Raw genomic sequence first — 72,089 nt, 5'->3', positions numbered from 1 at the left:
CATAGTGCTTAGAAGCAGAAGTACAAATATCTGCTCTTAGAATTAAAGCTTGTATTCTTTTACCAAAGCTTATGTGCTGCTACATTTTAAAGTATAGAATCACATATCAGATCAACGTGGCAGCATAGGATGCTGGGAGATAGGAAGATACCATGTCCAGCATGGTACCTTCCGTCTTGTGGGCTGGAAGTCTGGAACCCTTGGCTATGCTAAGAGCTGGGGTCCCAACATCTCATTTCTTGTAACCAAACTGAAGATCTTTCCTTTTTTTGTTTGGCAGCTTAGTAGTCCAGGGGCTCACTTGAGGAAGTGGGTCAACACTTAGATTCTTCCACTTGCCTGGTGGGATGGGATTCAGATCTCCCATTTCCAAGGTGTTTCTGCTCATTTTCTTATTGTGCTTTTGCTTCCATTTGGCATCAAATAGATCTTTATCACCGTAGGAGCAGCATTTTCAGCTTTCATGTCAGCTGTAGGAGAGGCAGTCTCTATCTTCTCTGAATGATTTATGCATGCGGTCAGAAGCATCCTCAGATGGGAAGAACTGAGAATGCCTTTATGTAGATGACCCAGCAGTCTGGTTGATAAAGTTGGAAGGTCAGAGGCTGCTGCTGCAGGGGAGAATACTGATGGAAAGGGGCCACTGAGCTGGCCGCATATGGCTTTCTTGCAGTTTTACTTCTGTTGACAGGAAAGCACTCCTGCAATCCCAAACAGATACAAAATAGGTACTTAATTAGAACACTAATTAGAATAGCAACGTCTTCAGCACAGCATGGTTTTAGGATTAAGTGCATTTTGATTACCAGGTTAGCTCTCAAAGGATGAACAAAGACCACATTATTGTGGGGATAGGTATGGAGCAGTGCTACTAATATTTAAATAAAAAATGTGTGCTTAAACAGTTTAGTGCTGCCAAGATTCAGATGGTTCTGGGATGCTCATATGCAGAAATGTAGAAAGCAGGTTCTGGGATACCCATATACAGAAATGTAGAAAGCAGGCAGATTTTTTGTGTCTATCTGTAGTGTTAAATGGAGGTTTTAAGGATGTTAATTTGGGACTTCAGGAGTCAGCTGGAAAACTTAGTTCCTGTTGTGAAGGTGGTAATTGGAGGCAAAGAGCTTTTTCACACATATTGAGTGCTCAGTTACTTGGATTGTGTAAGTGTGTATTTCACATAATGCAAAGTGCCTCACAATTGTACCTTTGCAGTTGTGGGCATCAAATTGTAAAGATTAGCTGTCTGACAGCCTGCTTGGCCCTTAGGTGTTTTTCTAAGCCTACAGGGAAAATTTGGCCAGCACGGTGGGAGAGTAGCTACACCCAAGTAAACAGCCTGATTCACTTTCTTTCCTTTGCCTAAATGAAATGTGCATAGAGGGAACAGCAAGCCCCAATGTGCAGAACATAGTATTCACAAACAGCAGTTTACTGTAGAAATACACTGTGTTGTTGAGGAAGGCATTTTTTTTTTCATCCAAGATATAATGATCTTTCTCAGAGCATAATGCTCGTTCACCCTTTCCAGGCTGGCAATGCTGTAACCCCTATTTTCCAAAGCTGTTCCAAGGAAGAACTCTCTCTGATGGCTGTGACTTGTCCCAAACCCCTTGGATTACCCAGGGAATGAAACACTGCAGGGTCTCCCAGGGAACACAGGGCAGCGTCCTGCAAACTTCCCCGGGGCTGAGGGTGCTCCTGCAGAACAATGGGCTGAGCAGTATTTCACTGTCAGCGTGGTGACAAATGGTGGCCCACTGAGCCCCTGAGCCGTATGTAACTTGGCTGGCAGTCAGTGGCAAAGGTCATGAGTTGTCGTCTTACATTTAAAGCTCAGTGAGATGGTTTTGTGCCGTATTAGTCTCTGTGTATTAAATTTCAGCAAAGAGGGGGCAGGGGAGGAGGAAAGAGATTTTTATCTGGAGTTAGGTGATGTTAAATATTCTCAATAATTAGATAAGATTGTGTGTGTCAAACTCTGTAAAGAATAGGTTGTTAGTAACTTTGACTCCCTCTGCCTCCTTGCCCCACCAGTACATCCATGTATACACATACACACACACACACACACACACACACTCACACACACACAAACACTTTTTAAGTGGTTTCAGGGCATTTTAAAGAAGCCAGGCCCTTATTCTTTCCCACCCCCTTATTCTTTCTCAATGAGGCAATGAATCCATGTTCTGTGCATTTTTTGAAGTCCCAAAAAGTAGCCAAAATAGGTGAAAATTCATTTCCCATTGCTGATCATTTTATGCTCAGCACGGAGCTTTCAAAGTCTGACTAAACCTCTATTGCCAGGGCAGTGTCCCAGAGTTTACACCATAATGTCTGCTTCAGCTCCTTTTTCATTTTGAGAAGGGTATCCAAACCTTACCAGCAAGAGGTGTATAAGGATACAATGTTAACCTGACTAATTTAAAAGGAACTTCGACCAAATTGAGCTGCGCAAAACCCCGACATGATTACACAGATTTGTCCCCCTGAGCAGCAGGGGGACTTGTCACCTCCTTCTGACAAGTGAAGTGAAGCCAAGAGTGGCCAGCCTTGCTCCTTCTGTCCAAAACCAAGCTTGCCTTCACCTCAAGCCTGCTCCTAATGGGAAGAAGTAATTTTCCTGAGTAAAGTGATATTTGGGGCATTTCTGTTACTCATATTCTCTCAAGTCCCTAGCTGCTGTCACATCAGTGTTATTGAATTAGGATCTATGGTAGTTTATCAGGCAGAATGTCTGAAGGCTCTGGTAAGCAAAGGTGTTACAGAGGTAGAAACACCAGGGAAATCACAAGAAAATCATTAAGATGAATAATGATTTAAAGACAGTGCCACCACTCCAGAGGTCTGCCCATCAGGAGGATCACCACTTAGGTTTTTTAGTTCATTACAATCCAGTAAACCTGGTGTCAGTGTAAAGTGTACATAGGGATAGAATTGTAGTCACTTTTTACAGACAGATGTCTGCTACATACGAATAAATTTGTCTTCTGCACCCCACTTCCTGCAGAGGGAAACATGGGGTGCAGCCAGAGGAGATGTCATGTGGAGTGATAGATAACCTGAGCATCCTTCGTCCACTGTGTGGGTGGTAGGACCAATTAGGGAGTCTGTGTGCTCCTTTCCTGCAGAGAGGTGGCTGATGGCTCCCATGTGCAATGGGTTACAGTCTCTCAAGAAGCTTCATTGCATTGTTCCTCACATGTCTGCTTAGCAATAGTTTTCCTTGCTCTGGGACCTGATTACTCTGCAAAAAGGTGAAGTGTGGAACTTTGTGTCAGCTGTGTGCTGCAGTTGACTGTGACTGGAACCCCTGGACACAGGTGATTGAGTACTCCCCACAGTTGGTGCTCTCTCATGACCTGTGGGTTCAGGGCACACACAGGGAAGCTTCCCTACAGGTGGTCATTTCACATGGGAGCTTAGACCACCATACTCTACCAAAAACTGATCAAAAAGGTAATGAGTGGAAGCAACCATTGCTATTCCTGTGCACATTTGTTTTTCCAGTGCAAATACTTTATGAGTACAAACTCAGGAATGTTAGGCATGGCATTGTTATTGATTCCCTCAAGCTCATACTTGTTTCTGAGCCACCAAATTATTAGATGAAGAGCGATGTATGCAGAACAAATCCAGCACCTGATTGATAGGAAGGGGCGTGCAAGGCCCCAGCTCAGGGCAGGACTCTGCAGGCATGCGGAATACACTGTGAGACAGCACTCACGTCTAAGCAGTCCTTGTAGGAGATGTAGAACAAGAATAACATCAAACCCTGCTCTTTCTGACGGGAATTTTGCACTTTGTATTGATGTACCCCTGAGGAATTAAATAGCATTTGAAAATATCCATACAAACACACTTAGAGCTGCTTAGGGAGCAGAGGTAGAGGACGCAGAGATGTGTGGGCACTCTCTCTTCCCCTGGCTGCTGTGCAAGGAGATGATGCAAGTGAACAAAGCCAGTGATCGCAGCTGTACCCAAGGATACTTTAAAACAAAAAGAAAGATAATACTTTTGAAACCAGGGCCATAATTACTATTTATTTCGACAGCAATTTGCCTTATTATGGTACACAGCATTTGTTACCTAGGCAACAGATTTCTGTAGAGGCCTGGATCAAATGAAAGTAAATCAGGCAAGATCTAACACCAACATCAATAATATATTTTGAAAACAAAAGACTAGAGAGTCAGCAATTTCACCTAAGAGTTTTATTTTTTATTATTACAATCAGTAGATACAAGCAACAGTTTCCATCTAAGTAATACCTTTCTCTACTGTGCCTGACCTTTTTCATATACATTTACAAATAAAGAGAATTTTACAGAGTTCTGCTCCTGTAATTGTAAGCATGGATGAGTGACATGCAATACACTTCTGCAGCCATGTGTAGAAGAAGCACTGTTGACATATCTAACCTGATATTTTAATGTCAAGTCCTTACTCAAGCCCAGCCTCCAAGTTGTTTATGAGCTGGAATGTGCTTCACTGTGGGCTCAGAAAGGTGTACACCTGGAGAGGAAATTCTACGTCTGGTCACTGTCATGGCACCTGCTCTCTCTTGTTTGGGCTCCAGCTGGATATTATTTATGGGTTTCCCTAAGATCAGGTGCTTTGAGTGAAACTGTTAGTCAGGGATATGTATGGAAAGCTCTATTCATGGATGGAGAGCATGACAGAATGTTTAATGTCCTTGAGCTTCTCCGCAAGCCTATCTTAATCTCACAGCATAAGCAGAGGCCAAATACCATTTTATGAATTCATACACAGTGTGCAGTTTGATGATTTTCCTATCCATTGGCAAATAACTAAATTAAAGGACTGAAAATTTGCAAAACAGATTTAGGGAACAGTGTGCAGATACACTTTCAAATGTAGCTTTTGGGAGATACATGGTTGTATTTTGGGACTAGCTTTTATTTGAAGAAACACTGAAGAAACAACGTAAATCAGTGCAGATTAAAATCTTTAGGAAAGGAGTCTGATATTTTAGAGTCCAAGGCAGAATGAATATAAAAAGACAGGGCTAAGCACTATAAACTATAAATACATTAATCTCTTTCTAAATTTTGCTTAAAAAATCCTAGTCAGGAAGCACTAGACAGCTTGAACCATTGATCATTCTAATGGTTTTTTTGCATCTTTTCTTATTTGATCTTTTCCTTTTTCTTTTTTGTAAGCATAGAACAAAAACCAAAAAGCTGAAGAAAAACGTCTTGAGAGTTAATATGAGCCTAGAAAAAGTAATATGAAGTTTGTAGCAAAGAACAATTTAGGAAGGCTCATTTTTAGACTTTTTATACAGCTCTTCCACTACAATCTTAATGGGGCATGTCCCCTGCAGATTTCTGACCTATTATGTACGTTTGACTAGCTATTGTGGGCTTTCCTTTTCAGACTGGGCTCTTCTACTCCTGGCAAGTCACTGTCTTTATTGTCTAACCTTTCTTTAATCTACCTCAATCAGCTTTCTTCCATCCCAGGGCTGCTAAAGCACTAGGACAGCTATAGCAATTATGGATGAACTCTGCAGGTGCTTTGTGGCTGCCTGTCCATCGTGGTTGTCTGTCCTTTGCCCCTCTCTGGAAAGGCAGCACTGGGGTAGGATGCCAGCCCGCAGGGCTGGAGCTCTCTGCTGAGAGTCACACACCTTCTGGTGATGCTCTTCACAGCCTACCATTGCTTTCATCCTGCCTCTCACATAGTCTCTGAGAGCGCCAAAAAATCACTGAGAGAAAAGAAAGGTCCTGACTGTTAGAGCCATTGGGCAGAAAATATTTTGCTGGGAAAACTTAAGATGCTGCAATCTGACCCTAAGGTAGTGCCCTCTTTCTGAGAGCCTTTACAAGTTCACAGCTGCCAATAAATCCCGTAGAGGTAAACACGGCCAGTTGCCTGACATTGAGAGAACAAGAGCTATTTAGTAATCTGAAAGAACCTGGATTTGCCATGCCACACTTGGGTTCTCAAACATGCACTTGGGGGATTTGCATCAGTTTGTGCTGAAAACATTGGAGGCTTCTCTTGGTAATGCGCATCCTGTCTGTATATTTGATACTTCTAATAACACCAGCAATCAAATACAGAAAAGACCATTCCATTTTAATACAGCTGGAGAAAGAGGTACGCATGTTGAGTAATTCACTTGTTGGCAAAAGAAAGGAGTTTTACTCAATTTTGGCAAAAGTAGGTATTTATTAGTGCTAAGTTTTCCCAAATCCTTCCGGATTACTTCCTTCACAGAGTCTTAGGGAGGTACAGGACTTTGGAGGTAACAGGTTTTGGATAATGTGTTTTCACTGGCATCTGTGACCGTTAATAATTTGCAAAGGTCTCCTGGTTCTTTTTTTTCCGAGAATATCCTGGCTGTGTCTCAATTTTATAGCATGCAAATTCCCCACTTTGGTTTTAATAAGCCATTGAACTGTGTATGCCACTGGACTGTTGTTTTTGGAGCTGCTCAGAAATTACTTTTCTTAATGAAAATTATGCTTTATGATGAAAAATGAAGCTCATGTTTTCAACTGAAAATGGTTTTGTTTTGATACCTCAAGCGTCTCATGGGAGCAGTAGTCTGCATGCTTCATGTTCCAAAGCCTTCAGCTGTGGGGGCTTCTTAAACAAACTGCTCCTCCCTTGACCTGCCCTGTGAGTTCCTGGCTGTAGGACTTGTCATAGGATATCTAATCCAGCTAGAAAACCTGGGCAACAGAGGGGAATGGAGACAGCTACAGCTTTAATGAATTACCACAGGGACAATCCTGAAATGTTTTGGGTTTTTAAAGAAAAAAAGCCAATAAAATGACAACAACAATAACAAAAAAACCCCCCCAAACTTCTGGTAATCTGTTGCGAGGGTTTGGCCTTGGCTGGATGCCAGGTTTTCACTAAAGCCTCTTTATCACTCCCCTCCTCAGCTGGACAGGGGAGAGAAAATACAATGAAAAGCTCAGGGGTTGAGGCAAGGACAGGGAGATATCACTCACCAATTACTGTCACAGGCAAAACAGACTTGACTTTGGGAAATTAATTGAATTTTTCACCAAGCAAGTCAGAGCAGGGTAATGAGAAATAAATCCAAATCTTATAAAAAACCTTCCCCCCACCCCTCTCTTCCTGGACTCAAATTCACTCCTGCTTTTCTCTCCCTCCCCACCCCAGCGGTGCAGGGGGACAGGGAAAGGAGGTGTGGTCAGTTCTTCACACATCTCTGTTGCTCCTTCCTCCTGAGGAAGAGGACTCCTCATGCACTTCCCCTGCTCCTATTTGTGTCCTCCCATGGGAAACAACGCTCCACGAACTTTGCCAGTGTGAGCCTTTCCCACAGGCTGTAGTTCTTTATGAACTGCTCCAGAGTGAGTCTCTTCCACGGGGTGCAGTCCTTCAGGAACAGGCTGCTCCAGTGTGGGTCCCCCACAGGGTCATTAGTCCTGCCAGGAGCCTGCTCCAGCCTGGTCTCCTCCCTGCACATGGCCATAGGTCCTGCCAGGAGCCTGCTCCTACGTGGGCTTCCTGCAGGACCACAGCTTCCTACAGGCATCCACCTGCCCTGGTGTGAGATCCTCCATGGGCTGCAGGCGGATCTCTGCCCCCAGGCCTAGAGCACCTCCTCCCCTCCCTCTTCACTGCCATGAATGTCTGCAGAGCTGTTGCTCTCACTCCTCTCTCTCTGGCTGCTCAATTTCATTTTCCCCCTTCTTAAATGCATGATCCTGGAGGTGCTGCCACCGTCCCTGATGAACTTAGCCTTGACCAGTGGAGGGTCCATCTTAGAGCTAGCTGGTGTTGGCTGCATCAGATGTAGGGCAAGCTTTTGGCAGCTTCTCAAAGAAGCCATTCCTGTACTCCCCTCACTACCAAAACCTGGTCATGCAAACCTCATACACCTGCTTTTTGAAAAAGATGAAACTCTCACCAAGAATTTAATTTAGCTGAAAACTTATCAGAAAACAGTGTGATGAAAAGAATTTGCATGTAATTAACTGTTTTTTCCCTTTTTAAAGAATAATGCTGATTCTGCCGGAGAGCAGATCTGTGTTGCACCAGAGGAAGGTTTATAAGACATATGTCTGATGACATTGCAAATGGCTGCACTTGAGATACACTGTCAGAAAGCACTGGACACAAGGGAAACTAGGAAACATAACAGACCTTCTGTGCTTAAGAGATTAAACTCTCCTGCTGCATAAAAAACCTGTAGCACCTAACAAAACTGAGCATTCTACATTACCTACAACTGGTTTCAAATTATTGCAGGCTGATTTTCAAGGTGTCTGCACCAGAAGATCTTGCAAGAGAGGTTTTTAAAATTTCTTGGTTTGTTAAGGTTTGGCATGACTGCCTCTTGAATATCATCTGCTCTCCTGACTGTGTTCTTAATTTTACTATATGGTCTTAGATTTTTTGTAAAGCAAATATATTGTCTTTTTAAGTCAGAACCTGGATTTTTGTTTTGCCTGTCCTATGGTAGCAGCAGGTCATTATGTTATTAGACACTCTCCCTGTTTCAGCCATCTCTTCAGTTCCCTTGTGTTACTGTTTGCACAACTGGGCCTTTCTCATGCTTTCGTGCTCTTTGTCATGGGTCTCTGAGTTGCCTGAGTACATCTCTGGAGATTTTCTTTCTCTTTTTATTGCAATGGAGTGCCTCAGACAGGTTTTGCAGTGCTAAATAAAGTTGGGGAGAAGTTTCCTTCTATCCAAACCATAGATATAAATCCACGAGTTTATGGTATACTCAGTGTCAAGTTTGCTTTCTTTGTGAGAATTGATGATTTCTCACCTACGATAGAATTATTTGCTGGTCCTTATGCCTTTGTCTCAAATGCTTTTGGCATTTATGATCTGTATTAAACTTGTGTTTTTCATGTCAGTGAACTGCTTGGTGAGATGTTCTCATTTTCTAGCTTCCCTGTGTTCAGTTTTATGTCCATTCTCCTGACACCTTTTTAACCACACAGCAACTAAACAATTGTTCTTTGGGAGCTGGGAGTCAAGCAAAAAATTTTCCCTCTTTCAGGCCAATTAAAGACTTGTGTTTTTTCAAAAGTAGCAAGCACTGGAGAACAGTGGATTCACAGAAAATTGGTGTTATTTAGGCACATTAGTTGATTATTTTCCTAAAACCAAACTATTTTGTCATCTGAGATACCTTATGTCTTTTGTCTCTCTCTCCTGCTCCTGTGAGACTGATGGAGCAGACACAATTCATTGAGTGACTCCTTTGATGCCAATAGGATGAAAGTCACAGCCAAACAGGGCTATGAGCTTTTGAGATTACTTTCTGAGATTATTTTCTGATTGCTTTAAAAAAAACTACTGTAGCAAATCTACAGCTACCAAGGTAATTTTAATACAACAAGAGTCTTTCTCATAATGGTATTCTGTAATTATATTGTGCCTAGGAGAAAAAATGTCTTCAGGATATTTCTGGAGGCTGCTTTTATACAATATTAATTTTGGTTGATAATCAGATAGGCAAACATGTTTACCTATCATGCAACCAGTTTGCTTGCTCTGTTAAACATGGCTATATCATGTAAGATCTACCTTTCATTCAAAGAGCTTGAACTGACTGAGAGGAAATAACCAAACTGGCAGTTTTACTCCAAAATATCAGCAAATGAACTGCAGCATTAGTTCCCATGTTGGCTAACTCTTTGGGATGTGGCCAAATCTCAGAGATGCTATTTTTTAGGCACCTAGAGGTGTTTCATCTGCATGGGCAAACAAGTTTGCCTCCCCCTGACTCCTGTCAGCTGTGTGGATTCTGCCTGTAACCTGTCTGACCGTGCTGTGGCAGCTGGGTGTCCCTGGAAGTGCCTAGAATGCTTCTGCAGAACCACGTGGAGTAAAGAGCAGTAAATCCATACTGTGACTAGAAAATGAGCAGGTATCTATCGACTAAAGGACCACAGAACCTTCTGCATAAAAAGCCTTGGTTGCTGTGCAGTCACAGTTTGGAGAGCAAATGAACCCTTCAGATGGTTTTCATTTATTAGCTTGTTCTGTCCAACATAGATATGAATGTTGATTTTTGCTTCCCATAAAAGAGGACTGTAGTGATTGCAAATCTCTAGGTATTTCACATGTTTATTTAATCTTTTCCAATCAACTACCTAAAGCTCCATGAACATTAAAATTAATCAATTTAGGTTTAATTGAACTGTGTTTCAAAATCACAACATATATCTTTATTCCTAAAGTAAATTTTAAAATAACCGGAAAACATAACTGCTGAGACTATAATTGAACACTATTTATCTCTTTAATCACTTGTTGGTTATGTTCCAGGCTTAGCATCTACAATTGAATATTCAACAAAATATCAGCATGATTTTCTTTCTAGACTACTGCTTCAGTACTCAAGGCATACATTAATTCTTACTTTCAACTGTTAGTAATCTAGCCAATACTCAGTGTTTAGTATGCTGGATCTGTGACAGAAACTTTCCCCCACACAGGCAAGTGTCTTTGACTTCAGTACAGTATTAAATAACTAATGTTGTGACAATCTTTCAGAAATATCATCACTCCTGCATGTCAAATGACTCGTCAGCACGTTTACAAACCAGCTGACAGCAACATGGCTTGTTAGGTCAGCTTAAATAGTGGCTTCAAAGTATAACTTCATTTATAGATCAGAAGAGACTTTGAATTTCTGTCAGGGTGATTTTACAAACAAGCTGTGAGGCACAGGGATGCTCTCACAAAAATGAGGAGGAGCAGTGGACCCATGCGATTCCCCCACTGCAGCCCCTTCATGCCCTTCCCATGAGTGACAGTACTCTACTGAGCTCCTCCTCAGAGAGGGCTTCTTCCAGTCAGGGAAATACATAGGCATCCACACACTCTTCCTCTTCCTATTTATTAAAAAAATAATAATCTCAAAGCCTTTCTTATCTGCGTTGTTGTACAACAGCAAAATGGTATAACTCCCCTGTGGCTCTGATGTATAGTCAGATTCCAGATGCAATAGATTGGGCAGTAGATTACCACTAACCCACTCCTATTTAAGCTCAGCTGACAGACTATTCTTTTCCATTAATATGTTGATTTTTTTTAATACGAACAACAGAAGATGGAATATGGGAAGAAATAAGGATGTGGAACTGCATTTTCTTTCTATCTCCAGCTAATTCACCTTTTAAAACCTATGTACAATCAGCAGTGGCTCTGAATATGGATTTACAGCATTGTGATTCCTGCCTCACATTTTGTCTGTTTGAATGTATTTATATTTAATCAGGGTATTGTGTATTTTTCCAGATACTGCCTTGCCTGCAGCTATGGCAGCAGCCTTTTAGAAGAGTCTTTTAAATTGTAATTAAATAAAATAAATAGAAACAGAAAAAGTGCAGAAATATTTAATGGAGGATAAGAGCATTCAGGATGCAAGAGGTGCTATTTTTCTCTAATAATTTGCATAAACCACCTGCCTTAGTTTATCCAACTGTTAAATTGTTATAAGAGCACATTTTTCCCCCACCCCAAGGGTTGTGGACAGAACTCATTAATGTTTCATAAACACTTTCAAATACTTATCTAAGATCATCCTATTCATAGTGGGTCACACTAATGAGATCTAGTAATGAAAGGTAAAAAACAAGTATTATTATAATATTATTTATTCAATTACAAACACAAATATTGTGATAGGGTACAACCATCGTGGCATCTTTACAATAAGAAATTTATCATAATTTTTAATTTAAGCATTATTTCAAATTAAAACCGCATTAATTCTATACCAATAAGGTTTTTTCCAATAACAAGCCAATCAAAACTCTGACATTCTGTAATTAAATTCTTTATAACACAGCTTTGCCTCTGATTTTTATCCATCTCTGTGCACAGAGCCACCAGTAGCTTCCCACAATGACTTGATGATTTCTGAGTGAGCAGCCATTTTCCTCTCTCCTCAGCCACAATTAAGAAGTTTATCACTTATTTCCAGTGGCTCCTGAAGCGGTCCAGGTGCATCCGCATGCGACAGGCGCTGGCCAGGAGTGTTTTCCATCAGGCCCTGTGGCTCTGCAGGTGAGACTGAGCTGTGTGCCTCTGGGGAAACTAGAAGGGCAGCAGCAGCCCTTGAGGTGTGCTCAGCTGCACCTCCCTCACCAGGCAAAGCTGCTAGAGTTACTAATGCACAGGCACACACAGCACCTGGAGTTTGTCCCCTTCAGAAGTGTGGAGATTATAAAGATTTGCTACATTACTTAAGTTTTCCAAAGACCTATCTGCATATTCAAAGGTGAGGTCTCTTCCAGACAGATTAAAATATTTTTTCATAGGATACTCTCAACTCTTCTTGAAAATGATCCCTGAAGGTAGTGCTTGGTGCCTTGTGGAGGAATGCTCAGTCCTCCAAATCTGGGCATGAGGTGCAGGCTGAATATGCTCAGATAGGCTGCTTTGGTCAAAGCTGGTGGAGTTGTGGCAACCAGTACACAAAAAATATTATGTACTGTTTTCCAGGGTTTTTTTGTTTGTTTGTTTGTTTGTTTGTTTGCAGTCCTAGGATTGCCTAATAGATCAATTTGTTTGTCGTTACACAAGATTCCCCAAAGAAGTGCCTTATGGACACAGGGATCTGTGCAAAGATTTCCTTTCTATTCTACACATATTTAAAGCCAGCTCTAAAGCAGGCCAGACAAGGTAAGTCCTGCTCTGTAGGAATTAATATATCCTGAGTTGACTGATCCTAGTGAAACATTTGAGAATGCATGTTATATGAGACAGAAAAGCTGAAATGATAACAGTGAATTGTTTCAACACAGTAGAGACTAATTTGCAACAAGAGTTTTAATTTACAATTCCAGTGACATTAATAAGTTGCTGCTGAATATTTTGGTTTATCTGAAACTCTGTTTCCAGCTGGAAAAATACAATAGCAATTGGAATACTGAATCCTCCTGCCGATTTTTGAGGCTATTTGATTTTGAACCACCCCTCTTAAAAATACCTTTTTCAAGGAGGCTTTTTTGGGTGTAGGTAATACACACAGCAGTGCAGAAGGACAATTCAGTGTGGGTGCATAGCATTGTCCTCTACTGAGTCCTTCTGCCCCTGGCAGGGTGCCTAGGAAAGACAGCCTGTAAGCACCCGAATCAGAGGCTGTAAGGCTCCTCTTTCCATGTAAATAAAGCACTTCACCGTGGATTTTTCTCAACTTCACATAATCAGTTCTTGCAACAGGAAGGAGATGATAAGCAAAGAAGCAGAGGATATTGTGTAGCAGAAAGAGCGTTGTGATTACCCAGTAATGTTTTCTTCATTAATTGCTTGAAAAAAAAATAAATCTCGTGTTTACAAAAGTAAACAGGTTTTACTTGGCTACTATGTAGCCACAGGATATAAATACTTGAAAGACAAAAAATAAGTTTTAATTGTAGATGCTTGATGTGCACTGGAAGCAAGCAAATAAAGTCCAGAAAGAAAACTTTATTTGCCAGGAGCCTATATGTGAAGCACTGTTGAAACTGTTTTTTATGCAACTTGAATTACAAATCTGTTACCTGTTAACCTGAAATAGCTTTTGAGGGTTCTGAAAGTTCTGAAGGCTGAGAATTTTTACTAAGATGACCAGAAGAAAGTAACCTCTGGTTAAAGAAGAAAGAATGTAAGGGACATCTACAGACTTACAGACTGGAATATAAAAAATCAAATAACCCACTTCTTCCTAGCCAGTTATGGTGATGCCTGTGATAAAGAACTTAAAAAGTGGGCCATCCTTTCCAAACTTCTCATTCTCTTGTCTCTAAAGTACATATGTTTTTTTCCATCTACATGGATGACTTTCTGAATGTTTATCTTTTAATGAGGCCCGGAAGCAAAATGCTCCTTTGCAAGTCTCATGGAAAGAAGCATTTCTTGCAAGTTTATCATTTTGCCCAAAGTGTTTTGAAGGTCTGCCAGTTGCATAAAAAACAAAACAACATTGGACGGTGTTTAACAGAAGTTAAAAATATGACGTGCCTGTCCCAGAAACCATGATCACATTGTTGATCTTCGTAACACAGCCATGGCACAATTGCAATGAAACGTATTTCCTTTGGCTACAGGAGGTCCACGGTTCCCACTGACAGCAGGAAATGGAAGTACCATGGATGGTAGTACACAGACATTGATCCAGATGCAAGGACATATCCACCAGAGCAATTGAACCCTGCTCTAATGAAGAGATGTGATGAGACAGTGAAGGGCCTTGACCTTGTTCATGGCACCCCCAGAGCCTGAGCTCCCCAGTGAGCTGGAAACTGCTGACCTGGCAAAGCACTGACAACCACAAGTGACAGCCACTCCTGTCACATCTCATCTTTGCAGCTCAAGGACTAAAAGTAAAAAGCTCACTGGAGAGAAGATCTAGAGAGAATGTCTTCTGAGTGTTTGACAGAGCCTGGCCAATTCATTGCTATTTTACCAATACGCTATAGAGGACACTAATAACACTTTTATGTCATTGAAACAATTTGGAATTCAGTTCTTCAAAAAATTGGAGACATACAGGCAAGATTTTGGTTTTATTCAACACATTGTACTCTCATTTACCAGAATAGCACCAATGGATTTAGCTGTGTGGGGGAATATGGGACTCTGCAGCTTCCAGCATTGCTCTCTGTTATTGCGCACTGCTGGTTGCACTGTTGAGCAGCCATCTGAACTGCAGGCTCTGAACCAGCAGGCACACCTGGATGTGCTAGAGGAAGTTTGCCCCAGGTCTATGCCCAGTCCTTCCCTCTTCAACATCCACATATTGTGCTAAGTTCTTCTGAGATGTTTATATCTTATTACCCTAAGCCCTCATTTTTGCTTAGTTGGAAAGCATCATTACACACGTGATGATTTGGAAGCTTCACTGTAACGTTTCCAAATCCCACTCCTAATTAACAAAGGAACAAACCCAGCACAGAACTACTTACCATGCCACTTTCTTCTGCCAGTGAGTCCAAAATGAGTCTTATCTGAAGCTTACAGACGTAGATTTGGACTTAGGACTGGCTTTAAAATTAATCTGAAAAAAAATATATAAGAAGACATTAAAACTGATATCTAGTCTCATGTGAGAATACTGATGCTAATTCACACACACGTAGAAATGTGTGGGCTGAGTGTACAATGTTTGCACTGAACACATCCCTGGTTGTATAACTGAATTAAATGAATAAAACAGAAAGTGTTTTCTCTCTGTGGCACCCATTTTGAAAATGCTTTTAGAATCACCAGATTCTTAAAACACCTGTAGAGTCTTCAGGGCCCCAGTTTGCTGGTGTTTCAAGCAGACCTCTTACAGACAACATCATTGAAATTCCTCTAAGCATGAACCCATCCTGAAGACTACAATTTGCATTGAACTGTTTCAGTTCTGATATTGCAGAACATCTTATACCTTGGGAAGGTGAGGACATTATGAACAAAAGGGCTGGTCACAAGCTGCAGGCTTCATCGTGAATCAGTGCTGACGACAACTATTTGTCAAATGTGTTTTACACCTAATAACAAACAACATAACATCCCAAACTGTCTGTTCATAGCTCACTGATCTGAATTTATTTAGCTAAATATTTCCTGTGATTTCTTTCAACATGGCCTTTAGTGCAATTCTTATCAAAGAAATCAGGCTCTTATTTCTCCCGAGCAGATTGAGTTCTCTGTGTTAACTAGCAGATCCCTCCATTGCCTTGTATTAATACCTCCAAAATCCTGTCAATGTGGTTACCTAAACCTAGTAAACGTGTACTAAATAGCAATGCTAACAATTTGACCATCTAGTTGCAAGCAGTAAGTTACAAAAGAAGTCATCTCTGCCTTTCATTTATTTTCCCCTTAATGGTCTCATTAGTTTTTGTAGCTGGGCACAGCAGTTAATGGCCTCAACAATAAATCCTGCAAAGTGAGATTTTAAAACTTCAAGGTAGATCTGTGCTACTGGTTTGTCTTGTTATTTCCAATGTTGACCTCGGCTACCTTTATATAGGTAATTTCCCCTTAACTTTTAACTGTTTCAGAGTCTAACAAGTGATATCTAATTCTGAAATATTAAATCATGACCACACATATGCCAAATGAGTGCTCCAGGCTCTACAAAATGATGTAGCAAGACCTGCCAGGATTACAGTAGCTTAAAATCAGAAGTATTTGAAAACAGTGACAGTGAAAACATAGTTCCTTTTTATTTGTGTCTTGAACTTCTGAACTTTATTATTCAGGTCCTTCCAGCAGCCCTGTGAGGGCCAGAAAGCCCCTTTTAAAAAATAACAACACAAAGCCAACAGTTTTTATTTAATCATATGACTTCAGCACCTGGGAGCTTAAGGAAGAGCAACAAGGAAAACAAAAGTCACAATCAGAGCTCAAGGCTGGTAGCAACGTGCCTGACACAAAGACCCTTCTCGCGACTTTGGGATCAGTGCACCACGATAATAACCAGATTAGTGATAAAGATCATTGCATTCTGTATTTCCTTTCTCTTGACAGCTTTCATATCTGATTCACTAGGGTGCTTATTGAGTCCAGGGGTGTTCAGCCAGTGTACAACTGGAATAAAACAGCCATGAATCATGTCCTCGAAGTGCTCTTTACCGTAGCCACTAACACTTTATAATGTTGTCTAGAAATCCAAAAGAATTATTTAGTCAAACCACGGCTTCTATTTCATTTTTATTAAACCTGGCTCTCTGCCTAAACTCTTGGCATTTTGAACAGTGAATAAATTGCTTTATCCATAACATTTGTAACCTTCATTGATCCGCTCAGGTAAAAGCACCGAGTAAAAGTCTTTTATTATTGATGTGGAAAATATTACTTCTCCATTGCTTTTTGTCCACAAACGTCTGTCACTTTTCTCTGACAGATCTCCTTAAGTCTTCTTTGTTCTGGGCCTAGAAATCCCATCCGTGGTTATTTTGTGGGATGTGGGATGCAGTTGTTTTTCCATATAAATCATAGCATACTTTGGTTTGAAAGGGACTGTCCAAGGTCATCTGGTCTAACCCTGAGCAGGGACATCTCCAGGTTCAACCTGTCCTTGAATGTTTCCCAGGATGGGACACCTATCACCTCTCTGGGCAACCTGTGCCAGTATTAATTGAACTTCAAATGGCTAAATCAACACCGGTTCACAGCACTTTCTCCACACCTCAGCTTTGAGTACAATAATTTTGTGCAAACACAGCTTACTCTGGTCACTCATCTTCTCAGAACAAAGTGGTCTTACAGCTTTGGGAACCCCTTGCCAGGGACCTCGTTGAATTCACTGCAGCAGCACTACCCAGGGGTGAGCATCTTTCTTGAGAGCACAGCAGGTCTGCAGCCTGCCCCTCCCAGTCTGTGCATATTTTCCAGAGAAAAGTAAATTGTCAGCATAGCTGACAATGTTGAGCACAGCTTTGTTTTCTGATTTTATCACCCCTGGTTTTATTGCCCCCTGCCCCCTCCTCTCCTGGTGCCACAGGAGCTGAGCTCCTCCCAGCCGTGGGAAGCATAACACCTGTACCCACCCCAGAAGCTGTGGGCATAATATCATGGCTAATGAATTATTTTTTTTTTCCTGCATGATGTTTCTAGTCCCTGTATGTGACAGTTCCAGCAGTGTAAGCAATAATTTTCCTACCTGTCACAAGTCCCATGATGCAGTCGCAGCCTGGGGAAAGTTGCTCTGTGTCTCTGCCCTGCCAGGGCTGCTATTCCAGCACCCTTTTTGCTTTTATGGCTTCTGAGGCAGAAGCAGCCTCCCAAGGTTTTCGGTCAGTGCATGCCTGTCATATTTCATTTTGCCTAATACACATCAAAGTGATACCTTTGACAAGTGCATTCTCCTATGCCATTTGTTGATTCCTTCTCTATAATTCCACCTGCTGGGATCCAGAGTGTCACCACATCAGTCACCAGGGCACAGAAAATTTCACTGGCTATTTTCTTTGTCTGTGTACAGTTAGGGTTTATATTACTTTTTAGCATTTAAAATTATTATAGCTTATTATTTATATATGTGTCTTCAGTGTGTTTGAGTATGCAGTCACTATTTTTATTATTTGTTCATTCCCATCTGGGCTGCATGTGTTAACTTTGTGTATATTGATTTGCTTATTGAGGGTGATATCATTTATCCCTGTACAAGCACCCTGTGTGGGTCTGTATGCATGCAAGCAGTTTATTCATCTCTTCATGCATGTGCAGCATGTTTCTGTCTGTGTTACACAAAGATGAGCCAATGTTGTGGTTTTTCTTCTGCACGCAGCACATCTCTGTCTGCATGTTAATATTTCTCTGCACCCTGATGATTTAATCATGTATTAATGGTAAGGAAGTCAGCACTACTTCCCTGTGGAGAATATTTGCTTTAGGTTTCCATTTTCAGAAATTATTTCAGGATGATGCTCCACCATTATGAAAGGGAACAAAAAGTAGTCCACTTGACTAAGGTATTTACTTGTATTGGGAGAAGGATTATCCTCCTGCTGTACTAAAGAGCATCTCTGGATCCAGTGGGGATGGATCCGCCTCACCTGCTGATGGCCATTGCAAAGTCAGGCTACTCCAAGCTCATCTTCGTGGTTCCTTCTGTAGTCAGTGAAAAAAACATACAGATATATAGACTCCTTCTGTAGACAATCCATCCTACAACAGACGTCTACAGCAGTGAGAGGATCACTGCCTAGGGACAGGGGTTTGTAGTAGCCCATCAAAACCTGCTGGGTTTGCATTGCTTATGTAGGAGGAGAGCTTAACTCACATCTTTATCTGATGAGGTGAATCCTGGGACTCCAGAAAAGCAAAACTAGCTGAATTGAATGTGTTAGTTTTTCTCTTTATATGTTTCATGACCACAGTTTTTCTTGAAAGCAGGTTTTTCAAGTTTAGACATGAGCCACACTGGATGAAAGGCATTAAAGGGAGTGGACTAGAATATGTAACCTATAAACAGCAAAGGCATTTAATAGCATAGATCCTGGAGGGAAGTTTCAGCAGAGGAACTGTGGATGCAAGACTAACCCCAAAGCCAATGAAAACCAAACTCCTTGAATTTATGAGCTGGAGTATCATCCCACAGGTGAATAGTGATTATCTTGCAAATGTAGAAATCATCTGAATTTTAGTGAAAGGTAAGACCAACAGCTAATGTTTGTATTACACTGTAACTGCAGCACTGTGAGCCTGACAAGGAATTTATATTTGCTATCCCCAAAGAAGCTTGAAGATGCTGAGTAAAAACAGTACAATCCAGGCAATGAACAATTAATACCCAATTTTGGATGACTTCTCCCAGAGGACTGGGGAAAGATCAAAATCCGAGGTGAAACCAGCTGCATTTTGTAGCTATTAAAACATAAAACAGACACAGATTTGAACTTAATCAAAACTACAAGATGTCTGTTATGCAGTGGAACTGGAACATCAAAAGTGTCTTGGAAGTCTAATAACATACTCAAATTTGAACAAAATGGAAAGATATGCGCTTTCTCTTTTTTGGCTTTGATACTCTTGAGACATCAGTAATTTCATGGACCTAGGGAAGCACACTTATTTATAGAACAGAAAGGTTTTTTATGAGTATAGTGTTGCTGATATACATAAAAATTTACAGAAGTGGGCTTCTATGTTCCAAACCTCTCCTTTTAAGTGGGTTTTTTAATGTGTGATCAGGTTACAGCTTGTCTTTATGCAGGGTCCCAGAGTGATACAATTTGAGGAAAAATAACTGCCAACACCTAGTTTAAAGGGCTGAGAATTTATTAATCTTACTTTATTTTTTTTTTTTTTTTAGAATGTCACTGGACTTGGGTGGAGCTGAATCCAACTGTTTTAATAAGACTGTATTCATTTACTATTGTAAATGTAGAAATGCTTCAGGTTATTACTTTTTTTCAGGGCAGTAATGGTTGATTGGTGTTAGACATGCCTTACAGCTGTAGCTTTTCATTATACTTTTTGTTCCTCCCCTCCTCCAATATCCCATGACCCATGATTCCTCAGTGTCCCTGTCTTCAGAGATCTATAGCACTATATTTCCTTCCTACTGAGCAGCTCAATCTTTTGCTCTTAGAGTTGGACCTGAGAGTGAAAAAACTAAAGTGAAGAAACATAACCTAACAATTCTCTCTCTTCTGTTCTTCAGTGTCAGCAGTACCTCTGCTCTCTCTTCTATATCTTATCTTTAATGCTGTCATGCCTCACTAAGAGGGCTTGACTCACGGGTTGGACACTACTGCTGTTGGTGATGACTTGTTACTTTTTTTTTCTCCTTCTGTTTATCACATCTGAGTGAACTCAACAGCATTCAGCCACTGCCAGATTGTCAACACTGGACCCAGACATTCCTTGTGTTCAGAACAAATGTGGTCATATCTTTCCAAGCACAGCATCTAAAACCTATTTCTCTGCTTCTTTCCTCTCCCCACCAAATATGCCTCAGTTTTTTCCTGGAGAGATGACACTGGCGCTGGGAAGGGGGGATTTGGCTTCTTTACTCACTTGCTGTGCTTCTTTTCAGTTGACATGCCAGCCTGGGAGTCTGCAGTGATGTTGGTGTTGGGATGTGGCTTACAGCAGAACTGGAATAGCTGTTTCCCATCTGGTTCAGAGCAGCTGTCAGAGACAACGAATGCCAGTATCTGACAGCAGGAGCCTGGTTTTGTTGTGTGTATGTGTTCATGTTGTGCACGTGAAACTTCTTAACCACCTCTGTGCTAGGAAGCAGCTCTTCTCTTTGCTAATGGATGCTCATATTAACTCCGTGCTGTGGTCTGCAAACCATAGTTTGTATTGCTCTGGCTGGCTAAAAGACCAAGTTAATGTGTAAGTCTCAAAGTAATCTAATGAACTATTAACTGGAATGAAACACATTATTTATATTTTGCAAAAGGATCTGTGAGAGAAGGCAACTTGATGTCTTAACTAAGAATCAAAAAGGACTTTGATAAGTCCTTAGTTTCACATATAACATGACCCAATGGCTAAATCATCAGCTATGATGTGTATAAATGTGTATAAATGTGTTATAACTGTGTTTACATAGGAAGAATACAAGGGAATCAGGCCACCTGCAGGGTAGTCTTTTTGCAAGAATACCATATTTTCAAGCATTGTAGAAACATTCTAAAGCCTGTAGCAAACCTAAAAAATAGAAACAGGTTTTAAAATTTCCCTAACAGGACATTTTCAAATAAAATGTATGTTGTTTGTAAAGCAGGTCAGTTTGGATCCCTGCCTAAGGGAAAGTGAGGACTATTTCAAAACAGATTATGGGGGAGCAAAAACCCTAAATCTGTGAATCACATTAAAAACTAGTGCTGCTTGTCTGGAATTCTGGACAAGTCTTCTGTGAAGTTTTAGTTACTTCAAGTACTGACTGGGTAACAGGACCAGCCTTCCAGCAGTTGCTCTTGCCCATCTGGCTGAGGCGCTCTGTGTGCTTGGCCAGAGCCTGAAAGATTTCAGGACTGCTGGTGTGTGGCATTTAACCAAGGGGAGCAGCTGTTCCTTGTTGGAGAGACAAGTTCTTGCCCAGTCCCCAACTGAGAGCTTGTCATATAACATAGCCCCATAACAGAGATAATAATGCTTGCCCTTCTTTAGAAATTACTTTGTGATCTGCCAAAGAAAAAGGCCTATTCAAATGCAAAGCCTGATGCTTTTATTTATTAATAGATATTGTGCCAGAGTCACCAATCTGCTCCTGGTGCCTAGTGTAGCTTTGAAAACAGAGGATCTGCTTGCTCGATTGAACCCAGCCGGTGACTTGAGGCCTAGGGCTGTTTTGTGATATTGGAAGGAGAATGAAACAGCCAGATGTTAACCAGCAACTACTCAAACTTAGTGTTTTCATGCCTTCCTGTTATTCCTCTAAACCTAGAGGAGACATGGGAGTACCTAAGCTCACCCACCGGCAGCACCGCTGCTTCTGATGCAGAGGACCAGGCTTCACAGAACACTGCTGTTTCCTTAAAGGATCTTCACATGCTTGCAAAAAATAGCAGTTACAGGTAAAAATATTATCTCCGCTGGGAAATACATTTCGTCTACTCCACAGGATCCCATGGGAATCCTGTGCTGTAGCAGGCTCCTGACAGGACCCGCCCTATGGAGAGAGGAGCCCGTGCTGGAGAAGGGGAAGAGTGTGAGGAGTCCTCTTGGCAGAGGAGGAAAGAGTTGCAGGGACAACATGTGATGGCCTGACCACAGCTCTCATTCCCCATTTGCCTGTGGTGCTTGGGGATAGGATGTAGAGAATTAAAAAAATTAAGTTTCACCCAAGAATAGGAAGGGGTGGAAGGAATGTATTTTAAAAATTGTTTTTATTTCTTACATTTCTGCTGTGATTTGACTGGTAAGAAATTCAGTTAATTTCCCCAAGCTGAGTTTGTTTTGCCCATGACAGTAATGGGTGATCTCTCCCTGTCCTTAACCTGACCCATGAGCCTTTGGTTGTATTTTCTCTCTCTGGTCTAGCAGAGGAGGGGAGTGGTACAGAGGCTTTCATGGGTACCTGGCAGCCAGCCAGGGTTAACCCCCTATAGACTCAGAAGCAAGCACAGTATTAAAGGGTTCACCTGATGCATTATCTTTACTACAGCACTACCTGGCATCTCTGGAGTCTCTAGCTCAGTTCAATCCCAGCAAAGATTTTCAGGAAAGACAGTCAGGAAAAAAAAAAAAAAAAGGAAGAAAGCTTTTTTCAGCCTTGCTCTAGATTTATCTCTCTACTGTGAATGATTAACAGGTGGGAAGTCACCTTGTCTAAATTTGTGCCTTGCTTGCTTTGTTTTTGGCTGTACTTTCCTAGAGGGGAACCCTGGTACTGATTTCTGTCAATCCGTGGTTCACACTGCTCTATTCATTTTTGCTGTCCTCAAGGGAGTATTTCCACAGAATCATAGAATCACAGAATATCTTAAGTCAGAAGAGACCTTAAAGATAATACAGTTCCAACTCCCCTGCCATGGGTAGGGACAGCTTCCATTAGACAAGGTTGCTCAAAGCTTCATCCAGTGAACACTTCCAGGGATAAGACATCCACCAGGGAGACCTGTTCCAGTGTCTCACCATCCTCACAGTAAGGAATTTTTCCTAATATCTGATCTAAATCTCCCCTCTTTCCCTCTTGTCCTGTCACTACATGACCCTGTAAAAAGTCCCTCCCCAGCTCCCTTGTAGGCCTCCTTCATGTGTGAGAAGGCTGTTCTAAGGTGTCCTGGAGCCTTCTCTTCTCAGGGCAGAATATCTGTGAGTCTCTTGGCCTGTCTTCATAGGAGAGGTGCTCCAGCCCTCTGATTATCTTCATGGCCCTCGTCAGGTCTTGCATCAAAAGGTCCATGTGTTTCTTATGTTGGAGTTTTTTTCCTATTACTTTCCCCTCTACACTTGCAGTAACAGATGACTTTTTGAAACAGTCCCATTAAAATGAAAGCAGAGGTTATGTTTCTACCCACAAAGTGGTTGACAAACTTTACCAGATGAAATATAAACATCAATAACTTCACTAATATGCTTTTACCAAGCAGTTTCCTAAAGCTGATACATCACTTTGATTATTTTGATTTCTCATATTTAGAATTTATTTCTCACATTAGAATTTTTCCTGCAGCCACCGAAACATCCTAGACATATTGTAAAGTGAAGGATAATTTTAAACGCTTCCTTACCACCTCATAAAGCTCGAGAGAGCACAGTAGAGCCCTGCTGCTAGATGCTGTACGCCGGGGTGTTTTGATCAATAAAGGAAGGGCTTCAGCAGGACGGAGTGATCCCGTGTGGGAGCGGCGTGCTGCGGGCCGGGAGAGCCGGGAGGTGGCAGCCTCGGCTCGGCACAGCCACCTCGGCTCCGGGCGCTCCCGGCGGGAGTGGAAATTCCCCCTCCTTAGACACAAAAATAAAACACTGCGTTGCCATGGATTTAGAGGCAAACCGAAGGGGTATTGTCAGGGAAAGGCTCTGCCTTGCTGCCCGGGCGGTTCCTGCGGCGGCTTTCGGGGAGAGCTGCGGGGCCGTGAGGAAAGCGGGACGGCAGCCGGGGGGCCCCGCCGGGAAACGCGCCGGGCCCGGCCAGCTCAGGGGGACGGATGAGGGGCTGATTTTCATCCAGTGCACGTCAGTGTCATTCATAAATGTAAGAAGAAGAAGGACGCTGGAGAAAATCAGGAGAGAAAAAGAGCAAGCATTAAAATCAGTCCTGTTTGCTTTGCTCTCCGATTGCTAACACCTTTTAATGATGTTCTCTCTCACTGTGGGGTGGATTTTCATTGGCTTACTTCACTTTCCATTGAAGTAACTCGGAAAATTCCAACAGCTTTGGTGGAAACAAATTCCCATAATCTGGGATTCTCTGAAGTGTCCTTCCTTTCCAAGAAACATAATCCTTCTGCGATAGAGAGAGCTCTATCATTTGCAGAACCTTAATGCATCACTTTTAATGCTGAAAATGTACTGCATCAGAAATAATGCCCAGTGCAAATGCGATTATACACAGAGCTCCCTACTCAGATTAAATTGCACATTTTAGAAATCTTGCATTATTATTATTTGGTCCTTAATTTCACTTTTTTGTCTGACTTTTGAAATATATTGAACAGTCCAAGTTACACTCAATTTAATTCACTGTCTTCAATGACTTGACTAATACAGGGATTTTGGTTGTCCATCTTCAAACAGAGATTTCCAGTTCTTTTTAGCAAATTCCTGGAGCTGTAAATGCTTTTAATTTTCATACCTCCACAGTGCTTCTGTGAATTGATAGAATCACTCAGAAAGTAAAACTATTTTCGGGTGTCTCCCTGGTCAATAAGGAAAAATGTTCCTCTTGCAAAAGAAAACTGTTTCTCTTCTGCATGAGTCATGACTCTGCTTGTATGCACAGAGCAGAAGATTTCCAGCTTTTCAGGCCTCACTGGCATTCGGGGTAGGATTCAGCCAGCCAAGATTCACATGTGGAAACTAAATATGGTCATAGGGTTACACTCCCATTTTTTGCCCATTACTCAGGCTTCGGCATGGTGTATTTCAGTGCCTACTCCCTTTCTTCCTCTGTAGATCTCCCTCTGCAGTGATAGTTTACTCTGTGGATACAGCTGGTAAGATCTTAGCACCAGTTACAAATATGTAGCACCTTTCATCTGCTTGGAGTACTACATAAAGAGAACCTGTAGTAATCCTGAGAGGAAAGCTAAAAGCTGAACACCTTTATAAAACTTCAGGCTAGAGGGTGCAATCTTAAGTTTTACTTGAGCTTTCAGCTGTAATAATCACCACAGTTTTCATGGTAGAACTTGCCAAAAATAGACTAACAAGAGGGAAAGAACATGTTGTTTTTTTGAAAACAAAACAGCCCATGTATTTTCAGCAACAAGAAGTCAGAGAGACCTTTTTATAATTATACACAACATCAGAAGGGTTATGATGTCATGGAATTCAGAAAAATACATCCTAAGTTGTACCACATTTCACTATGGAGGTTAATCAGCATGACAATGCCAATTTTAGGTTCCACTAAGGATGTCCAGCCCCTGCTTGGGACTGGCCAACAAGTGTGGCTGTGGAGGCACAGTGAGCACAAGTTACTGGGGTCTCAGCTGTGCACTGCTCTGACCCGGAGACACAGCTCTCAGCAAAGCACTGGCTCCCTTCCCATCAGCTCTCCCAGGGGGCCTCATACCCACCCCACAGGTGCTTTACAGATTTGTGTGGGACTAGCAAGGGATTTGATCTTAGACTCTGGGCTCAGTTTTAACTTCCTTAAGAGCTCTATGTTCTCTTTTCATCTTCTGAGCTGTTCTGTGCTGCCTGGAGCCACAAACTGCAATACATCCACAATGGAGAGATGACGTCTGTGCAGGTCCCACTTTCCACCTTCAATATCCATTCAGAATTCACTACAGAATAGTAATAGCGACATGACCAAAGATTTCTATGAATTAGGCCAGTTTTCAGCAAAGCTTTTACATAGTGTCAAATTTATAAATTCTCCCACGAAATTATATGGGACCAGACTTGATTAAGATAGAATTATGGTCAGGCTGGATTACCATTTGGTCAGGAGATATTTTGTTACCTGATGAATTACACTCACCCTGTATAACCTCTATGTGACTTAATGGCTTGCTGCAATATTTCTGCTAGAAACAAAACCCAATTATGTTTTGCAATAGCTGTGGTGACCACATGGATTAGAACCATTGAACTAGGAGTATCTCATACAAATTTTTTCAGCCAAGCATTTTAAGTCACACTTATGCTTTTCTGCATTTTGTTGTGTTTAACTACAAAATAGTTACCAGTAGAAGAAATGAAAGATAAATTATTCTAATTTTAATTAGTTAAATAGAGCTTATTTCCACAAGAAATACTACACAGTAGAGAACCACAAAGTTTAAATTCATGTCTGGCTATGCAAAAAATTCCTGTATCTTATTTCTTTACCATGAGAACCAGCCTTTTGAAGAGACATAGGATAGACAGTGCTGCAGGGCAATATGGAAGTGCTTCTACTTCTCTCATGTGTACCAATATTTGTTCTGGAAACAGACAACTTCTTTTGTGAGAACTGTTCCATTTCATGCCGCTTTCCAAGGTTATTGAACTGGCTTTAGAAATATTCAGACATGCCTTATGCCAAGTATTTGCACCTGTTACATTCTTTATGCAAAATTAAGTCACTGACTGTAAAGGTCCTAAGGGACTTATGTTCTGCCTCAGAAAATGATTTGGTGTTTATACATGTGAAATTTGATAGTGTGTGTCATGAAAATCAATCAGCATGACTGCTCATCTGGGCCTCAACTACCCACCTATCCTTGGTTGACCAATAAACTGGTGTTTCTATATTCATATAAGATAAAAGTATTATTTTTAAACAGATTTTCATAAATAACAGTGTTGGTTAACCCAGAACAGCTCAGTTTTGAGAAGCAATTTAAAACTTGCATTGGATATGAGTCTTGGAGCCATGGCAAGTAGCACCATGTACTGAATAAACTGGATCTAATCCATCATTATTTGATCACATAACCATTACCTGATTTGAATTTAGAAAAATAGTCTCAGAACTCAACACAGAGCAATAGAATGGTTATCTGTTACTTTTTTAGCCACATATTATCTGGTTTCCTCGAAGAAATAAAGGCTGTTTGCTTCTACTTGGTGTTTGTAAATGGAGACAAAAAAGTATGCAAGCTCCACCTATGAGAAGCTTATGAAGTATTAAACAGGGAGAAGAACACAGTGCTTTTATTTAGCCCTGTACTTGGCACTGGTGAGGCCACACCTCAAGTGTGCCTTCAGCTCTGAGCCCCTTGTCACAAGAAGGACATGAGGTGCTGGAAAAGAAAGGCAACGGGGCTGGGGAAGGATCTAGAGAGAGAATCTAGAGGAATGGCTGAGGGAGCTGGGGTTGTTTATCTGGAGAAGAAAAGGCTCAGGGGAGACCTTACTGCTCCCTACAATCACCTGAAAGGAGGCTGTAGTCAGGTGGGATCGGCCTATTCTCCCAGGGAACCAGAGACAGGACAAGAGGAAATGGCCTCAGGCTGGGCCAGGGGAAGTTCAGGTTCAACATTAGGAGGAATTTCTTCACTGAAAGGGTGGTCAAGCATTGGAACAGTCTGCCCAGGGAGGTGGGTTCACCATCCCTAGAAGAGTTCAAGAAATGACTGAAAGTGGTACTTAGTGCTATGATTTGGTTGATATGGCGATGTGTGGTCAAAGGTCGGACTCGGTGATCCTTGAGGTCGTTTCCAGACTAATTGATTCTATAATTCTATTTGCATGAGCTTTCTGTCCAGAATCACCTACATAACTGCTGGAAGCTCATGCTGAAATGGAGGCAGACTAGAACAGAGATTAGAACAGAAGCGGAGCAAGGACTTTTTAAGACTCCTGCAAATTGCAGACCTCCTTCAAGATGGTGATGAGCAAATATGGAGGTAACTTTGGAGGGGAAGAAATACCTTGAGCTGAAGCTGCTGAACAGAGCAACATGGCTCTGTGAATTCTCTGTAAGTGTCGTGAAACAAGTGGGGTAAGGCTGAGCATTCCTATCAGCCAACGACATGTCTGTGCGAATGAAGGAGTTCCCAGATTTTGGGGTGGTGTAACAGGTGAAGGTGATAGTGAAATAGGGAGAAGGGCTAGCTGGAATGACAAGAGTGACCACAAAACGGCAATAGCTGAAGGAAGAACCATGGTTGTGATGGCTGTGAAACTAAGTAAATGTTTAGTGCAAAGAAATAAAGATAGAGCCTTTAATTGTTGCTGATACAAATGTATGATTAATTTATCTTTGTTAATTGTGCCCAAGTTTGTTTTACTTTTTCTTGTATCTACACAGGCTTAGTGTTCTAAATGAGAAATTTTGCTTATCAAGAGAGTCAGGGTTCAGCATCCCTAAGCTGAGGATTCAGACTGAAGGCTTTTGCTATCACTAAGAGGAATCCCTCTACATTTTCCCTCTAGTTCTTGTTGCCATCAGCAACACAGTTTTTTTGAGTTTCAGTTCTCAATAATCCATAATGCAACAGGTCATTGACAATGAGGTTTGGTGTTATTGTTGTTTTGGTTTTTTTTTAATTAATATTGGCTGAGTAGCCACATAGTTTAATTGTAAATTTTTTAGTCTCTCAGCCAGGAAGGAGTAAACTGATACATGGAGAAGACCAAGTTCTTTTGAGAAGTCTGCAACAGAAAGGCTTTCCTCATTATACTGAAAAGCTGGCCAGTGCTAGCTTTAACCTCCCTCTGCTGAATACACTAAGACAACTCTGCAACCTAGAGAAGTAAATCTGTATTTTCAGTGGCCTCCTTCAAAGGATATTTGTTAGACACATACAAATGAATTTTTATAACTATGGAGATGATGCTTTAAAGACACTCAGGTTCAGACCAAAATCCTGCTAAAACATGACAAAAACTGTTCCAAATTTTTCATCTCTAAGCATCCTTATTTCATGGGTTTCTTTGGACTGTTTCAGAACAAAAGAAATGAAACTGGCAGAATTCTAGATGCTTCTAAATCTAGTTGAATCATTAATCATTGTCTAGCAGAGAGTAAGAACACCTGCTTTTGTTAAGACAGCTGAATTGACAAATGTCCGTACCATTTGAATGGGAGTATACACATCATGAAATAAGGAGATAAAATACTGTACAAGCCAGAATATTAAGTCAGGAGTTGGCAAAGTATGAACAAATGTCAAAGACACTTGTCTAAACCTTCAAGAACTCATATGGTCTATTCAGTTGCCAGCTCCTATTATTGGGATATTTACTGTCCTGCAAAGAATCTAGACTACAACGGATTCTGTCTCAGTGAGTAGTCTGGAAAGGCAGCAAATATTTATTACAGGAAACACACAGTAGGGATCGCCCATCAACACATTTGGATTGGGTTTAGAATTGCATGCAGAGGGTTTTCATACATGGGTCTGACTGCTGCTGAGAGCTCAGGGTCCCTAGCTGATCCCTTCTCAAGGATGGAAAGCAGCCACCAGGCCTGGCTCAGGTGGCTCCTGTTGTGGGAATCTGATCATACATACTGCATGCAAGATAGGTTCTGATCTTACTTATCAGTTCATTAAACATAAATCTACCTGGCCACAGCTATTGTGATTCCCCTTCAAGGCAACTCACACTTAAGTAGGAGTTTGCACATCCTAATGATACATTAATGCCTTGGTTATTGCTGCCTCTTGGTGCCTGCTACTGCACTGCTCATATTTGCTCTTCTGTATGGTTCTATTTAGAGCAAAAAGTTAGATGTAGGAACTGAAAAAAGGTATGAAAAGTCATCCCATTCCTTTTTTTCCTTTCAGAAATCTCCATCCATCCCTTTCAGATGGAAGTGTGTCTGCTGTGCACAGCTTTGCATCGTTGAATGAACATGAGAGGCAGATCTGAAATCTCTCATCCACTTGTTCTTTGTATAGAATATACCTGCTCCTCTAGATGAGATTATTATTTTTTTTTTCCATAGCACCAAGTAGCTCATTTCCCTGCCAGTTTTTTCACTTGGGATTTTCTGCCAATAGGGTTTCTGGCAACATGTACATCTGGGCAAGCTACATCTGGTACTTTGGTTGCTGGAGATCAGCAGACTGAATGTTTTGATGACTAATAGTCACAGATAAATGCCTATATTCTGTTAGTTGCCAGAAAGTTATGCAACTCTAGAGTCCTTCATCCTTTAAGGTTACTCTGAGCAAATCCACTGGTGTAAAGTATTTTCTAGCTCATAATAAATAGCCAGGAAAAGACTGCCAGCCCAGATGCACTGCAGGGGTACTCCACATCCTGGATAAAGGTTCAGAGATATAATCAACCGAGGAGATCATGGTTATGACAGGCTTATATCTAAGTTAGTCTCTGGGCGCCAACAAAACTCTTGAGAGCTACTGTCAGTCTGCAGAAGGGCCTTCAGCCTAGATTGCCAGTGCTTCAAGCTGGAAAACAGAATTACCTCTGAAGTAATAGAACTGAAGACCATCATGACTTTATTCTCCTTTGATAACCACTGATAACCACTTGATAGAAGGGAAAAGCTGAAGATTTTAGATCAACAATGGTGTCACACAGCTCAGGCAGGGCCTTTAAGGTGACCTGACTCCTGTTGGAAGCCATCATACCATATCAGGTGTCTGTGGTTGGTTCCTGAAGAGCACACCATCAGTCCTATAAAGATTGGATTCATAGTAGTCAGCAAACTGAGAGGTGAGCAGCTTAAATTTACATCTGGGAGTGCAGTGAGAGGAGTTTAAATCTCCTGTCTCAAGGAGTGAGATGTTAGACTACAAGCCTCAGGAAGATATAATTTCTCAGAACTTGTTAGGGATTCCTGAGAGCATTTATCATCTCCAGCTCCTACAGGAGAAGGTGCTCATTAATACCTCCCTGCAGTATGTATGTATAACCCTTTCAGAGAGTTTTAATGACAATAATGGGCCAAGCAAATTCAGGTTCTCAAAACAAAAGCAAACCACCTACTAGAACTGAGCCTAGGCACTGTGGATTGTGTTTCGAATCAACACTAAAATGTGCTTTGACTGTGAGAGAAGGCACAGGCTTGTAATGAGTCTAATCACTGTCTTCCCACTTGTGTTGTCCTTAGAATCACAGAATCATAAAAGTTGGAAAAGACCTCAAGAATCATTTGAGTTCAACTGTTGACCAAACACCACCACATCAACCAAACCATAGCATTAAGTGCCACGCTGTCATTTCCTGAACGCTTCCAAGGATGGTGAGTCTACCATCTACTTGGGCAGCCTGTTCCAATGCTTGACCTCCCACTGAAGAACACTTCAGTGAAGGAATTCCTCCTATGTCCAGCCTGAACCTCCCCTAATGCAGCTTGAGACCATTTCCTCTTGTCCTGTCTCCGGCTGCCTGGGAGAAGAGGCTGAACCCACCTGGCCACAGCCTCCTTTCTGATGGCAGCTGCAGAGAGAGGTAAGGTCTCCCCTGAGCCTCTTTTTCTCCAGGATAAACAACCCCAGCTCCTTCAGCTGCTCCTCATAGGACTCACTCTCTAGGTGCTTCTCCAGCTTCATTGCCCTTCTCTGGACACACTATAGCCCCTCAATGTCTTTCATGCAATGAGGGACCCAAAACTGGCCACAGAACTCGATCTGTGGTCTCACCAGTGCTGAATACAGAGGGACAACCACTTCCCTAATCCTGCTGACCATGCTAATTTTTGTATATAGACTGCTTAGTAATAGCAGTTACAAATTTACTGAGAATACTGTGCATTTATATTTTCACAGTTATCAAATGTACATTTTACCACTGTGCCTTCAGAAGTCCCTGACAGAGAAAAGCATCTTGGAGACAGGATGTGCTAGTACTATATAATTGAAATTTTAATTAAAAGTTCTACAGAAGAGAGCAAGATAGAATAAAAAAAAACATGTCACACGGTGTCCCAGTGTCAAATAACATGACATGAAAAAGCCAAGGTTTGTAAGACAAAAATGAGGATAACAAAGGTGTTCTGTCTTAGCAAAGATTTTTATTCTGTGATTCTTTCCTCCTCCTCAGGACATGAGGAAACAAAAGGATGCAGCAGACACAAGGCAATGGAAGCAAACAAGTGAACATGTAACAGCTCCAGTTAGACTTAAGCGAGGGTTAAAAGGTAGTTTAGGGGCAGATATGGAAATTTTCCATCATTATTAAAAGTGTAAGGTTTGTCTTTATATTTTGTTGCAACTTCATTTCAGTAAGTATATTTAAAAAACATATTCTGTACTTAGTTCTCAGCTAAATTGAGATGGATCAACCCCACAGCCAGACAGTTCACATGCTTTCAGTACTTGGGTACTGCATCTTGTTTGAAGCGCCCAGCTCTGCCACACTTTGTCTCAGAAACACAGTTCAAACTACATGGCAAAAATCTAAGAACTGGTGACTCAGAGGATGAGAGGAGTGACCAGTGACAGCTGCAAAATTTTTTTGCAAGAGGAAAAACTATATTGAGCCCACCTGAATGCACAGGCCTTGAGGCAGTTTATGACACTGATTTGTATCTATCAGAGTGAGGCTGTCTATGCCCCATTTACAGCCAAGCCCAGAAACTGCCTGGTGCCACTGTCCAACACCTAATGTCTAATCCTCTACTTGACAAACCTGGATCTTGCTATGGGGTGTATCTTGGCTATGGCCCTAGGTGTTGTGGCAGGAGCATGGATATGAGATCCAGCCACAGCACAGCCCCATGACCATGGCTCAGGGAAGTGCCAGGGACAGTGAGCCTGCACATCTCTTCCATGAAAAGTCTTGGAATCATGATACAATAGTTAAGCCTGAAAATATCAGGCTCCTTGCAAAAGCAAGATACTTGTGGATAACAAAGGCGTATTTGCTTTTCTTTCACATTAAAACCTGCCTTCTACTTTTAAAATAATTTACATTTTCTCACATAGTCCAATTCAACATACTATTTGCAACCACTGGCCTATTAAGTGCTGCTAAATACACCATTCTCTTATTGGAAAATATATGATGAACCACATTTATTTGGTATCTGCCATTTGAACATTAAAATACAGTTAATAGATTTTTAGACCATTCGTAATAACATGTTTTGTTGGGCTTTTGTGTAACAATGTGACAGGTATTGTGCAACAAACCCATAGAAATGAACTGTCCTGTCACAAGTTAGGTCTATAAATGGCTGAATAAAAGCTGTCATTCCCCTATTTCCATACATCAAATGCTAAGACTAATGAGTTTTTATTAGGAAAAATCCCGTTTCTACTGGACTGATAAAGAAAGCTTCAAACCATTTTTGTCCACATGACTTTCAAGGAAAAAGAAGTCAGACAGGATCTACCATTAAGCATCTTTTTATTGTAGTCTTTAATGTACATGCAGAATTTTAAAAAAGGTGTCAGTTATATCTGTAAGCTTATAACAATAATGTAAATGTTTGGATCAGCAATGTATTTGGATTAGGGACTAAAAACTCTAAGTGAACAGACATCTTTCAGGATATACAGTTTATATGGTAAATCAAGAAGGTTTTCTTTGGAGTGATTTTCCTCATAAAAAGATAAAATATTTCTTGTTTACAATCTTGGTCATTTTTAATACTGAAAAAAGTCTATAATAGTACACTCTTCATTATGTACATAGAAAAACATAAAACTATATCCATACCAGTGTCTGTTTTAAATGCAAATAGTAGTTAATAGCTTTGTAAATTTTTGTGCACCCTTTCCCCTTTTCCCTCCCCCACCCCCATTTAAAAATGCAGCATTTCCTAGTTTTCAATGCTTTGGCAGAAACAGAATGGAAGGCACTTCCATGTTAGGCAAAGCAATATGTGAAATATCAGCGCTAAATGAAAATGCTGTAGGTGTACCAGACAGCTCCATGTTCATCCCAAGGGATAAATTTTGCACTTCTGCAGGTCAAGAACTGGTTTGCTAGAGATTCCAGCTGGAGCAGGCTCAGACCCCAGCCTGATTTACAGTAAAGCTGATTAGTCCCACAACTATTTTTACAAATGCTTCAAACAAACCAATGAGGATGCAGAGAGCATCTCTGAACACAGAACTATCATGAGGGCAAAAAGCTCTTGCAGGTCACAGCATCAGAACATGTCGCAAAGGCCCTGCTACTGAGGCCTTCCACTTTGCAACACGGTAGTTTCACACAACACCCTCTGTTTAAGACTTCCTGATGTGGCAGCTCAGCTAAAAATGAACAAAGCAACACACAAATGTGAAGATTCTAAAGCATCTCTTGTGATGGATAAATTTAGACTCAGCAAAGCATCCTGAAAACAATCTGTGTGCTAGGGCCAGGCTGACGTCTGCTGATAGGGAAATTTTGAAAGCTGTAGGAAAGTTTCTCGCAGGGGCAGCTCCTCCCTGGCCTCCTGCAGCTTGTTTGTCAGTCCTTCATTTTTCTTTTAACTCAGGATTATCTCTGGCACACCTGTGATATGCATTTATATTAATACTTTGCAAAAATACCCCAGATGCCAATGAGATAAACACCTAAATGTTTGCTAAGGGACGTGTCATAAGTCACAGTAGGAAAACATTTCCTTAATGACCAGTTTTAGCTCTCAACTGCAGTTTATTTCTGCAATCCTCGAAAAGGTTGAGAAATGACTGGATGCAAACTTCCAGGACAGAATGAGACGGAAAGGCACCGACCAAAGCTTTTACATGTCAATGTCTCCAGCCTGACAAAATGTTATATTTTCAGGACATACGCTAGTTCAGTTATATGTTTACTTAACTAATTTATTCATACTGCACAATATCTGACCATGACTGTAAATAGCTGCAGTCAACTGACAATCCAATTGAAAAAGAACATTCTGCTAAAACCTGCCAGCTGGTCACGTTCATTCTGCTGTGATAGCGCTGCGCTCTTTAGCCACAATAAAATGAATGGCTTTATAGTGTTGGAAAGCATTTTTGTCATTCTTCAGTATCACTGTGGATTTATCTCACAAGGAATGAAGGGTAAGATAAAAAGGCATCCAACAACACTTCAATCTCTGAATTGAACAGCCAGCAAAATAATACGCAGCTGGCATGGAAGAATAGCCCTTTAAGGTTAGTTTAAAATGCAGACCAAAGCGGGGGAAAAAAGGCAAAAGAAAGAAAAAAAATAAAAAGGCAAGTAGTCCAGTAAGAATGAACAGTAGAAAAAGAAACTGAGCAAGTGATTGTTTTGGGCCAGTCCACCACCAGTTGCTGTATGTTGCTTTGGGAAACACAAAACTGGCACCAAAACACTCCAAAAAACACAAAACCTTCACCCCCTTCCTAGGCTGATGGCTCTCCTTGAATTGTCCCTCAGATCTCTTTCCGTACTGTGGCTCGGATGCTGCTGAACATTCTGCCTATGGCCTCAAAGAGCGGGTCGCAGAACGTGTGGATGCAGATGGAATAGACACGGCTAATACATTGGATCTCAATCAGGTAGCTCCTTATGCACGGCACCACCGCCCAGATGTGCAGGAATGACAAAATGGCAAAGTAGATGCCCCAGATGAGAGCCATAGGAATACCAAAGATTGCTGACAGTAAACGATAAAACCAGTATTTCGTTACAGTGAAGGTGGTAAAACTGGCCTTCCAAATCCCATCAAAGCTGTGTGTTCCCTCTGGCTCAGCAATCACATCTTCAAAATCGATCTGCAGCAAAGAACACAAAGTCGGGTCAGTCAGACATTGGCATCAAGCGTGTATTCCAGAAACACCTGGAGGGCTATGGTCCCCTGCCAGAAAACATGAAGCACATACTTCCTACATCCCCACGTTTCAACCTGTTATAACCCATTATTTAAATCACAAATCTTCAGTAACCTTTACCCAGTGACTACCAGGGAGCCTCAATGATTAGCTCAAAATTAGACATCTAACTTCTAGATGGAGTTTTCTACAAAACTGAATATTCTCATCTCCTACAGCCCTAAGGTACGCAGTGCCCTTATGGTCTACTTGAGGTACAAAACAGGTGAATAAAATCATATTTCATAGTTTTGACTATTCATAAATCATTCAAAAAGTCATCTAAGGAAGCAGTGCATTCCAACAGGCATATTTTAGCACTCCCTGTTGAAATACGGAGCTGTTCAGGAAGCTTAATTGTCATAACATTTCTATAAGAAAATTAACAGAATTGCAATGATGGTTCAGCTCCATGTCACACAGACGTGTTTGATATACACAATACAGGATATTTAGTTTAGTCAGCACAACCAATTGTATAGGCACTGCAAACAACAGGAAAGAGAACATCACAACACTATTCCTCTGCAAGGAAATAAATGGCTGTTTAAGTCAGATGAAAGAAAAAGAAAATTTGCATTCCTGGGACTGGATCCCAAAGTGAGATAATAATGCTGCCAGATGTGAAGACTTACAGAAGCAAGGTAAGGATGACATGGGCCAGCAGCCTCAAAAACCTAAGGCAATTGTACCTTAGCATGCTGGGAGAAGGTGAATATACATATACTCAATGTAAATACTGCTCATACTGTAAGAAAAGGCTCATAATCACTTCTTTTAATCTAAAATTTACATCACTATTGAAAACCACTCATTCTTCTCTCCTGCTGAAACTTTTATCACCTTCGGATATAAGTAACTAACAAAGGAAAAAATATTGTAAAACCACTGGACTTTCCAGCTTCTTAAACAAAAAAGATAATTAAAAGCAAAAGCGTACAGTCTAGGTTCAACCTGTGTGAATGGCTGGAAAGTCCTTGAGAGGAAATTTCTGAATTATCTGTGATATCCAACACCTTGAATGCCTAACACCAGGCTGGCTTAATTGAACATATTCACATTACTGTCTCTCTGCCAGTGCTTCTCTCTAGACATCCTGCTATGCAAATTGCAAAGCTGCTCTTTTTCTGTTACTCTGAACTAGGTTCTAGTGATCTGAAAGTCATTCTTTGGGATAGATATTCATCATCATCATCATCATCATCCCTAAAGGTAGCATTTGAGTTGAAACTTGATCTCCACAAAAACCTATGACAGACTGCATTGGCAGCGTAGATTTTCTTTTTAGAATGCATAAGCAAGCAAACTTATACAATCGGTTTCTTCAGCTCTTCGAAAACAAACTTTTAATTGTAGTCACATGCTATGTTAGCTCATTTTCAAAGTGAATGGGTGTTCTTTGCTTATTATCAACATTTTCCTTGAAATCAGATAATAAAAATATCTATATGATGGCAAAACCCAGGATGATGACAGCAAAAGAAAGCTGCTTGTCATAAAAATATTACTACATAAGGACTACGTGGTTCAGCATAGCCCTCTTATTCTAAAACTTTTGTCAATTTATTGCATGCTTCCCACCAGCTGATGCTGTAATCCTTGGCAAAGATAACACAGCTATCACAGAGGTTCAAGGCATCGAGTGCTAGTCAGTGTCATATCTAAAGTCTTTTTATTCAGCTCAGTTGTAGTGGAGTCCATCTTGTATTATTTCAACTGGCTGATAAGGGAAATATTAAAACTCATAAGGAAAACAAGTTTGTATTGAGCTTCCTCAGCCTTTTCATGGTTGCATCTTCATTTTAGCCAAGTGAGACCTATTTTTATCAGAAATGCATTTTTTGGGCATGCAAAATGAAGCCATAGTATAATGTGAATTTTCTAGAGTTTTTAAAATATATACTATGTAATATATAGCAAGATTAGCCCATAATTTGATTACTTTCAAAATAATTAATTGTAATGAAATGGAAAATGGAAGCAAACAATCTCTCTGGTTTTCAAATCAAATAGTAAATTTCTCTAATTGTGATTCTCAGTAACTAATATTTTTAGCCCGTTTTGTTCAACAAAATGTCCATGCAGAGCTGGGGAGATGACAGAAGAATCATGCCATATAACATTTCCAGATGGACAGCCCTGTCCTCATGCCAGGAGATGATGCTAGTATTAGAACATTTATGATATATATATTTGGTCAGGATTTCCCAGCTCAAGTCATACACAGTTGTCCTAAAAGTACTCAGGAATAAATCCGTCTGTGAGATAATAGTGATGTATTCATGACACCAGTAATTATCAAGAGGTTAGTTTCTTGGAGCAATTCTCTCAGAATGTTTCCACCAATGCACAGAAGTAGAAAAGACGGCTCTGTAGGAATGATAGCTGATGTCACACTACTGCGCCTTTCCCATTTCATTATTCCTCAAATTCCGTTTCACATTACTCCAGTTTGAGTAAGGGAACTTGTGAGTGAAAAGATAGAAAAATGGCCTGACAAACTACTAGCTGAATATAGTGTTAAAATGAAGCTGTTACCTTCCCAAAAGCCGTAAGAACATTATGAACATAAGAACATTATGTACATGCCAAGAAAGTCCAGCTACGCCTGGCACGTGAACCTCTGCTGTCCAAAACCAGACTTACCTGCAGCAGTATCTAAAGAAAGATAGGCAGGGAGTTGAAGTTATCTGGGCTCTTCTATTCATCTAACAGACCACTGCCTGGGGAACACTAATTATTTCACTCCTCAAGCAGTACAGGTAAACTCTTATGCTGCAGGAACTGAGATATCGCTCAGATTCTTCCTGCGCTAAACCACTCCCATGAAGGATCATGATTTTAACTTGTAGGGATCTGTTCTCCACAGACTGCAGGAGGAACAGGTGACTGGATGCATTTTGCCTTGCTGTGGATTACATTTACATCACTTGGATTACTCACTCCCTCCTCAGTCCCTCCAACTACTCTCCTCTGGTTTTTAGTTCAGTAGCACTCACTGATGGTGAGTGCCATCAGACTGATAAAGGGTGTCCGGATGAAATAAGTAAAAATAGGACTGGCAGGAGAAAGAGAAGTACCCAGAAATATGATCCTAGAGAAGAAAGATGCTGTCATTTCTGGTAATGACTCTGTCTTGCAAGCATAAGACAATGTTTTTAGGGTACTGTTCGCAAGGTCACTTTTGTCAAAGCATCATGTGCACATAGATCTGTGAAGTCTCATTTTATCTACATAAAGGTTTTCTTAGGCTGTGTATAGGTCTTGTTTAGTAGATTGCATGTTCCTTGTGTAGTTTGCTCCTCCACAGCTGTCAGGATGTGCTGTGCAGTCACATTGAGGCAGTTGCCAAGCTAGTGAGAATACATGCATGTTCACCTGTGACAGGAGAGAAGTACAGGAAATTTGGTTTGGCCCTCTAAAGGATGCTAATAACTTGCTCTAGCCTTCTGTTTCAGACTGAACTATTAAATATTATCAACTCCTGTTCCATGCCTACAATGCACTTCCTGACTTCAGCTAATCTTTGTTTCCTACTATTCAGTTTGGTAAAACCCAGTTTTTACATTGCTTGAAGCTTTTGTCTGATTCTGGTATGAGAATTAATGCAGCTTCTTTTTCTCTGCACATGTTTATTAAACTTCTATCAGGAAACTGAGGAACCTACTTTGATTCTAAAATAGATTTATTTACAAGAAAGGGAAATGGTATGGGATTTATTTACAAGATTTATTTACAGGAGAGGGAAAATGTCTGTTTAAAGATCAGAACTATTAATTAAAAAAGCTTAACAGTGTGAAGTTATCATCTGACTCAATAATATATGCCACATGTATGAAATTAGTTGACCTGCTGACCTTGTCACTTCAAGTCCCTATGTATCAGAAGCTGGCCATCTGGAAAGGTATATTGAATGCCAGGCTTAAATCACCTATTTTTCAGCTGTCCTCAAAAGGTTTGTAATATTCATTACATAGAAAAAATTGCTGTGCTTGGCCTGTCAGAAAAAAAAATAAAAATTATTAAGACCACCAGCATTAGGCTTTGACCTACATTTCTGTGATTGTAACTATCATGGTTCATATCTTTGTGTGTGGTAGCTGCATGCTGCCACTGTGCTCACAGCCAGACACCACCCCTACTCCGTTCCAGAGGAGCCCAAACAAGTGCTGATGCCTACATTTTGGCATGCTTTCAATATCTCTTGAAGTCAGTAAAAGGAGGCTTAGACCCTTACTGTATCTCTATTGATTGATCACTAATATGTCCAGTCAGGCAGAACATTTAAATATGCACACAATATGAAAAATGTGAACTGTCCCACTGAAGTCAGTATGCTTATGTCCTCTGCCAGACCAGAGCTAACTAAAGTCCAGGCTGAACATATACAGGAAAAAGTCATAAGCTAGTTTTCTTTACATTTTTATGCCTAGAGTGTGGAAACTGTCTTTACTGCTTTTACTACTAGGCTGGTTTTAAACAGGTTTTCCCTGATTCCAAGGCCATAAGTGTAATATTGTTTCACTGTATTAAATCATGTCCTTGCAAGACATGAGGCAGATATGTTTGGGTTTTTTTTCTGTTGTAATAAATGCAATTTGTAAAATTCCCAAATATATTCCATGTCCTTTAAAGAAACATTTAGCATAAGAAAATGTATAAAATATCACAAAACGACAAGCCTTTCTATGGCATGGGTTACATTTGGGAGGTGATGTTAAGGACAGATGCAACACTGTTCTTATGCTGGAAAAGGCTGCGGTATGTATTATTAAAAATAAAATGTGTGGGCATATGAGATTATTATTACCTTAGCACTTCTATATACTATTTGGAACTTAATAATTTCTATTTACAGTGCCTGGAGCAGAAAGGCATCACAGCAGCTTAAAAAAAAAGCAACAAATGCACAACCTTTCTGTTAAATGACTGATGCCAGTTAGGCATTCATGCATTTCCTTCATCCTGTGGAATACCACATTACTACATATGCTGATACTTGTCCTGACTGCTACCACAGTTTAGTGGAAGATGACGAAAAAGTCTATACTCTTTCTATTGAATCTGCAGGAACAAGGCAGGGGAGTTGTTGGGACTTAAAGAAGAAAAGTTGCTCTTCTCCCTTTCCTCCCAGACACCCAAAGACTCATTCACTCTTTTAAGAGCACTGTGTTGTCTCCATCTGGCAAGTGTTTACCTGTAGTTATGTAGGAAAGCTGGTACTTTGTTCCTGAACACACAGAGCTTCATGATTCCTATATGGTCTTCTTCCTCACTAATCAGGTTTCAACAACAGGCATTAGGCAATCTCAGGTGTTTACTAAAGAAAAAATTCATTCTGTTCTGCAGTATTTATACAAGCCTCGAGCTAAAGCATGGGTGACTACAAAACTTTGACATGTAGCAGTGTTCTGTTTCCTCACAAGACAAGAAATCACCTTGAATCTTGGTATTGCTGGCAAGCATCTAAGAAGGGAACCCCAAGAGTCCCTTGAGGCTGGGCTGCAGTATGATTAGGCTTTGCCTGTCAACCTCGAACTCTGTCTTCAGAGCACACTGTTCTTCTGGGGACTGGCCAGATCACAAGGCACAATAGTTGCTCCTTTGCAAAAAACAACAAAAAAACCCCCAAACAAACAAAAAAAAGATGCCATGACTGCAGATGGCTAGGACCAGAGCTGTTGTGTAAGGTTGGTTGAGTGCAGAAGAATTATAAACAAGTATTTCCAAAGTGAATGAAAGCCTAAACAAGCAAGCAGAACTGTTGCACCCCAGTTACTTGCACAAACCAGCCAATGAATTTGCTTTACCTTTCCAGTCTCCCTGTGCCTGCTTTCCACAATATGGCAAGAGAAGTATTCTGCTGGCAGATCTCTTAATGGAAACAGTGAATCTTTCCTGAGTGCTACAGAGTATGCCAGAAAAGCAAACAATGCTTTAACAAACAAGGATATTCATATTGGAAAGTAGAATTGAAAGACTGCACTCTTCTAGCCAGAGAAGAAAACCAGTCTGGTCGGGAGTGACTCCTACTGCACGCATAACAAATGCTCAAATTCATGATGAAAATGTGTAAATGATGCCATGACTTAGAAAAAGGGATGATTGCAGATCACCCTTTCACAAACTGAAAATCATAGAAAAAAGCAAAAAAAAAATTGTTTCTAATTACTGAGGGAACGGCCTCCTGCTCCTTGCCCATGCTGACTACATACCAGAAAAGCCCTGCTGATGGTCTTTGCTTCATCAGATGGGCAGGCTCATCAAAACCTGCGGAAGTACTCGTGAGCAAGACGCAATTGATGCCAATGGGTCGGCACTGTAGCAACCAGCTGTTCTCCAGGGATCTCTTCCTGAAGCACTTGCCTGTCCTGTTCCAATACAGGCTGGCAGAAGGAAATACAAGCAGTTTCAAGGAAAGATCTGCACTATGCAACACAGCAAAACTTCCTGTGCAGGTGGGGATACCATGTCAGCTAGTTTCTTGACAGATGTCTTGATGTTTTTGGAGTAAGCAGTCAGAAAATAAAATTACTGTGTTACTCCCTGGAAACTGGGCTGCTGGGAGATTATTGCAGCTTTCTCCAGGAGAAACCCTCAAGAAGCTTGTTTTATTTTTATTGTTTGGTTCATGTGCCACAGTTCCTTGTTTGATACAGCTATTTTAACAAAGAACCCTAATACATGTACATATATCCATAGCTGTCTGTCCAACTTTATGTTTAAAAAGGTATATTTATGAACATCAATGCCAGTGTGAACTTTTGACAACACTAAACATAACAGGATTTTTTCCTTGTATTTCAGTGGTGCCTGGAATTAAGCTGAATCAAAAAGCCTTAATAAAAGGAAAGACATAATGTAAACTGATTTTATATTTTAAATTATATTTAATAAAATATAAACATGACAGATTTATATTTTATTATTGCATGTTTATATGTTATTAAGGCAGTAAACTGCTATTAAATATAACTTTTTGGAACTTGGGCTGGCTTTATCACTCCTAAATTAAGCATTAATGGGAAATGGAAATGTAGTGACCTGACTCTTTAGTAGTGCATGGGGAGACAGGGACCATTGGAGATTGGTTTAGATTTGGAAACGACTCTTTTCTCTTTGTAGTTTGTAAAGGGAGAGGAGGCTCTTGATTATGTATACTATCAATAAACACACTCCTGTTAGCTGCTGCAATTCTTTTTTGCAAATCTGTATAACTTTTCACATTTTCCCCTCCTTTCTATCTGAACCATGCTTATTGCTGACACTGAGTGAACAGTGATGCCCATCTGCCTCTCTTTTCCTTTAAAAAAAACCCCTGCATTTGTAGCTAGAAGGTTGTCTTTCTTATGGAAGAGCTGAAGTTATTGGTCCTTAAATATAAGGTATTTAGTATTTCATACAGATCAAGATATATTATAGTTCTGCTCTTGTTATAAACTGCATGAGAACAGCAATGGGATTGAGTGCAAGTTTGCTGATGACACCAAGCTGTGTGGTGAGGCTGAACATTGGAGGAAAGGGATGCTTTGACAGGCTTGAGAGCTGGGCACCACATGAACCACATGAAGCTCAACAAGGCCAAGTGAAAGGTCCTACCCATGGGCCAAGGCAGTCCCAAGCACAAATACAGGCTGGGTAGTAACTAGATTGAGAGCAGCCCTGCAGAGAAAGGCTTGTTGGCTGGTGAGCAGCTCAATACGATCTGGCTTGCAGCCCAGAAAGCTGACAGCATCCTGGACTGCATCAAAAGGAACAGGTTGAGGAAGGTGATTCTCTCACTTTGCTCTCATGAGACCCCACCTGGAGGTCTGGGGCCAGCTCTGGAGCCCCCAAGATAAGAACATGGGCCTGCTGGAGCAAGTCCAGAGGAGAGCCAAGAAGACGATTAGAGTGCTGGAGCACACCCTCTGAGAAGACAGGCTGAGACACTTGTTCAGTCTGGAAAAGAGAAGGCTCTTAGAGCAGTAAATAAAGTGGGCTATAGAGGGACTTTTTACAGGGGCATGTAGTGACAGGACAAGGGATAATGGCTTTAAACTGAAAGAGAGTAGGTTTAGATTAGATATTAGGAAGAAATTCAGAAGAGAGGCACCTAGAATGGGTTTCACAGAGAAGCTGTGGATGCCCCATCCCTGGAAGTGGTCAAGGCCAGGCTGAGGGGTCTTTGAGCAAGCTGATCCAGTGAGTGGCATCCCAGCCCATGGCGGGGGCTGGAACCAGATCATCTTTAAGGTCCCTTCCAACCCAGACCTTTCTATGATACATGAACTTGGATTTCATTAAACAGTTGATGATTTTATGGTGAAGGTCTACAGAAGATAGATCCCTGATCTTGAGGGAAAACTGATTATATTTTGTAGCATCTGTTTGAATTCCATGCAGGAATTTCAAAGTTGAAAGAGGAAATGTTGCAATCCATCTATGAGACTCCCTTAGGCTTTTTTGGAACTCAGAATATAAATTCAGCACAGCAGGAGTTTGGATAGAGAATGCGATGCTTTCACCTTCAGCTGTGAGAATGTCTTCTCACTTCTTATCTATGAAGTTGAATTTATCAGTTCCTATTTGTTTAACTACAAACAAACTCCACCCTTGCACAGCCCCACTAACATCTAGAGCACAGCTCCAACATCTTGAATAAAATCGTATTTTATCAATACATGAGCTCATAAAAAGGGGACAGTGGCACTGAAATTAATTTTTCTTTGACTGCTAATTTGATAGCATTTTCTGTCATGAATGATATTGCATAATGTCCAAATTTTTCTTTGAAACTATCAAAAGACTTTTCCTAAGAAATCTGTCAAGAAAATATAAAAAGACTAATGGGGTAAAACCTGCCTCCCCAGTAAATCTAATGAAATTAAATGGCATAATTTCTCTTTCATGTTCAAAATTTCTCTTTCATGTTCAAAATAACCAATCTTTTTAAAGTCCAAGATGGGTTTTATTACTGCCATTTGTCTAGAAAATAAATATGGTAACTCTGGATCAAAAAGCTTAGAAAATCAATTACTCATGTAGACTTCATCCTACTGTCTATGAGAAGGGTATTTGAGAGGAATACAAACTTATTTTAATTTAGAACTATATCTTTCTTCAGTTTTCCAGAGATCACAAGTGTTACAGAATCACCCAAGTTCATTTGTATTTTTTTCTTCCTCTAGCATAAAATACAACCAAGATCAAATTTCCTCACTGGGGACCTCATTGGCAGACCATTCTACTGTACACAATTATCCCTTTTTCCTTTGGAGACTTCTGCATTTCAATATTTTTTGTTTGTTTTTTTGTTTTAGATATCCATATTCTATGCAACAGAAGACAGCGTTTCTATCTGCATAGTGGCCTAAAAATTCTATTTTTAGTCAATTAAAATTGTTCTTAATATTTTCTAACATATGATCTAAATTCTGTTGAAGTTATCAGAACTGAAAAGTATTTTCCTCTTTTGAATCTGAGATAGTGTCCAATAAATTCTAACAAAAGAAACAGCCACGCTGAATCATTTGTTCTGTCCCCATAGCCATCAAATGAACATTTTTCTATGGAGTTATGAGTCATGTTCATCATGCCAAGCAAGGAGGCTGTGCATAAGGCTTTAATAATACCATGAGTTTAAATGCAAGCACATTTTTTTGAGAAAGAAGCTTTCATTAGAACAGATGCCATTATTAGCTGTACTCTTACAGACATTCAGAAATCCCATGTCTGAAAACTCCTAATTAAGGTGCAAGATGCAAGGCTATTTTTCAGAACTCTTAAAACCTCGCTCAGACCTTGTAAAAACTGGCATTCATAACGACATAAGTTTTTAATGTCCTACTCCTAGACTAGCCTTGGAAGAAATATTTGAAACAGAACTGGATCATCTGGGTAGTCAAAGTCAAACATTTGAATTTTCTTGCATTTTAAATCTAAACCCCATAGCTTGTTAATAGGACACAGCGTTACAGAACTACTTCATTTAACTGGTTGTTACACACAATTAAAGTGTCATGTCTAAGCTACAAGTATCAGCAATTGAGACAAATATGCCCTCTGAGAGCTGCTTCTCCTGTCCTGTGGCTAGGGTTAATGCTGTGATGTGAATCTGCCTCCAGAGGCATGTCACTTTGGTCACTGCCAAGAGCAAGAGCCCAGATGACAAGTTTGGATTAGAACACATAAACACACATATATTCATGTATCTATATTTTTATACGGATGCTTTTAAACTTAAACATTTATCTATGTTCTCATGACTTTTAACAATTTCTAAAAACAAAGAAAAAGGGTCTGCATTAAATTTCACTTAATTCATTATTTCAGAAATAGCACCTGATTGAGCTCTGCTTTTCTCTCATTTTACTATGTTGAAGAGCAGAACTGCATTCCTCTCAGGTTGACCCTCATTGTCACATTTGACAGCCCACCTTAGGTCTCCCTTTCAAAAAGAGCAGGGGGTGACATCTGCTTTCCTTCCTAGACGTTCTCAGGTGTGGGGATGGGAAGTGCTCTGTCATCTCTCTGTGCATCTTACACTGTGCTCAGTACAACAGGGAGGGACCTCAACCATGAAAGATCACATAAAATGTGAACTGCTTTTGAAAAAACCCTCTCTTTTTATTATGAGGCAGGAATTGTAAATAGCTTTAAAAACATGCCTGAGTAATACTTTCCTCCCTAATGAGTACATAAGGGTATTAGAGTATTTGTCACCATCTGACTAAAACTTCCAGACTTTTTCTTGCAGTAAGCTGAATTGCCCTCAATTGCATTAGTTTTAAGTGGAAGGCATGAATAAGTAACTTTTTGAAACTTGGTACAAAAGCTCTGCATCCTCACATCTGTAGCCAAGTACTGGAATTTTTTTTTTTTTTTCCAGAGCAAAAAGGAGTCCTATACAACAAATAGCAGATAGACACCACTTGTCTAAAACAACATAATAATTATGTTCTGGATGACAGGCCAGGCACAGGCCTTTCTTCCTGGAACATCACTGTAGGAAAAAACTAAGCTGCTACAGATGTGATTGCACAGTTGGTCCTCACTAGTCTCAAAGGATTAGACTTTGCAGGCTTGGCTGCAAAGTCCAACCCCATTCTCAGCAAGGAGCAAGGACGTTAACAAGAAGAGCAATCTGTAGGAGAACTGGCTCCCTCCTCTGTGCTTTCCAAATTCAGTAAACTCTGTGCAGACTTGACCACAGGTATGTTGAGAAAGTTTGAACTCTAGAACTCGAAGGCTGCAATTTAGCCGTACTCTGAAAAACACAAATACTGTGTTGGGAAACAAGAAGAGCAAAGCCTGAACTTCAGGCACCTTCATGTGAGTCCTGGGTTACTGGGGAATGAATGGGAGAAAAAATCAATAAGCTTTCCACTCTGATTGTTGTGTCTCATCACAAATAAAACCTGTGGGACATAAGTCCAAAAGCAGAACTGTCTGGTGAAGGACATATGAAACAGATAAAACTATGGCAAACCACCTGTATAATCACCAGCATGACTCCTGGAGAGCTCCCACATGCCCAAAGGCTGCTTCTCCCTTGCTGGATTCCCTCCTTGCCTCCTGTCTGACAGCCACCTTCATAAGCCGGTGCCTGAAATAATGGATCCACTAGTGCACACTCTCCTGCTGTCTAAGTGATGTATGAGGACAGTTGTGTGAGGAAGAAAATGCTTTCTTTCTGGTCTCCACCAAAAAAATTTGAAACAAAAAGGAACTTCTGGTGATTTTTGCTAGATTGTGCTTCTTCCAGTTCAGAGCTGTCACTTCCATGTCTGCATACCTCAGGTTCCATAAGGCCTTGTTCACATCCCTCCCTGAACCGAAATCCAGTCATTTGCCCCCATTTTTCTGGAATCCTCCCAGCACAAAGCTTCCACTTGGTAGTTAATTCAAAGACAAACCATAATTAAAGTCACCAACAGCTTTGATGCAAAGCTGCTCCATGTGTCTAGTTTTCATAAAAGGATCTTGACTGGGTTTCTGCCCCTTGCCTGGATCCCAACCCTAATGCTGCCTGCACCACACATCTGCTGCAGGAGAAGCTGGGCAGATGCTCTGTGCTGCAAATCAAGGGAACGTGTCTCTTGCTTCTCACAAGAGAAGGTTATTTTTAAAATGTGCTATGGGAAGTATTTGAATACAGACAACACTGAGGCCTTTTAGAGAGCTGCTTACAGAGCAGATTCCTCATTCTCTGTCTAATCATTTCTATTTCATGGCTGACTGATTTGTCCCTAGTTTCCATGCTGTTGTGCCTCATAGTCAAGTGGCAAGAAATGCATAAAATACCAGATAAAAAGCAGAAAGTTCTGAATCTAGAAAAATGCAATGTCTCTAAACAAAATTGAGCTCAGCCTGAGCCATACTTCTGGCATTACAGGACTCCTACACATTTTTTTTTTTCTCTGACTTTCAGTACCTAAGACTGAGGTCTCCTTCAGTCAGTTTTACACTCTGCCTGGATGTTTTACAGCCAAAGTAAGAAGTCCCCTTCTGACATGGCAGATGCATGTCAGAAGGGGACTACAGACTGATGGCTAAGGCATGAACAGAATCTGTGTATTTTTACCCCAATCCAAGCCTGTCCCCTAGGTACTGGGTGGGAATTTTATTGCTACGTCTAATAGGCTGAATTTGAACACAGGGTCCATATAAATGCAAACTGATAAAATTCCTCTCTCTACTCTGAAGGTTGGACTATCTATGAAATACCTAAAATAAAAGTTATTCTTATTCATCCTTGTAACAAAGCAGAAAATGTTAATTTACAATGCCATTTTGTACAAATACTGCTATTTTTATGATGTAAAATGGATCCAGTCTGGTTAACATCAAATTCATTTTGGTGTATTCCTATGTCTTGATGTGACTATGGTCACCACCAGGTGCACACTTGCTGACATAGAGGCAGTATTCTGGCTGTTTGCTGTTTTTCAGTGAATGTATTGGTCCATAATTATTTCAAAAGGACAAACTGAAAAGCTCATTTTTTCCATTCCTATAATTATTATTCTCCAAGTTTATTTTACAAGACAGAACGTAACAAACTTCCTTAATCCTTGCCTCTGTGGGAGGCAGAGAGGGCAGGATAGGCTTTGTAGGTTTCAGCTTCTTTTAAGTCCGTTATGTTTTTTTTTCCTGCCAGTGGTCTCACTCTTTTCCCATCAGGGTCTTTCTTTCATTAGGTCAGGTTTATGCACACCAGGATTCTGACTTGTTTGGGGGCTATGACTCATCCTCAAAAGGTTTGGTTGCTTTGGGGACATCTCATGTTGATACACACAATTAACTGTCATGCAACACTGTTCATGAACCCTGGCATTCCCCGTCTACTCAGCTGCTCCTCCATGGGTAGAACAAAAAAAAAATTGCTCTTTCTTTTTTAAAATCATTCATTTCAAAGGCAGTTTTGCACCATTAGGTACCTAGATGATTTTTTTTTCTAAACAAATAACAATTTTTTGCCTTTTCATTTTTATATGGATCCTTACAGGTACAGGCTGTTGCGCGGGATAATTCTTAGCATGGATACAGCAATATGACCATGGCTTGTTATATTCAGCACCTTCAAATTGTGTTGAAATCTGGAATTTGAATTTACTCACGACCTTGTTAAATTGTCTGCACATAGCATGACTCATTTTACAGATACACATTCAGGAACCAGCATTCACCCTCTTGATTCTCTGGAAACAATACAGTATTTTCCTTTTTCAATAATGGGTCTTCATTACAACAAACATGGTGAAGTGCACACACTCTAACACTGCTGGCCACAAAGCAAGCCAGTTAGTGGCTTAGTTACCCACTATGACTGGGCAGCTTCCACTTCTCCTGGGGTCTGACAAACCCAGATGACTGCACCCTCAATTTTCACACTGCAGTGGTGTATTCCCTCTCCGTATTTCCAGGCTGCAGTGTGATCTGAGAAATGCTCATTAGGCCTTGGCTTTGAAAACACCACCTGGGCTCAGCTCTTTTTGAGCTTATCAGAAACACTGCCCCCAGGAATTGCTAAAAAGCCCCTGTTTTCCTTATGACCAGCTTTGGAAAATATTCCTCCTGCCTGAATGGCATAACATTCTCGTTGTCACACTTTCAGAGAAAGTGCCGACCCAAACTGTGGCCAGGATGAAACATTTGTTATGCCTAAAGCCCACTCTTTTGCAACCCTATAAACAGCAGTCCAAAATGGGGCCCTTTGAGCTCTCTGGACTGCAGCAAGCTACAGCCAGCAACCTCCCCCTGAGCGGGATGCCTCTCAGAGCCTCGTGTATGGAGGATCACCAAAACAAGCTGTATCCTGGGCCAATACACACACTCCTCAAGGCCCAATCTTTTTCCCACTGGGAGATGCAAAAGCATCCAAAGTGAGTATTGACCTCCAGGGAGAATTTTTTACCGGTACCTTGCTTGCACTGATGGTTCCTGTCTGTGTGCATGCCCTTGCACACATGCTACAGCAAATCTGAGAGAAATACTGCTTCCTTAGATGTTTAAGTACCTTGGATATCTAAGTAAGTTAGGCTTGTGAGTAAGTTTTAGTTATAAACTTACTTAAATGCTGTTAAGTATTGCTCTTTTGCTAAATTGTTAAATATAAGCTATAAGCTAAGTGTTGCTAAGTGTTGCTCTTCTGCTGAATTGCTAAGTATAACTTCAAAGTTATAAGTTAGGTTAAATGCTCTTTAGTGTTATTCTCTGTAAATTGTTGAGTTATAAATTAAGTTTAAGCTGTATATTATATCTAAGTGTTTTTCCTATGTTAAATTGTTAGGCTTAAGGTATAAGTTAAGCTCTGTTAAGTTGGAGTGTTGTTAAGCTTTTAGGTCCTGATCCTTTTTATCCTTGCCTGCACTATCTTTTGTCACACACACACACCTAAGGGCAGGCACACACACCTCTCCATTCATTTCTGTTTTGATTGCCCGGATATTGTTTTGTTTTGTGGTTGTTTGTTTTCCCTTGCTGTGCCTTGGCTGTCGTGTAAGTAGTACAGTGAATCTTGTCGATGAACTTGTTATGCTTTGCTGCTTAATATTGTCTGACTTTTGCTCATACCCTTGTAGATGGCTTTTTAAGTGATCTTTAACAGTCTCATTCGTAACACACATGTATTGTATAAATTTGTCTGTATAATTTTTTTTTTCTACGACAAAACCTATTTCCGTAACATTTCTGACCAAAGTGACTTCAAGCAAAAATCTCCGTGGACCTTGACTTGTCAAAACTTGTCAAAATCGGTCAAACCGATTTATAAACCCAAACAAAAAATCTAAGCAAGGGCACAGTTAGATTTTGCTTAGCTTGCTTATCATCTCTTGAAGGAAGGAAAAACACCAAAACAGATCAAGGACACAAATCCAATCGCCATCAGAATCTCGGATTTTGCACCCGCCAGAGAGGGCGATCTGGGTTGTGACATCTCCCCGCCCTGCCTCCGTGCGTGCCTCGGGGAAGGAAAATCCTTCCGACGGTGTTACACAAGGTCACGCAACTCATCGCCCCGCTCCCCCGGCCCCGGGCGGGACGTCCCGGCTGCAGATCTGGCTGCCGGCACACCCCGCTCCGGGACCCCCGCGGCCCCCGGCCGCCAGCCCGGCGCGGTCCCGCGGGACAGCGCGGCCAGCCCGACACAGGGCCAGCCCCGCTCCGCACCGGAGCGAGGAGCTCCGCAGGGCTGCCCTGGCCGCTGCTCGCCTCTCTCCTCCCCACTCCGCCTTTTCTTTAAAAAAACCCCAAAACGATCATCCCCTAGCCCGTTCCCTCCTGCAGCAGGTGGAGGGATGAGGTTCGCGGGCTTCAGCCGCCCTGACAGTGCCCGCGTATCCTGCCTCGGCAGGACTTGGTATCGCCCCCCGAGACGTCCCGCCTCGGCCCCTCACCTTAACCACGTCGTCGTTGAGGTGCTTGGGGTCTCGGTTGACCAGGTCAATCTCTTTGGTGTGCACGTCGTGCACCGCCTTTTCGCTCAGCTCATCTGCCATCATCTTGTTGTTGGGCTTGTAGATGTTGCCCTGCTCCCGGACGGGCGCCGTGTAGAGAAAGCCCTGCGGGGAGCAGAGGGAGCGCGGGCGGGACGGGAGAGCCCAGATGAGGCGGGGAGGGCAGGGCAGGGCCGGTCGCAGGAGGGCGGGCTGGGGGAGGCGGCCCCGCTCCCGCGGGCAGCGGGATCCAGGCTGCGGGCCGGCCCTGCCCCGGCTATTTAACCGCGGCCGCGGGGCGCACACCACACCCCCGCCGTGCCAGGCGCCGGCTCCCGCTCCCGCCGCCAGGCGGCCCCGGGCCCAAGGAGTTGCCCCAGGGCGGAGTGAGTGGCCCCTCGGCGGGGTGGGCCCCACGGGCACGGCAGGGAGCGTCCGGGGCTCCCCGGGCAGCGCCCTCCCCGTACCGCCCTCCCCACGCTGCCCTCGCCCTACCGCCCCCGCTGCGCTGACCTGAGCACGGCGCTCTGTCCTTACCATACTGCCCCCCTGTACTGCCCTTCATGCAGGGCCATCACCGTACCCTCTCCATCCCGGGGCTCTCGCTGTAGTGCTCTCCATGTACCGCTCCTCCCGCACGGCCGCCAGCAGCCCCCTCCCCGCGCCCCGCCTGGGACGTGCGCCCCGGCTCCCGCTGCCCCGCTGTCCCTGCCCGCAGGTGCCCGGCTGTCCGCCCTCCTGCCGCCGAGCCGGCCCCGCTCCTCCGGCGGGTCAGGGAGCCTGGGGGCCCGCGCCGCTGCAGGTACTCGGCGGCGGGGCAGCATCCCCGCCCCACGCCCCGGCGGTCCTACCTCCGAGTCTACGTATTTGGTGCCGGACATGCTGCCGCGGGCTGCTGACGGCTCTGCCGCGAGTTCCTCTGCCCTGTGACTTGTAGGACCGGAGGCAGGAGGATTCCGCTCTGCGGAGCGGCTGGCCGGGGGAGGTAGCTGCGAGGAGAGGGCTGGCCGCTGGCCAGGGCGGCTCCCTGCCTCCGGCTGGGGTGGATGACAGCGGCGGTACGGCCCCGCACATGGCAGGGCGGCCGGGAGCCGCCGGGGGTGGGAGGGGAAAATAGCCCTGCCCCGGCAACCTGGGATCTGGGGAACCGGTCCCGGACGCTTGGGCCACGCCGTGCGGAGACACGGGCTCGACAGGGACAGGGACAGGGTGCCCTCCGCGTCGTCCGCCCTGCCCCGGCCGCCCACGACCCCCGAGAGCGGGGTCCTGCCGCTGGGTGCCGGGGCGACAGCGGCTGCGTGCGGCAGAGCCACCTGGGCAAGATGGGGGGGTGGGGGGCGAAGGAAGCAAAGAGGAGATGGAAAACTTTGGTTGTGCTTAGCGTCCAGAGAGAGCTAAAGAAGCCAGAGGCGTTTGCCGGGCTCCCCCCTCCCGGCATTGACAATAGTTTACACAGAAGCATCGCTGCTCCAGGAACACTCGTGGAAACTTTGACATCTTTGGGATGAAGAAAAAGAGATTCTTCTCAACTGCTTCATTTCAAAACTATGAAAATATTTAACAGTTCTGCACTTTAACACTGCTGTATTTTTCCCGAGAGGAGATTGATCCCTGCATCTCTGCCATGCATATTAACCACTAGGATTAACTTTAAAGGGCAATGGTGCAACACTGTTTTGCCATGCTCTGTTCTCAAGGCTTTTTGTAAGCTCAAGGGCATTGTGTAGGTGTAAATGCTATAAATATAAACATCCATCACCATATTCAAGATCACTCAGGTTAGGATTGCAACATCAGTATACACCTAAAAAATGAATTTAATTTTACTTCTTTGTGTTTGTGTCCGTGTTTGCAGCCATTAGTTTTGTGTTAGGAAACCAGACTATGGTGAAAGATTTATAACATTAACAGAAAAATTGTGACCTTAGTGTTATGCCATTTAGCACACAATTGCAGCAACAGAAGTAGAAAATTCCTAACTACAGTATATTTGGCTTTGGCACTTCAACAAATGGCCTCGAAGAAGCCCTTGGCTAAGATGGATGTAGGCACCAGAGATGTAAATAACTGGATCTGTTGAAAATGCAATCTACATGGGTATGTGCTGCTGATACATCAGTTAGCAGTCAACTTTAGTTTATATTGCTCATAAACTTTAGAACAAATGCCTTGGATGGAAGTTTTCCAACTTTCCGAGTAGTTGTAATTTTAAAAAGTAACTTTTTTATTTGTGCAATAATTCACTTAAGCTATCATCAGAATATTTTTGTCTGTCCAAGCTTTAGAGTGTGATTATAGAGTCAAACGACTGTATTAAAGGACATAGACTCTGTAATTTTTCTATCCATCTGAAAAAAACCCTGCAAGACAGTTCTTTGTTTTCATATCTAGAAAAATTTTTCATTTAGTCATTGTCCTGCACATGAATCAGAACATTTTGATCCATCATTCAGTATTACTGTGTATCTCAAGGATGACTGAAAAAAATGAGAAAAAAGAGAGATACTTGCTAATGTGAAATGCTGAATTGATCCTGGAACAGTTATTTTTCAGAACCACAGTCCCCTTTAAAAAATATTTCTGAATCACACAACACTACTGCAGCTAGAAGAATATCATAAACTAGTGGAATTTATAAGTTTTATGAGATGAATTCCAGAATAGGCTGCATACAAAGTGAAATGAACCATCACGTTAGCGGTGCTTTCTTGAGCTGGAATAACAAGAAGACAGCCTACTCAGAAAAAGGCATGGGCACTACCAAGCAGTAGGAGTGAGCAAGTTACATCTGCAGAGATGGAGAGGGATGGAGCCATGGCCCATTGCCTCTAGCACTGCTGTAAGAGAAGCACACACAAACGCAGCAGCCAGAGACCTGGATGCACACAGGAGCTCTGCAAGCATCTCCTGTTACACTCAGAGAAAGAGTAATGGCTCAGTGGGAAAGGGCCCGGTAAAGGCCTGCAGAAATCTTCTGAAAGTGCAAAGGCTCCATTCCCTTTCTCAATTCCTATGAATGGATTATCCAGGGGTGGCCAGAAATTACCAGAAATTGTAGATGCTCAAGCTGGCCTTGGAAATGCCACCCAGTCTTCTAATAGAGCTTTGCTGTGTCTTTGGTAGTCCAGGGCACTTGCTAAACAGGACTAAATGCCACCTTGGTTGGCCACCTCATTGCCTTTCTTCATCACACCAGCCTTAGCCATTTCATACCTAATTTTAAAAAGTTTTTATTACTCCAAAATCTTGCTTGAACTGAAATTTCAAACTTCAGGATTACCTTAGTTGAAAATTTTCCCTAAACCTGGAGCAAAGAACGTGCAATTTATGATTGATATTTTCCTTTCTGAGGGGAGGAAAAGTTTTGTTATGGGTAGGATTCCCAGTGAAGGGGGGAAAGGATTGGACAAAATTCCTCAAAAACTATCAGAAAAATGAATCATGGAACTGAACTGAATGTGGATGACTGCTCACTGAGTGTCTTTGTCTGGTATCAAACACTACTTTTTCCTCCACTCCTCACCCCCCTTTTCATTTGAAGCTTGTGTAGTTATTCTAGTTATGGTATTAGCAATACTCCTGGTATATTCCAATGTCAGCAAGATCAAAATCAGCCCTTGGAAACTATTTTCTTTATATACAGTTTCAACAGCAACAAGGCTGTCAGGTAACAGGGGCTGTCCATGAGCAGCCTGCCTTATGCAGAGCACTTAAAAACCTGAGGCTCAAGAGTGAAAGATCATTGCTTTTCTGTGTGTCTTCTGTTTACCTGCTTAACCACACCGTTTTATGTGCAGTTTTGTATGTTTTGCTGGATGAAAGCCTTAGCTGCCAGAACTGTTGGTAGTGAACTTTCAGCAGTCATGCTACTGTTCTCACCCTGTTGCATGATAACAAGCATTGGGATAAATTTAACATGCAGGCCAAAATTTTCCTCATTTCTTGACCTGTAGTCCTGAAGAATTCACGTTGGCCATCCTGTCCCCACTCTCTGGACGGTTTCTGTATTTTAAAATATAGGTCACTGGATCAGAAACTTTCCACAGAGATGGGTTCCCCTCGCCCTGCAGAATACAGGGCTGCAGGTTTATGTATGCATTTGGTATTTGGCCTGTTTGTGCCTTGAATCCAAGGATTAGTTATACCAGGAGAGATGGGTAGCTCTTCTCACATTCCTTCCTTCTCACAACGTCTGTCAAGGAGTGATTTCATTTTATGTGAAAGTGATGCTGCCATAAAACATTTCACAATTGCCTAAGGGCTAGAAGACTCAAACCAACACCTGAGAAACCTGAAATAAATTTTTGCCTGAGGTGTGCCACTGCATTTGGACTCTCTCCTGGAAAAGTGTATTTTGGGAAGTACCTTATTCTGCTGATGTCCAGTTAAGTATATTTTAAGGAATCTAAGGCACCCAATTCTTTTGGGGTTCTTACTGGGCTTAGGTATGAGTAAGATGCCAAGTTGCTTAAATAAGGGCAGTTCTGGGCATGACAAAGGTAAAACTGTAGGCATTGTGGGGGGTTAGGGAAAGGGTGGTGCCGTCTGAGTTCAGACATGTTCCTGGTTGGGTGGCAGCTGGGCAGGGATTACAGTTTTGGATCAAAATGCATTACTTTTTCTCATCTCAATCCTATAGTAGGTATGTACATCTTTTATTAGAGCTAGCCCCTGTAGGTCTTTAGCAAGACAGCTTATAACTGCCTTGACTAGAGAGGCAAATAGATTGAAAGCCTTAATACTTAATTCACAAGGCAAGACCTTGTGCAAACCAAGTCCCTCTTCTCAACCCTTTGCAGTATCAAAAACCTTGAAAACTACTGAGCTGGACCATGAACAGTGGTCTGTGTCAACACTGTTCTGTACCATTCTTCCAGTTCTACCGTATTATTAAATGTTTTATAGAAAATGTCAGCCTATGGGAACTAGTCTCATTAATGGGACTTAAATACCCACTCCTTAAGGCTTATGTAGGATGGGCTTTTGGTCACTGCTTCTCTACCTAAGCATGGCCTAGTAAGCCCTAGCTGATAGTTGTATCATTGTGATAGTTCTAATAGTGTAAAATAAAAAAGCAAGATCAGGTACATGGGATGAAAAGGCAGCTCTTACTGAGCTGAGGCAGTTAGAAAAACAGACAAGCTTTCCTCAAGGTTTGAAATAAAAGTGAATCTCTGTATTTTATCCCATCTGAGTGTCTTAAGTAGAATCTGATTCAGTGCTATGTGAAGGGGTCTGTCTTTCTCCCACTTGCAGCTGGAAGCGGAAGCTATATTAACAGCCAAAACTGAAAGCCTAACACAGGTGACACTCACCCCTGGCAACAAGTTGAACCTGCCTCACTACTTTTATGAAACTCTATTTGCTTCCATTGGCCTTCCCAATTTCTTCAGCAAATACATCTTTTTATGTAGCAGAGCAAAGAAGCCAAGCCAAGCCCAGCCCAATATTTTGCATTGATCAGTACAGACTATTTTCTCTGGAGGATGATTCAAAGCAGGAACCTGTCTTAGTTCCTCTGAATTGCCTCTCAGAAGACATTTTCCTTTTGTTGCAATAAGCTTAGGAAGATTAGTGCCACTAAGTTACAATTAGCCTTTATTAATTAGTCTAATTTGTAAATCCTTGCATGAAGAAATAACCTGTAATTTTAATGCCTAACTGGTGGTTCAGTATCTCTAGAGGCATTAAAATCTAATTTTTATGAGCATAAACATCAGACAACACTGGTAAAGTGTCTGGTGTTTGACCTTGTTCCATTTGCATTTTTATTTAATAAAAAACCAAACAGATGTATTTTTCCTTTTTTTTTTTTTTAAGAGTTAATAACAGCAATAGTTTTATCTCTGCAGGTGGGGGAATGATCACACCCTGTGAAAATAAAGGACTTACCATTCTTTGGCTTCCACTTAATAGAAGTGTGTGGTCTGAGGTCCCAGAGCTGCAGGGATGTTCTGAACTTTTTAGTCAGTGAATGCTTAAGTGAACTTTTTGGATAGGTGGGAACAGGCTTCTCCTTTACTAATACATCAAAGTTTCTATTAAGAATTTATTTAAATTTATATGGTGAACCACTAGGGTGGTGAAAGATAAGATACAATTATAAAAGTTCTAGAATCAGATTAGGAGCATTTTAGGAAACAGCTCTCATAAGGAGGCAGGTTAAACTTCTCTGTGAATTAAAATTAAGAAGTCCATAAACACAAATCCAGGGTGAGTTCTGTGTGTTGTGATCTTCATGAAAAACAATATGCTGAAATATCTCGCAGGTCAGAACTGAGTTTCCAGCTGATGGTTGTAGACCTAATGTCTACAGTAACAAGAGACAGGCTGGAATCAGAACATCTCACACGTATTATTTGTAATAGCTCTACCATGATGACGGAAAGTCTACTCTTGTTATGAGCAGTAACAGTTTTCCCATTCCACAGACATGAAAATGCATCAAAGTAATCTGAATTGGGTATAATTTTTTTCCTACATTTGTTGCAGACAATGAGACTCAGTTTCTGGACTCCCTTGCCTAAATTCTCATTTGTAAGTTGCTTTTAAGGGATCAGCTGGGACAATCTGTACTCATTTCAAATTGGAGACAGACCTGCTCCTACATCATGAGCACACAGGTCAGTGCCAGTTCCCATTCAGTCCCTGCTGTCCAATAGTGCTGTGAGGTATTCACAGTATATGCTGTGCCAGACCTTCAGGATGTATGTCAGAACCATAAAATCCTGAGAATACTTGCCAGCCAGAGTTGCCTGGGGCAAATTCACACCTGAGTATTGGAGAGTCTGTAAATATTTATAGTTCCTTCCACTTCTTTCAGGGACAAAGTAAGAGTATTTGCCAAGCATCTAATATTTTACCCAAAGTCCAAGAGTGTACTTCGTATTTTTTTGGAGTATAGGCACACCTGTTCCAGAGAAAGATATTGCTATAAATGGCTAAGAAACTGAGAGCTTTAATTACAAGCTTGCTTGAGTCTTGTAGCAGCTAGAGAAATGGTGAAAAGAACTAATCAATGAAAAGCCTGAATCAAAATAAGAACAAACCAAACCATTCTACATAATTGTCTGTGGTAGCTAGAGCCAGCTGACTTCAGTAAGCTATTTAAGAATGCACATATCCAGGAATGCATACCATAAAATGATATATCTTTCTCTGGAGAATGGCCTCATTCTCAAAACTTAAAATCCAGACTTGGGTCCCTTCAAAGCTTAGGCTTTTATAGGGCTCCTTTTAGACACAAGAAGTGGTATTGATTGATTTACTTTATTTTTCTCTTTTAAATGAATTCGTCAAATGGATATTTTTCAGTGGAAAATATCTTTGTAAAACTCCTTGGATGCTGTAAAAGAAAATAACTCTCAAAAGAGTTTAAGCCTACCCTGGCCAATTTTTATTTTCAAAAGAGTTATTTCCATTTTTAACACAAGAAAGGTATTTTGAAGAACACATCTGAAAAACAAGCTAACTTCTTGCAGAATAAAAAAGAACAAGAGAAGTTTCCATGGACACTAATAATTAAGATCCAGTTTTTTAAGGCCATATGAATCCCTTTCTAAATTACACAAATGCTAAAAATACTTTTAATATACAAAGATGCTCTTAATATACAAAGAATATACAGTGTTAGGTAGCTTTAATAGGCCAACAGACAAGAAAAGGAAAATTCTGCAGCACATCTGTAAAGGAAGCATGCGTCTGTAAAAATATTAAGCATTATTTTGAATGCTGAAATTCTACAGAGACCTACTTCAGAGAAAGCAATCATTCTGTATGGGCTTAATTGCACACAGAGATATGCAATTTTCTACTATAAATACATTAAATGCAGTTGAAATAGTGGAACTGTACTGATACTCATTCATTTCTTTACCTCTCATGTATTTTGGAAGAACTGCATAGTATTCTATGCTGTTTGGCATTTTAAGAGTCTGTTTAAAAGCTGACAAACCTGAAAAGAAATGAAGCTGAAAACGGGAAACAGCTAATATTTATTATTTTATTAGATACCTCTTGTTTGATAAGAAATTTGAGACATCACTTTAGAAAATAACATTCTAAATCATACAAACATTTTACAATTGGAACTTACCATCTGTATTTAAATAAAACAGCAGCATAAGCCCACCAGAAGGCTAAGGTAATTTTAATGTACCTCTGCACACATTCTGTTATTCTGGCTTAAAAATTCATATTAGGTGCATCGAAATTAGAAGGTGCATTAGAAGAAGGAAGGGTCTTTTTCAGGGGTTAAGCTTTGAAATAGTAAATAAGCAATAGAGGGAGTCAAGTCAATAGGTTAGGAGAATTAGACAAGGATACTGAGTACACTCACCTTCTATGAGAGCTTGCTACCTAGTTAAAGTGCTAGGATAGGGTCTATTGTTTTAAATATCACAATGTTCACCCCAATAATATACAGAAATAGGCAGGGTAGCATTTATTACACACAATTTTTAATAAAAACCATTTCTCATAAACAGATATTTCCAAGTCCTTTGCATAATTGTGTATGAAAACACAATCTTTGCTTTTACACACAATCATATATAATTAATATATTAGAATTGCACAGCAACACTCAAAATCTATTTAATTTAGAAAAGGAAATTTAAGTTATCTAAAGTAATTTTTGCACTGTCTCACTCTTGATGCTTAGTAAGTTGGTTAGAATTCAAATACTAGAGAAACTATGCTTCATAAAAACCTGATGAACTGTCATTTACAAAGGTACAAAATATACAGCAAAGTTAATCTCTCATTAAATAAAATATACAGATTAGCTAATGTTACAGATCATTAGCTAACACCTTATTTTAAGGGATAAATTTCTAGGGAGCTTCCCCCCCAGTATAGGAGGATTACACAACAGTTCCTTTCCCTGTATGTTTATGCAATGAGTCACGTTCACTTTAACTGCTGATAACAGAGGACTGGGTTTATCATTCTGCATAGCGAGGCCAAAAATGATCCCTGGTGGAACTGCAGTGAAGTCAATGTGAAACCCTAGAGATCAGTTTTGTTTAAGGTATCACAGACTATTCATTGATTTATTTATAGTAGTAACACCAGTCATTATCACTGTGGTGGCTTTTAATCCTCCATGAGAATTCTCCTGTAATCTACCAATCAACCTACCATTAAAATAAAGTGTTGCCAATATACTCCACAATCACTCTGCTGTTAAAATAGTGAGCTATGAAAACTGTCTACTAATTCTTAAATGGATCTCCCTGATAATAAATGAATTTTAATAAAAACAGCATGTTCCCACTTAAACCAGCCATTGTAATTTAACAGTTTGGAATGAATTGTAAGTACTTGAATGTTAGGTTAGCAAAGAAGTATAACACCAGCTACAGCTACAGCAGTGTCACATCTCTGATGTTCACTCTTGGTCCAGGCGTATATTAACCATGGCAAAGCACCGGCCTAGACTCTGAAAGAATGGTACAACAAAAACATCTGTCAGGCTCTTCCATACAGTTTGCACTGAAGGCAGGACCATGAGACAGGTTTTCACAAAAGGCACCACAACCCTGTAAAAGAGAAAACAAAAGATCTGAAGATTGGTGCTGCAGCATAGGGAAATCAGGATAATGAAACACAAGTGTGACATCTTATGGAGGAGAAGTGGTTCTTTAAATTTTATAACTTTAAAATATAAATATAAATATTTAACCAAGTTTACTCTCCTGCAGTCATTTTCCATCAACTTTGTTTTGCTCAAGGCCTCACACCTGCATATGCATGTGGTCCTCTGGCCATAATAGTTTATATACAACATGAGACTGTAGACACCAGCTTTCTTTTCATTGTATCTCTGCTTGCTAATTGGCAATTTCTTTAAATGCCATTTAGAATTATGAACTTTTGCTGTCTCTCCCTGCTCCTGGCAGGACTGGTGTACATGATCTGTTGAAGCCCTGCTGCCACCAGCCATGGCCAAAGAGCAGTCATCTCCTAAAGGACTCATGTGTGTTGTGGTCATATCTGAATGTGGGTCCTTAGGGGTTGACAGAAACACCATGGTCCCTAGTTTGATTTACTGGAAACAACACCCTTTACAATCTGTTCTTGCTCTGCTGCCTCTTCTGGTGTTTCCTGTATTTGTCTGTCTTGCAGGCACACACAAGTGCACAGGCACACATGCACATCACACCATTGGTGTCTCATTCCTACCCATCCCTGCTACAGTAAAACAGAAAAAGGAAGGCAATATCCAGTTGCATCAGATTATTACAACACAGGGACATGGCACATCTCAGAAAAATTGGCTGATCCTGTGAAGTTCTTAATTTGTGAGTGAGATAGTAACATTAGAGTATGCTCAGAACTCTTCATCAGGGGAAAAGATCTTTTCATTCACTCAGGGTGCATACCAGAAAGTATTGTGCTTTCATCTCCTGAGCATTGGCAAGCATCTGGGGATTGCTCTCCATGGGTACCAATACCAAAGCAATGCCATTACTGGTGGCTCGAGCCAAGCATGCTAACAGTGGAGGAGAGCCAGAAGTGTACGTATGGGCAACTCAGGAGGGCCAGTGGATATGTGATAACTGACCACACTATTTTAAGTTATTCTTCTTCCTTAATCATTGGCCTAAACCTCTGGTTATTTCACTAAGCTGTTCTTACTTGGGTGCAGACAAACTAAATGTATACATAAATAATATCGAAGTTCTACTAGTGCAAGGTTTTAGAAAAATCTCTCTGCCATACTGAACATATTTACTTCCTAAATTAGGTAAAAGAAGCTATAGATTCCTTTGACAAAGATAATAAACTATGTTTTGCTTTACTGTTGCATTCAGAATTTAAGTTCCCAATCTTGCATTTACATTATTCCACTGCAGAACTTTCACTGACTTTTATTGGAATGACAGAAAATACGTAATATAATATTTCATTGTAAATCTGAAAAAAAAAAGGTGCTGTGTATTTACAGTGCATACTCCTCAGATTAACAAAGTAGAAAAAATCTACCACATTTAAAAAAAGTTGAAGGTTACAAATGTACAGAATCAAAGTTAATTACTTTCAGTGTTTGTCTAACAGCTTTTGTCATACAAAGCAAGCCATATACTAGTACGTCAATGCTCTACTCAAAGCTAGCCCAGATGGATTTAAACAAGAATAGTTTTTCTAAAACCTTCTCTTTTGTCTCTGCTGAAACACCCCATATAGGACTGTGAGCATTACTGGAATAATGTGCCTCTAGTTTTAAACTGAACCCTGTAAACTATGTGTTTATAACCACCTATAATACCACTGCATATAGAATAGCTTGTTATTATAGAGTAAAAAATTAGGCCTTAACCTGTTAGAATTCAGCTGATAAACATCAATCATTAAAGAAGAAAAAAAAAATGCTATTTTTCAAAGCAACACAGGGAAAGTTCCAGAAATGGCTATTCTGTTTGTGCTTAATTCACCTCTTTTTCCATTTCAGATAGTTTATAAGGAGTATGTAATTGCTCTTTGCTACCATCTATAATTCACTTGGCCAGTTTTTAAAAAAAAAAATCTAACTGAACTGGAGAGAAGCAGAAAAGACAACATTTCTTTTGAATCCTCTGTTGACAGGATCACACAAAACACAAACTAAACAAATACCACAGTATGCAGAAGATTCACAGAAAGATGTAGAAGGCTGGAGAAGCAGTGATCATAATATTTGAAATTGCTGTAGAGGTCATTCACACAGTACTGGAACTCAACCTATTTTGATAATTTTAAGCAAAAGGGACAGTAAAATGTTTTGGTAATGTTTTATATTTTAGCACTTGTTATAATTTTTTTTTTTACTTACGGTAAATGAATGCAAAATCCAATGTAGGTTAAATCCATAGAAGGATTCATGAGACATGACAGCAACTAAAACTAATTAATGTAAATTTCAATTTTAAAATAAAACTTCATCTACTTATAGAACAATTACTCAAACATCTTTCCTCAGAGGAGAAAATCCTTTTCACCAAGGAGAATCATAGAAGGTATTTTCTAAGTTTTAGATTATGTGAGTGTGTGTATATACATGTGTATTTACATGTGTACAAGTCTGCATCCTGTTCTGCACAGGATATCTTATCCAATGGTGTGATATTTCTAGGTTACCAGAGGGTGCAGTGTGCTTTCCGTGGAGTGACCACTCACACTTAAAAATAAATAATCAAATGCCATTAGAAGCCATGCGTTTGTTTTTGTGACCTAACAAATGTAACGTACCCATCCTTTGCTGTGTTTTTATCCTGATCTGCACTTTTGTTCACAGACATGGCAACTACCTGCTTGAGTAATGTCCAACAGTAAAATTAAAGTACCATATCCCAAGGATATCAACACTGATGCCATATTGGTACTACTAGTTTTACCATGTAGTACAGCACTTGGAAGAAAATGAAAAGTTGAATTTGTCATCTAAACTGAAGACAGCTACCTGTATGACCTCTCATTGAATCTTGCTACATATATATTTTATAAAATACTTTTCCTTTGACCAAGTGGGATCAATTGTGTCTTTTGGGAACTGCTGAACTGGAAAGTGCAAACTACCCCATTTTTTTCCCCTCCTATTTTCTCTTTATTCTGTTCAAGGTATGACATCTACAAAATTATACCCCTCAGAGTTTCTCACTTTTGTGGGAAACATGTTAGTTTTTCTTCTTGCTAAGCCCTGAACAAACACTGTCAAGAACCAAACAGCTCTTGGAAATGGCAGAGCAGAGTTTAATTCCCACTGATAATGAGAATCAACTTTTCACAGACTTGGGCAACAATGTTGGAAGTCATGCACCATTAATTCAGATTCCAGCTTCAAAGTGAAGAATCACACCTTCTCCTGTAATGTTTTCCAAAATGTAATCTCAGACATGTCATAATACTATTTTTCAAATGCTCTATGTCTCTGTGCTTAATTTACCTAATTCCATGTACCACATCATGATTGTGAATTAAAAGTCTTGTATAGCTCTACAGTACAAACAAGCATTGTGAAAAGATGGCTAAAAATTACCTAGTAGATGTACAGCTTCTTGTTGCATGCTTTTAAATATGTCCTCAGATTGTAGCTCTTAAGGTTATTGATTTTTGAACATGGATAGAACACTTCTGGTTTTTCAGGAGGCTCATGCAAAATTGTTATATATCTTGTAGATCAGCGACTGATTCTTGGGACAGAATTGGGACATTGGGACATAAGCACTGGGACAAGTGAGACAATGGCTAACCACCAAAGCCTTTCATGACTCATACACAGTATTTGAAGTGCATTAAAATTAAATATTATGTGTTCCAGGACCTGGGTAGACTGGAAAAGATAAAACAACTACAGAAGAAGCAAGACGACATCCACATACTTCCTTTTCCTAAACCAAGGGATATGTACTGGACATCAAAGAAGAAGCACCAAGGCAGCACCACCAGACTACAAGGTAGGCCTTCCTAGCTGTAGTGTAATTTATTTTGATTTCAAGCAGTCAGTAGGGACATACGGTTGAGTATGATAGCAGTTATGTAAATGAAGTTGTGGAATACAAAAAGGTAAGAAATAATGTATGTCCATATCTACTTTTCATATAAGTCTGTGGCTCTATCTTAGCACTGTGAATGGAAGCTCAAGTGGAGAAGTGCTGTGAATACCTACTGCTTTAGCCAATGATGACTAGAGAGCTGAGTGAGCCCATCTCAGATCCAAGACTCAAGTTATGGATCGCTCATTCTTAGTGTAAATATGCAATGTACCAGAACACTATTCTGATAGGACTACAAAAACGCATATATGAAATTCAAGTGTTCATTTCTAAGAGGTGGCAAACATGTGGCTTGGAACAAGAATCCGTGGCTGATCTACAATAAATATAACAATATTTCATGAGCCTCATGAAAAACCAGAAGTGTTCTATTCATGTTCAAAAATCAATAACCTTTAAGAGCTACGATCTGAGGACATATTTAAAAGCTTGCTAATTTCACAGAAAGATGTTACAACTCAGTGTGGCCTGTGTACTCTGTGGTGAGAATGACAGTCATCAGTAAAGGAAAAATGTCAAGCTGACTTCCTTGCACTGGCTTGTATGTAGACCACCAGCCCTCTAGCTGGCCCAGTTTCAGCCCATCAGTATCTTTCACCAGGTAGTGTGAAACTCGATTATGGCTCAAGCAGCCAGTTTGGGAACATAGTATGCTTCATCTTTATGGTTAAAAATGAAAATTAAGTGTATTACTATATATTTCGTACTCAGCTTTCTTTTTGCAGGTGAAAGACAACATTTACTATCAGTGTAATGGGGGAAATTCACAAGGTGCCCTTGACCATAGAAATGCTGAGTAAGGTTTATGTGGATTTTTAACATGCTGATGAAACTGCAACATGTGTGGCATCAACAGCTTTCTGCTTGAGCACCTCCAGAAGTTGTTGAAACACTTTTGAATTTTGCCCCAGGAAAGGCTCCTTTGCAACACATCAACATCATCTCCTCACTGGTATGGATGATAAAAGTGAAGCACAGAGACTCTGAGTGGCAAACTTCTGGGCGGGTTTGCCCCAGGGTCTTCCCACGACATTTAAACAGTTGAAGACAGAGTTATAATGGAATTCCCTTTTTTTTTTTGTGTACAAAACAATGAGTTACTTTTTTTTTTTTCCCAGACCCAATGGGCCTACAAGGGAACTAGTACTCTATGTTAAGGGCCTCTAAACACGCACTGCTTTTGCACTACGCTCTCCAATGTAGAAATGTTGAACTCCTCACTCATGTGATATTTGGAACATGAAGAGGTGCAGAGATGCCAGCTTAGTCTCAGAGTGTTCCACCTTTGTGTTGGAACAAATCCAGCTTGAGTCTGTGGGAATATGAGGCATTATTGCCTTTGGATGGTGACACTGGATGGAGTCCAAGGAGACTACTGAGTTACATGGTTCTTTCACATCCATCCCAGGTGCAAGGAAGATTAAAACTAAAAGATCAATCCTATGTTGACAATGAACCTGGGCAAAGATAATGATTTGTTGGGGAAGCAAGTGTGTTCACAGAAGGTTGAGAGAAACTTTTAAAATGAAGTGCTACATTCAGACAGTCCTATTTCACATGTACTGGGAACCCACAGTTCCTGAGATAGTCACTAGGGACAATGTGCATAAATAGCAACTGACCTCTGAGTCCCGGATCAAGGAAACTCAGTATCCATTCTGTGAAATCCAGACACAAGATCCTTCTGAAGCACAAAAAAAGTACTACAGTTTTAATGAATTTGGCATTGATGAATTTTTTCACAGATATTTCACTGCTGTAAAACTATATATACTCACCATATCCTTTTGCAGTCACACTGCACACTATGGCACAGTGACAGCTGACAGATCTAAAAATCTGGGCAATGCTATGCCTATGCACTGCTTGTTTGTAAGAATTTGGGAACAAGAGCTGCAACAAGTGGGCATCTCTAAACTGCGCTGCAACTCCTCTGGATATTATGTAAACACTATGCTCCAAAATTCAAGTTAATCAGTTTTCAAAGTGGCCTGACAAACATCACCAAGACAAGCTTCCATCGCACTTTCAAAAACTGAAATCTGCACCCATGAGATTGCCACCACAGGTTCAGATAATCAGTGTATTCCTAGGGTTTTGAGTTCACTTCCAGTTTCTGTATTCTGCTTTCCTTGACAAAAGGAAAAGGATTCCAGTGTTACCCCAGTCAAATTAGACTTTACCCAAAACTCATGTATACAGACAACCCTGGTTTGCAGAAATAATGTCAATAAACTGCATTCACCCCTTCCTCTACAGCCTTTTGGATTGTCAGTTCTTTTTTCAACATCATTATTCTCCCTGCCTTTCTTCCTTCTGCACCGTCATCTCCCTTTCTGGTCTCAAAGTACTCCTCCTGATATTTTGTGAGTATATTATGCTTAAAGTGCACAGGTTTGGTGTGACATGGATGGCCAGTGTATTTGCCTACGAACTTGTGCCATGGCCAGAAGCAGCCTTTCCCGAGAGCAGCAGGGTATTTTGCTTAGGTGAAAGGGTTTTGGAGCACTGCCTCTAGAGATAGCTATATACCAGGTGCAAGGTACTGGCACTACATTTTATGGCAGTAACATAGAGCCAGCTGGGCCCTCAAAAGCCTTCTTCAGTCTATGAGGGAAAAAATGACAGGTAACGGTACTAAGAAGTTAGTAATAACTTCAGGTGTTAGTAATACTTCTGCCTAGATAATTCATTTAAAATACACGTTTGAACAAATTCTGCACTTCAGTTTAAAAAACAAATTCAGTCACTATTATCACTCCAGAAGCCAGCCAAGGCTGGAATGCATTGCTGTAGGTGCCATCCAAGCGGGAATACAGGCTCTCTGCCCCAAGGAGCTTACACCGTCATGACAGACCGCTGGTAAAACCAAGGCAGGGAACTGAGTCACAGAAAAAAAACACTATTTCCCTTTCTGTTCCCTTAGAAATAAAGCAGTTAATATTAGATGACCTGACTACCGGTGTAAGGTCGGCGATCGGCGGCTGGGCAGTAATGAGTGCTAGAGGAGAGGAGTTCTGCAGAGCTGTCGGCAGAGCCCAGGCTCCGCCGGACACAGCAGGCGCTTACCAGATGTGGAGGCAGCTAAGCGTCGCGAAGACGATCCCCACAACCAGGGCCAGCGGTATGGCGAGGACCAGAGTCAGGACCTTGTAGATCACGTACTTGCTGAGCTCAAACAGAGCGTGGCTGCAGATCCAGACCTTGTCGAAGGAGTGGGTGAGCTCGGGCTCCGCGATCACATCCTCGAACCCCAGCTGGAACAAGAGGAGGCTCTACCGTCACGGGGAGCTGGGGCGCGGGGAGCCCGCCGGGGACGCCCCTCGCCGAGGACCCGGGCCCCGACCCCGCCCGCCCCCGGCCCGGCCCGGCCCGCACCTGCAGGTGGGAGTTCAGCCCGTGGGGGTCGCGGTCCAGCTCGTCCTCCGCGCACTTCTCTGCCTCCGACAGCGCGGGGCCGCCGCTCCGCGGGAAGTTGTCGTCGTCGTCCATGAATATGCGGGTGTCCACCTTCTCCGTCTCCAGCCCCATGGCGCTGCCGCCGCTGCGCGGCTCCGGCCCTGCCCCGTCCGCCGCCGCTGCCCCGTCGGGCCAGGCCGGGCCGGGGCGGAGCGGGGCTGCCCGGGACACGCCCCGCGGGCCGCGCCGGGGCCGGCAGCGGCAGCTCGGTCGAGCCCAGGGAGCCGCGGGCCGGGCTCGGGGTGCTCCTCGCTTTGGCAGCCGCTTGGCGGGCGCTGAACCACCCCCGGCGGGCCCTGAGCCCTCCCGGCGGGTCCTGAGCCCTCCCGGCGGGCGCTGAGCCCTCCCGGCGGGCGCTGAGCCCTCCCGGCGGGTCCTGAGCCCTCCCGGCGGGCGCTGAGCCCTCCCGGCGTCTGCCCCGGCCGCGCTGGGTCTCCCCGTTCGCCTGCGGTGCCCGGCTGTCACCACAGCCTCGCGGCCCACTGGCCTTTGTCAGCGTTTGTGGCATCGCAACAGCAGAAACAAGAAGCGGAGGGGATTGTCCTCCGGGCCATGCTGGGCCGTGTCTGTGCCCCCTTTGCAGCTGTAGGGGAAACAGGGAAAGAAGGGGGGAGGAGAGGTGAGTCGCCACTGCCCACCGAGGTTCCTGTGTCCGACCTCGCTGGCCCGTCACACTCCAGCGGAATTTACTTGACTGGTGCTGCTTAAACTGCCTAATTTTTGCTGCAATAAAATACTGCATCTCTCATTACAAGTATTTTCATGCCTACTTTGGGTTTTAGCTTCAGTCCGTACAAATTATTTTCTCTGTTTTATTCGAGGACATGTTTTAAACCAAAGAGTGATCTGTATAAAGTCACTAAATTATTGTAACGACTGCTAAAAGTACCTGATAATATTGATATGCAGAGTGTTCCCATGAGCTGCCAGGAGTTCATTCTTGCTGCATTCAGTAACCACAGTTGCCTGTCAGTCTCGGAGAGAAGTGATATTATTAATCAATCATCCAGGCCTGTTAAATTAAAGAGGAAGTTGCTAATTTTAACTTCCTATAACTTTCACTACATTAAGCTAAGGAGACCTTTAAGCTTTAAAAAGGTCATAAGAAAATGATATAAAAACAACTATACAAAATTTGCATAGGAAATCACCTATTACAGTGCTCTGGTTCATACTGCATTGCTATTGTTGGAAACTTCTGCAGAAAAGTTTTGCAACTTTTATGTGTAACTCGTATTGATGGGGTTTTTCTCCCATACTAGTCAGCTTAGTGATACTGACCTCCCATAAATGTTTTGGACTAGGTCTAAAAAGCCTGCAAATACGAGTTTGCAATAGGTTCAAAGGCAAGCAAAGAAACAACGTGATGACTCAAGACATACTTATGAGCTGCATTTCTACCCTGCTTCCCCTCACCCCTCCTGCCTTCCTCCATCCCTCTTTGCTCCATGAGTGAGAAGAACAAAAAGAAGAAAAATTAGAGTTGAGGTTCAGCCCTACGCTTCAGGGTGCTTCTGTCCAGAAACTGCTTTTTTTTTGGTCTACTGATACAGGGACCTGGATGCAGTCCAAAGGCATTTGTCAGGTTTCTCGTAGCTGCTTGGGTTGGGCATAAAAATTTGCATTTGGTGCTCCTGAAAAGCTGTGCCATGGCCATCCAAAAGAGCAAGCAAGGCTGTGGTAGGCTCAGTAGTTTCATTACTGTTTTTATACACAATATTGGAAAAGGACTTTTAGGAACTAGTTTGGAGTAGGATTATGAAAATACATCTTGCAACTCCTCTGAGGTGTGAAGTGCAGCATAAGGGGAAACATCTCAGTTCACAAACAGATTTTTGGAGAGCAAAAATCTTGGCAAAAAAGTTTTCATATTTGTCTTTGAAGAAAAAAAAAGTTACATTTAGTTTCTAACTAACGTGTAATTTTATTGAAAAATGTGGTGTCCATTTAATTCTATATTTGTATTATAAGGCTGCTCCTGTTTAAGCTTTGAGTATTGATTACTGTAGCATTTTATTTACAGATACATACTGTCTTTCTTGATGAAGGCAGTCCTGTCAGTTATGTATCTTTTGGAAAAAGCTTTCCCAGTTTTACTTTGCATATGAGAAAGTGCCTCTGTCTTTGCAACAAGACCACAGACAATGGCCAGTTGGGCCTCATCTATTCTATTTTGCTTGTCAGGATGATTTCAGCTCTCAGGGTATCCTTTTCCTGTTTTATCTCAGTTTTCCCTTAAAAAATATTTGTAGTTTAATCTAAAAGTACCATATAATAATTATAATACAAATAACACTTCACATTTTCAAAGAGCTAAATTAAAAGACAAGGAGTCGTGTTAACTTCTCTTGTAATTTTATTGGGGTTTTAATGCATGCGTACCTCAAATATTATTTTCTTTTCAAGATCAGTTTTGAAAATCTTAACGATTTCAGAGGAGCTGTAAAATAATATTTTATTTTACCCTCATATCTCTGTGACATACCTGGGGAGTTTTTGTTACCACTGTTTCACACATAGGCAGTATACTGGGATAGGAAAGGTCAGATGGGCTCTCAATATTTGTTCACATTAGAAGTGAGGTGTAAAAACTGTGGCTGCAGCTGTCCCCTGGCTGTGCAGCATGGGTGGAAGGGAGAGGCAGCTGCACTGCTGAGATTTCAAGAAGTGAACCAGGCAGTGTTAATGGACAAGTTGCAACTTCTTTTCCCAGTTTTTCTTCTGATAAATTTATGGCTGGATGCAAATCCATTTGGAGGAAGCAGTTGTAGACAACTAAGAAATTTGTGTGGCATTCAGGGATATGTGAGATGTGTTAAAATGGAACCAACCCTGAAGGGCCTTGCAGATTAAAGATATGGATTAGAAGCTACATTTTCTTATTTACACAGTGGGCAGTTTAAATATTCAGATTTGACACAGAGGGTTTTAAACTGCAAATGCTAATGCATTGCCTTGATATAGCCATAAGCTAAAAAAAAAAAAGTTAAATAAATTGCATGTTTGAGGAGTTTTCATAGGAAAACTTGATGGGAAACTTCTGCAAAAAGTGTGTACATCATATGTGTCCTACTTTGTCACCACTGAAGCAGTGACCTTTGACTTGTTCCATCAAAAAGGATAATGAGATCCTGTCTCTGTGTATGGAAACTCCCTTGTGCTCAGTCACTTTTCTTGTCATTTTTTTGTCCTGTGGAGTGTAAAATTCACTGTTTTCAGTGGACAGTCAATGCAAATAAATGTAAGCGTTGGCTAAGCATTTCTATTTAATTTGCTGAATTATATCCATTGCTGCTAAATTTAGCCAAATGCTTCTATGAAGATTGGTTTTGTATGTGCTGAGGTGAAGCTGCTCCGAGAGTCAAAATAGAGGTGATATGATAAATATGTTCAGGCCAAAAACTGGTTGTGGAAATTATTTTAGGACTTTC

At 41.4% G+C, this 72,089-nt stretch overlaps 3 protein-coding genes across 4 annotated transcripts in view; all 3 read right to left on the bottom strand.

The window, feature by feature from the left end:
- LOC131591999 (hepatocyte growth factor receptor-like) overlaps window positions 1-15,013 on the bottom strand; it is a 120,863-nt gene extending 105,850 nt beyond the window's left edge. Inside the window, exon 1 of the mRNA XM_058863187.1 lies at window positions 14,928-15,013. The gene's annotated coding sequence lies outside the window, so the exon portion shown is untranslated. The remainder of the gene's footprint in view (window positions 1-14,927) is intronic.
- An 18,306-nt stretch (window positions 15,014-33,319) lies between these two features.
- On the bottom strand, window positions 33,320-52,699 carry LOC131592024 (caveolin-1). 2 transcript variants are annotated; one of them, XM_058863260.1, is made up of 3 exons: window positions 52,516-52,699; window positions 51,626-51,790; window positions 33,320-35,648 (listed from the first exon to the last, which is right to left on the bottom strand). In XM_058863260.1, exons 1-3 carry the CDS (start codon window positions 52,543-52,545, stop codon window positions 35,307-35,309), a joined length of 537 nt encoding a protein of 178 aa, XP_058719243.1. In that variant the 5' UTR covers window positions 52,546-52,699; the 3' UTR covers window positions 33,320-35,306. The 2 variants fall into 2 exon arrangements, with proteins under 2 accessions (XP_058719243.1, XP_058719244.1); XM_058863261.1 differs by lacking the exon at window positions 52,516-52,699 and adding an exon at window positions 52,248-52,427.
- Window positions 52,700-60,101: 7,402 nt separating this feature from the next.
- On the bottom strand, window positions 60,102-68,918 carry LOC131592023 (caveolin-2-like). Its single transcript, XM_058863258.1, has 3 exons — window positions 68,578-68,918; window positions 68,269-68,456; window positions 60,102-61,206 (listed from the first exon to the last, which is right to left on the bottom strand). Exons 1-3 carry the CDS (start codon window positions 68,728-68,730, stop codon window positions 61,056-61,058), a joined length of 492 nt encoding a protein of 163 aa, XP_058719241.1. The 5' UTR covers window positions 68,731-68,918; the 3' UTR covers window positions 60,102-61,055.
- Between the last annotated feature and the right edge of the window lie 3,171 nt (window positions 68,919-72,089).

The sequence above is a fragment of the Poecile atricapillus genome, chromosome W (assembly GCF_030490865.1).
Source record: "Poecile atricapillus isolate bPoeAtr1 chromosome W, bPoeAtr1.hap1, whole genome shotgun sequence".
In the NCBI taxonomy this organism is placed as follows: Eukaryota; Metazoa; Chordata; class Aves; order Passeriformes; family Paridae; genus Poecile; species Poecile atricapillus.
Note: the sequence above shows the minus strand (reverse complement) of the source record. Positions and strands in the feature narration are given on the sequence as shown.

Bases quoted from the DNA above. Each gene is read 5' to 3' on its own strand.
- LOC131592023 (XM_058863258.1), bottom strand. From the start codon at position 68,730: ATGGGGCTGGAGACGGAGAAGGTGGACACCCGCATATTCATGGACGAC. The intron at 68,457-68,577 runs GTGCGGGCCGGG...CTCTTGTTCCAG, and splicing joins GGCTGAACTCCCACCTGCAG to CTGGGGTTCGAGGATGTGAT. The intron at 61,207-68,268 runs GTAAGCGCCTGC...TCTCTTTTACAG, and splicing joins CTTAGCTGCCTCCACATCTG to GGTTGTGGTGCCTTTTGTGA.
- LOC131592024 (XM_058863260.1), bottom strand. From the start codon at position 52,545: ATGTCCGGCACCAAATACGTAGACTCGGAG. The intron at 51,791-52,515 runs GTAGGACCGCCG...TGCTCCCCGCAG, and splicing joins CCAAATACGTAGACTCGGAG to GGCTTTCTCTACACGGCGCC. The intron at 35,649-51,625 runs GTGAGGGGCCGA...TCTTTGCTGCAG, and splicing joins TCAACGACGACGTGGTTAAG to ATCGATTTTGAAGATGTGAT.